The sequence below is a fragment of the Pseudochaenichthys georgianus genome, chromosome 14, assembly GCF_902827115.2.
Source record: "Pseudochaenichthys georgianus chromosome 14, fPseGeo1.2, whole genome shotgun sequence".
NCBI classification, from domain to species: Eukaryota; Metazoa; Chordata; class Actinopteri; order Perciformes; family Channichthyidae; genus Pseudochaenichthys; species Pseudochaenichthys georgianus.
Window position 1 is genome coordinate 16597349 of NC_047516.1, and position 60948 is coordinate 16658296.

Consider the following 60948-nt stretch of genomic DNA (forward strand, 5'->3'; position numbering starts at 1 on the left):
AAAGCTCACAAACCATTTAAGATAACTCGTTCATAATATTAACACACTTTAATTTATAATCCAAAACCAACAAGATCACATTTTCACATATCATGTCACATAAGAAAGCAATAACATTTTTCGTCAAAGACACAAGATACATGGCAATAGTGAAGTTAATAGTAAATCATACCATGTTTATATTGTTGAATTATTTGTGATTTTAACTTGACCACAACAGATAAAATGCATTGAAATTACTTGCATATAGATCATCAGGGATTTATCTTTCAGAAGAAAAAAAACCTGACTCATACGTAATGATAATAGATGTGAGGCACGAACAGGGGCTATCTTGAAACGTCCATCTTCTTCATATCTGAAGTCAGTGAGCTCTTGGTGGTTCAAATCAGGGAAACATGAATGTCCTTCAGTCAACGACCGAGAGGTCCTTTCTTATGCCTGTTTCCAAACCAGTAAGTCCATTCTATAACTGCAAGATGTTCTTTCAAAAGTTTCTCAGTTCGGTTTCCCCTAAGCTGCCAAATTATTGATAGTTAATCATGATTACAACACTTTGAATTCAACAGAATACATGCACTGCTGTGACCGACAGACCGGGTCACCACTTTATTTGAAGGGGCACAAACATGATGAAGTAATGACAAAATAATGCTTTGTTAATCATGATTACAACACTTGGAATTGCTGTGACTGGTCACTTTAACTGCAGATCTATATGAAGAAGACATGAACATCTAATAACTCAGAAGTCATGATGATTGAGATACCTTAGTTGATGCATTAATTAAGGTATTGTTCCTGCATTAAGTCATGCACGAGATACTATTAATCCTTGTACATTACTGATAGTTCATTAAGTACTACATGAATGAATTCATGCTTTTTCATGCATTAAGTCATGCATGAATTCATGATGATTCATGTACATGTACATGTACAACACACTCTCACTCCCTAAGCGTCCAAGAGCGACGTTTGGTCAGTGTCCGTCCGTGGTGTCCAGTTGTGACGCTCCTAGGCTGCTTCAGCGTCATAAAGGGATGCAAATAGCTTTCAACTGATTGCAATGTATTCCCATCTGCGGCGGGATTTGACGCTCATGGAAGCACGGCATTCTGTAATTCATCATTTGTAAAATATTATACTACATGGGCTGTATGATACAAATCTTGTACCGTAAATGTTGTATTAAATAAAGTTAATATTACCGACGTTAGATTAATGTCCCTGTAGCTTATTATTGCACTAAGAAGCTTATTGCACTGTGTGTGTATATATATATATACACGGTAGGGCTGTGCAATTAATCGTATTTTAATCGCGATTACGATTATGGCTTTCGACGATTATGAAAACAGCATAATTGACAAAATATGATTATTTTGCTGGGTGCGCTTTCGCCCCTCCCTAAAAGCCCACTCGGCCACGTGGGAGTGACATGTGTTGTGAGTGTTCAGCGCGAGCGAAGATGTCAGAACAAGAGCAGCAACTCGTTAAAAAGAAGGGTAAAACTATTTCCACTATTTGCAAGTACTTTGCCATTACATTTCACATCGCTAAAGATATGTGCCCAGTTAGCACTGTTAGCAACCAGGGCTTTAAGCAACGTGTCAACATGTTGGACAAGCGTTACGCGATGCCGTCTCGGTATTATTTCAGCAGGTCTGCGCTGCCTGCACTATATGATAAATGCCGTGGGGAAGTTGAGAGAGATGTGGCTTCAGCTGACTACTTTGCTACCACAACGGACCTATGGTCTAGCCCTGGGGTGCCCAACCAGTCGATCGCGAGATGTGTCTAAAAATAGAACAACAATATTCTGTTTTATCGTTAATGTCCTGTAACATAATCTTCCTGTGCCAGAATAATGCACTTGAACGCATCAAAGCTTTGTGATTGGCCGGCGTCACCCCATGTGTCGGGCGTGGCTGAGGGTCTTCAGTACAGGTGGCAATATTGTCTCCTGCCTGCGCTCATCTCTGAAACCAGACCATGTCAACAGGCTGGTGTTTCTTGCAAAAAATCTTTAAGAGATTACATGAGCAGCCCTACCAGCATTTGCCATGGTGGCCTAAACATTTTTATTTGGTCTTAAATTGTAGTTCAACATTTATTTCCAGTTACTTCTGGAGAATCTGGACCATGACGGTTGGCCAGCCTTCAACATTTAACTGAGTGGAATATGTTGAATATGTTTTACAAAAATGTTGGCTATATGTTAAGGAGTTTTCAGTAGGTTGTGACAGTGCACTGCATCATATTTGATTTAATTTATTTTGGTCTAATTTATTTTTATTTATCATATTAATAATATATGTTTAGTATAGTTTTGGAAGTGCGCTCCAACATATTTGTTGATCTTGTTTATTGGTAAAATATTATTTGTTTTAAAGTTCAATAAATGGTCAATGAATAATCGTCAAAATAATCGTGATATCAATTATTGACCCAAATAATCGTGATTATGATTTTTGCCATAATTGCACAGCCCTAATACACGGTGCAATAACTCTTTCATGCTAAATGAAGCTCTGTTGGATATCACTAGATCCTGTTACAGCGTAATATAAGTACATAACGATTGATGTGCACATTAGCATAATTACTAGCTAGCCGCTAGCTGCTAACTACCGCCTCATTAATATCAAATCCATCATAATAACAAGCCATTACCATGCTGTCATGAACGCATGATGTTGTTACGTGTACGCAAATTGACGTGCTTGATGTGAACGAGCATTTTGGTTAAAGTTGCGCATGCGCTATGAGCGCACATACTACTGTAAACCGTGATCGTTTTTCTCGCGTCCAGGAGAGAAGCTTAAAAAGGAGACTAAATGGAGTCTCTGAGAAGGTTCAAAATTGGTACTTTAATTAATAAAAACCGCGGTAATATTAAACAGGATATTGTTCAGTCAGCAGAGAAATGCTGCAGCTTCCTCTCCCAGCTGCTGGCCGTGCAGAAGAGAGCTTACAAGCATTCGTCCTTCCCGCTTGCTGGCTATTCGCTCCTCCTCTCTGGGAGCTGTAGTGACGTAGGGGACTTCCCCCCTCGTTCTTCTGTGTCCGATATCGCGTTAAACAGAGGATTTCGATATTTTACATTCATTGCTTACTTCCACATGCCTTTTCTCCTCCTTATCTCTTTCATAACTTTATATGTTAACGGCGTCAATATCCACTTTAATGATACTAATGGGCGGTAGTCCCGGATGTCGTCATGAAGGATTTTCAGAATAAAAGCTTGGTATTGAGAACTTCCGGTTTTTTCCAGAATAAAATAGCATTTAAACTGACGGTATGTTTAAGGTACATTATGCCATAAAACATTGATTTTAATTTCTAACAGTACTTCTGAGGCATGCCGGGTAATCTGTGAAGTTTCACTCTCTCAAAAGTTGGGCCATTTTATCATCATGCGCCAATGAGCAACTCTCATAGGAATGAATGAGGCCCCGCCTCCCACGCTGTATCCAGTTCTTATTATACGTCCATGATTTCATTGCTATAGAGAGGCGAAATCACGCCCATCTACTTCCGGCCCATGGGACCCCGGAAGCGAAAAATTTACATTGAATTCAATGGAGAGAGAAAACGTATCTTTTGATCCCGTTTGAATTGTGCCACGAACTACACATATGATGTTTGTCAATCTTAAACAATAAGTTCCATGTCAAAAAAGTCACATTTTGTCTTAAAACTGTTGAAATATAAGACTATGAAAAATACGCGACTACAAAGACTACAAATCCCAAATCCCATTCTGGGTCGCGTAAGTGATGTCACAGGCGATAATGCTCCAAGTGGTTGCGACTCGTAATTAAAGCGAAGAAGAAGAAGAAGATCTCATAACTGATTTATTCCCTCCAATAAATAAGAGATTGCTAAAAATAAATTCACTTTTACAAGATGCCTGTGTGCTTTGTACCAGGTTGTAATCACATAAGTGATCATACCACTTGCTCGTTCTATCGATTCCCGTCTGATGAAAGGACCAGGAGTCGCTGGATCAGACATATCAGGTAATATCATAGGTAATATACATGTTGTGCATGGAACATATATAGTCAAGTTAGCTACCTAGCTAGTAGCGACGAGTAGCGAGCACGTTAGTTAGCATTACATTACTTAGCCTTGTCACTTTTAGTAGCCTTACCATGAAGTCATTATTTTATTACATGAAGTAAACCAACATTTTAAACAGTAAGAGTAGTCATGATGGTAAGTATTTCGTGAAACATTTGAAGAGTAGCCTACTGGGCCCTCCACCGGGTGCTAAGGAAGCAGTCAGGGAGAGTCGAAGGCAGGCAGGGAGCTTTGCATGACAGATTCTTCTGGACGTGTTTCATTGTGATGACAGTAAGGGTGAGTCAATCTGTTTGTTGGAAAGACAGTAGTTGAGTGATTACTGAGAGAAAATTATTAGAAGAGATAATTATTCAAAGTGTTGTTACTTTAAAGTGTTGTTACTGACCTTTTTCTCTTTTATTTCCTTTCCCTCACCTGTAACTGCTGAGACCCTGAGGAACATGCACACTGACCTGCTCTGGTAACCTGATTTCCACTGTACGTAATAGTATTTGGTTATGGTATATTATTTATATATATCAAAGGCACAATGCACCCCCCAGAGACACACATGTATTGAGTGTGATATTTTGCATAGGTCATCTTTACACACTAGAAAACTGTAGGAGCGGCAACTTGTTTTGAAATTGAATTTTTAATATCCGATAATATAGTTGATCTGTTTTCTTTATTCTTCTCTCTTCCCAGCTCCATCCATCACCGTTCTCTGTTCCTGCAGGTCCTGCTTGCTAATCAATGCTTTATTTTTTTACACAATTAGAAATAAAGTCAATGTATTGTATGACATGAAGTTGTGCTTCATTCGGAGTCAATAATAAATTCATTCTGCCTTCAACTGCACAATGATTGTGGACTGCACCGACATCCATGTAGCTGCCCCCCAGTAAGATGAACCAAGCAAAGAGGGTCACCATCATGTCCAAGGACATCCAGCTGGCCCGCCGCATCCGCGGAGAGAGGGCTTAGACCAGGGGTCTCCAACACGTCGATCGCGAGCTACCGGTAGCTCGCGGGCAGCTTTTCAGTAGCTCGCCGCTCAATTATCGATTATAGCGTAGTAACGTTGCTTCTTGATTTTTCGGCCGCGGCCGGACAATAAAGTTTTTTTATTTTAGAATTGTTTCTGTCACACGAATATAAAATTGGTCGGTGACGCAGAGATCAAGGAACAGACGTGACAGCGGCACAGCGACACCACACACGGAGGAGTCTGCTTTCTCCAGCAGCACCAGTCAGAACCATATACAGTCTATGGTCAGAACCAACGGCAGAATGACCCGCTCTGAATCAGGCCGCGTCGCTGCGGCTCAGAGACACACAGGGAGGTATTTGTGTGGGATTTGTGTTTTTGAAAAACGTTATCGTAATGTCAGGTTTTTGGTGGATTTAATCAAGTCTTGGATTGCAGAGTATGAATGTCCTCTTGCTATTTTCAGTTGATAAATACGCGTGTAAAGTTTGTGAAGGCAGGAGGAAAGCTTCCGCGATCACCGTCTCCTCTCCGTTCCTCCAAGCCCCGCCCCCTCTTGAAAATAATGAGTGACAGGCTGACAGTGACCCGATAGAAACTTTATTATTCACTTAATCACTGAGATATAATAAAGCTAACTTAATCTCAAACATTCATGGGATTCATGTAACAGTAAGACAGAGAATGTAAGTGTGCACCCACATGCACTATTTTTGTTTTTATAATGCTGTTGTAAATACTCCTTGTCTGCTGTGTTCAGACTCAAGTCATGTGTGTGATGCCACATTCAAGACATTCAGTGTCCTTTTTTTAACAGAAGACCGTTGCTAGAAGCTGCAGCTAGACTGCAGCAGTATTAGTTTTTTGTTTTTGAGGATGGAAAAATGTCACACAGATATAGGGAGGCTAGACCTATACAATTGATTAATTATGGTTTATAATTTCATTTCAACACGAAGAAGAAGAAAAGATGGCTGCACTGTTCAGTGTCAATCCTGTGGAGATGGAGGTTATAAATCTCCAAAATCATGTTCAGCTTAAGTCTCAGCAAAACTCACAACATTTCTGGAGCCTTGTACGCCCAGAAAACTATAAGAACATTCACCAAGCAGCACTGACCATGTCTGCTTTATTTGGTATATACATCCCTTTGTGAAGCAGCTTTTTCTGGCATGAATGAAATCTAAATACAGAACAAGACCGACTGATGAACATGTAAATGACTCTATTAGTGAACCTAAGTGGGTCCAGCATACACCTGTATGGTAGACTCCATGCAGCGCCATTCATCTCACTAACTGTAAAAAAGAGTGAATGCACTTATTTTACACACTTGCCATAAGATGGTTGCAAGGTGGTGATTAAGGCGATGTATTTACTATGTGGGCCATACTAAGAAGTGAAAACATTGTAATTTGCTCTTGGACATGTATGTGAATCTTCAGTGAAGTACTGTTGTAAATTGTCGTTTTCTTGGACCTTGATGTGAAGTTAAGATTTTAGATAAGCTTTGGGTATTGCAATTTCACACAAAAGTAGCTTAATTCAACTGATGAGTGCTATGTGAATAAATGTAAGCGATGCGATGCAAGTAGCTCTTGGCCACTTTCATTTTTTCAAAGTAGCTCTCAGGTGGAGAAAGGTTGGAGACCCCTGGCTTAGACTGACCTGAGACCAGCACACCCAAACACAACGGCTCTTTTAAGAGCCACCTATAGTTTCAAAGAGTTGCAATCCTACGTTATTATAATGATTAAACTGGTTCATGTATCACTTGGTTTACTGAACCGTGATGAATGAAAGAAATGAGTGAGGTAGTGGTTTACTGAAGTTACAAAGACATTAATATATGAGTAACAGGTCAGTGTAAACACAAGCTTCTGTCAATTATGGATCATTCAAACTATATACAAATAATATGTAATAAAGTTCTAAAATAAGTATTCGGTTTTTTTAAGTTTACTAAAATCTATCGTTTCAACTGTTTCACTTTATAAAAAGGAACAGGTGAGTAGAGCATCATTGAGTTTCTTATTCTGTCAGTAAATTATCCAAATGAAATGTTTATCATTATTTTAGTCAACCCTAAACAAATTGATTGTACCTTTTTAATAATGACCTTACATGGTCGGCAAAGTTAAATTAACTTCAGAAAATCAAATCTGTTCTGAGAAAAAACTAATAAATGTTTAAAGATATGAACTTGCCATCCCACTGAAAAACAGTCCGTAGAGATTTAAAGGCGTAGTTGTAGTTCAGTCCAACGTTTCATTTGGATTCATTTCTCCAACAGTCAACTATTTTCATAAAGAATATATATTTTTCAAAGTCAAGTTTATTGTCAATCTTTCTCAGTTTGTGTTTATAGACAGAGAGATCAAAAAGACTTTTAAATCAAATAAAATTATACAATTTACAGATATGTATACAAATATATATATATATATATCCTATATACACCATCATGTATAATGATGGTGGACACTTCACCTCCAGCAGGGCAGATGGCTGCACAAGTCCATCGGGGGATGCTCCCAAAACACAGACTCACTCACAAAGAGACCAAACTCGAACACTGTCACCTGATAGGCCTGCACAAAAGCCTTCACCCCTTCGGCCTCATTTACAACCCCCCAGTTGACAGCCATGACTCCGTCCAAGTTGTACCCCCCGAGCACCCTCTTCATGAGGGACGCGCATGGAGTGGATGAAAGTCCCGACCGCAGCACAGCACCAAACTTGCTGGCTGTCAACCTGCCCCGCCTGTGTAACTGCCACTGAGGATTTGTCCACTGTCCTCCGGTGGCTGTCTGGATGGCAGCTTGCTGGTCTCTGCTCAGTCGCATTGAGGCAAGAATTGCCTCAAGCCCCCGACCCCCATGCCCCTTCACCAGCTCCGGCACGGTGACAATGGCCTGATGTTGAGGCCGCGGCTCTGGCTCAGGTGACAAAAGCCATGCCATGCCACACTGTGCGCCCCTCAGTGCAGACCTGAACCAGTCTACATCCTGAGTGGCGATGTCTCTGGCCAGTGGATTGTATGTCTCCTCTCACTGTTGGTAAAGTTGAGACAGCGGCTGGACTACTTTGGAAGTGCCAGGCTTCCTCCACTGGCACTCAACATCTGTGGAGCTGATCTGCCACATGGCACATATTGCCAATGCTGCAGCGTGGCTGCATTTGTACATCCCCCGTGCACAATCACAGACAGCGCTCTGCATCGCGCCATCGTCTCCCATGCAGATCTGTACAAATAAAGTAAGTACCATGTTTGTTAGCATGCTATAATAGATTGAATGAGCAATAATACAAGGATGGTCCGGATCTGGGGGTGGGAGGGGTTATTTTTCCATAGTTTTGTCCTCTGGTCTGATTGTTGTTATTGTTTATTTTTTCTGTATTTTTTGTAATGTGTGTTGTACTGGTTGTGATTGTACATTGTATTTTTCTAAATGTGTATGAATACATTTTTGAAAAACATTTGATCAACAATAAAAAAGGATTTGGTCAGGATCTAGACTCAGTGTGTAGTTTATTAATTAATCAATGCTCTCTACATTAGGAAAACACATACCAGTGTACCAGAGGGAGTCACACACAGCTGTGCCTAGATAACCAAACAAATTGACAAGATAACCAAAACCCTTGAATCTACACACAGCAAATAAACTCAAATGACACAACGAGATGTAAACGGAGATCACACATACAGTATAGTCGATATAAAACTGGCCGCTTCAATCTGAAGAGCAACTAAAACAAAACACGGGAGTTTACCTTGTTCTTGTGAACACTAATGTTATCCACAGCATACACAGAGACCACGAAGTTCTTAAGGAGAAAACTAGTTACTGAAACAAAACACGTTAGTGTACCTTGTTAGCTAATGTTAGCTAGCTGACATTAACGTTACACATTGCACTCATATTACTCACCAACATCTTGTAAAGCCGGTCCCGCTGCTCTTACAGAACCGACTAACTCCCCTTTCGTGTATGTACAGCTCTCAACGTGTCCAGACTTGTAGTGATGTTCACCTCGTTTTATACTTTTATTCTCATTCTGAAAGAAACAGGTGCAATTTGCTAACGTGACGGCCGTCTTTGTGATGGTGACGCGTATTGTGCGAGACCAGAGACCTGTAGTTCACTCAGCGGTTTCACACAAAAAAAAGTGTAACTTCACAGTTTTACGACACATTTTTTTTTTTTTGACTTGCAAAATATTCTTTTAAATTGACAAACATCATATGTGTAATTCGTGGCACAATTCAAACGGGATCGAAAGATAATCTTTCTCTCCGCATTGACTTCAATGCATACTTTTTCAGAAATAAGGTCCCATGGGGCGGAAGTAGATGGGCATGACTTCGCCACTCTATCGGGATGTTAAGAGCATTCCATGGAATATAACAAAAAGTGTATCTCGAGCCAGTTTCTCAAATTTACCTACCCACCTTTAAGATAATTGTTAATAATCTAAATTATTGTCATACATTGAGATTGGGTTCCAAATTGTATTGAAGTAGAAATATAAAGTAGCATAACAAAGAAAAACATTAGTAAAGTACAAGAACCCCAAAATTGTAGGCTACTTAGGTACAATAGATGAGTAGACCAGTAGAAGTACTTCAATACACAACTGAATTTCATGGCACTTACTGTAAATATTCCTATATTTCAATACTGTCTGGGAAAACACAACCTAGCCTATTTACAATATAAAAGCTTACTTTTTTGGAACAGTACTCTATGCTACACACATGTAGCCTTCCCATCTGGTGTTACCAGCGCCATATAGATAGAAGAGTTACGACGGAAGTCCAAAAACGGTTATCGTCACGTGGTTCATGTAGACGAGGATCGTTCCCCGGAGGTTCATGGCGGGCAATGTGAATGCATTGATAACAGGAGATAGAACTATGATTTTTGGTAATTATTAGTGAATAAAGGTTTTGATTTGCAATAATTATACAACAAATCGAAATGTGTATGTATTTACATCAATATGTTTTAAAAAATAAAATAGAATTTGCTAATATTAAGTGATAATATTAGGATTAGTGTGAACAACTAGTTTACATGTTAGGCTAACAGTGCCTTGGTTAAAGAGCCTGTTGCTGTTTATTTATAACTTTGAATTCTTTAAAACCAATATTATCTTCTTAAACTTGTATGGTAGTCAGGAGCATCACTTTCTAATGTGTATTGATATATTTAGAGGGAGGGTGTTACAAGCTGGCTCTGCTTGTAACATAAGGACAACAGTTCCACACCGGAGTTGCCCAAAACAATCATTTATTTTATGCAACACAGTGGTTACAAACAACAATAAAACAGAACAAAGGAGCGGTGTCCTGCTGCACCGAGCAGGGCAGCTGAGAGAGACCGAGAGCCTGTTCTGCAGCCCTCTTATATCCTGGAATCAGCGCCACAGGTAGGTCCCACCACTGCTGATTACAACAAACACACAGGTTACAGCAGCACCAACTGGTGGACAACCCCAGGGTTGTCACAACTAGTTTACATGTTAGGCTAACAGTGCCTTGGTTAAAGAGCCTGTTGCTGTTTATTTATAGCTTTGAATTCTTTAAAACCAATATTATCTTCTTAAACTTGTATGGTAGTCAGGAGCATCACTTTCTAATGTGTATTGATATATTTAGAGGGAGGGGATCTAAAGTAATGCTTTAAAATTCAGATTAGATTAATTTCTACCATTTTCTTAAATTCATGGTAGTTTCAGTAATCCCATGGTAATTGAGAACACAAATTATCTAAATGACTAATGTCATCGTTATGGCTTTCAGAAAGGACAGGAGACCGACAGGTGACTATCAAAGGACTAGCAGCAGCAGCAGCAGCAGCATGATGATGATATTAAATGTGTTGTTTTAGGAACATCCATTGCAAATACATGGAATTCAATAAACATTGAATAGCTTATCATGCAGTTTGTCTGTGCCTTTTCCTCCATGTTGTCCTGGTTTGCTGTGCTGCCTGGGGATGCTCAAATCGCTCCGAGAAAGGAGTACGAATGTACGGCTTCCCCACTGACACAGAGCGGAGGAAAAAGTGTGGCTGGCTCAAGTCAGCAGGAGCAATTTCACGACCAACAAAAAAAAAAGATGTGATGTAATTATATACAAACACTGCATTTGCACTTTTTCACAAAACGAAAACCACACCATTGGGAAAGCTTAATGTTTTGTTTAATACAAAAAAACAGGGAAAGGCTTGAAAAACACAGAGTTGAGACTCAGGGTGCAGGGTGAGGGTCTCAGTGCAGGTATTCAGGCTCCATTGAATCCCCCTCTGTTTCTTGTGCTGAAAGAGGGAGTAACAGACAGGAGAAAGGGTTAGACACACAAAGCACACCTATTGGATGGGAAATTGCCTTGGGTAGATAAGGTGTTTAATTATATAAAACAGTAGTATTAAACTTACCTTGTGTTTTCACTCTCACTTAAGTCCCTCTCCCTTTGCCATCAATCCCAAATCAGCTGAGCTGCAACATTATACAGACAGGTAATAATCAACATAATCACAAGGAAACAATATGGCTCTGCTAAAAACACTCACTCTTACACGCACCAAAGTTATATTTATCTAATATTTAACTCCCTCCACCCATGCAACTCTACAGCTCTGCTAGCCTTGGCGCTAACTTCCGGGGAACGATTGAGAGGCTCCACGATCCGCCATTGTTGTAAAAAAGTGGTCCTTTGGAGTGAACGGAGATGACGTAACTCTCAGTCTATATGGCGCTGCGTATTACGTATTGTAAGTAACCCAGTGGTTCTCAAACTTTTTTCAATAAGTACCCCCAGATCAGCGCAAAAACTATTTGTTAGGGACAACAAGCCTATATAAAGAGGTACAGTACAGCGCTGCACCATCAGTGTCTGATTCATTAAAACAACAACCTTGTAACTGAGAAACACTGAAATGCTATATTTCAAATGTTTACAATCCATCACTAAATTCATGGCAAACCAATTTTAACATCATGCAATAACACTAAGACAACATTAGTTGCATTGAACTGATCTTTTTAATAAGTTGTACTTACAATTTAGTGAGAAACATGGGCTTGTGCTTCACTGAGGATCTTTGTCATCCTGACAGGGAGGCAAACTGCAGTTATTACACTTCGAGTTTTGAAATATGTGTAACTCTGTTCATATAAAACCCACACTGCTCAAACTTCGTTACTTCTCCTAAAATGTGTATATTTATTTATTTTGGGGCGGGGAATGAAGAGAAAAATATATATTAGCATTTTATGAGCATGGGGTTTTGACTCCTCATAAAAACATTATGCATAATTTTTAACTTTGCGGCCACACGCCGTTGTCAAGCAACGCTTATTGTTTAGGTCCTTTGACACGCAGGCAGTCATATAATTAACTAGAACTATCTAGATCTGATGGATTTGGACATAGACGCGAGTGAAGTATAACCGGCAAGAGAGAGATCAGAGAGCAGATCAGCTGCTGCTGACGGAGAACACGCAGCTCTGCATGATTACAGCTCCCGCTGTAGCTAGTTATACATATATTTATTCTTTACTCTCGGGTCACTCATTACAGGTTCAGCGAGCTGCACAAGACTGATGGGCTGTCAGGAGAGGGAGAGGAAAAGAGAGCACTCCGTTTACTTTTCCCATTTTATTATCCAGAATTACTGTAAACTTTTGAATAAAGTAGTTAATCTACTTTTAGTAGTTTGTAAATGCATTAATTATGTTTTTTTTCATTAACATAAAATAAATCTCACGTACCCCCTGCAGTACTCCAACGTACCGCTAGGGGTCCGCGTACCCCCATTTGAGAACCACTGTTGTAACCCTAGTTATATAAGCACAGGTGGAGCCCTCTACTGGACTCTATGGGTACTCTCAACCATACTATGCGAGCATTCACCTAGATAAATGTAGCCGGCCCCTCAGGGTGGGCCTACCTGAATGCGCGCGCAAGCCCACCGTATGTAAGGCGGCCACGCCTCCTGACTGTCATCATCCTACACCCTCTTCAGCGAGCGGCATAGGACAGACAGGGCCCCAGGTAGAGGGCTCCGCCTGTGCTGATATACCTAGGGTTACAATACGTAACCCCCGTTATATCTTACACAGGCTCCGCCCTCTACTGGACTCTGATGGATAAACGCCCTGTCGTCCAACAACATCGACCCATCACACTGCCCCTGACCGGCTTTTGGTTAACAGCTACTGCACCGCAACTTCTTCTCCTCTGGTTGTGACCGTGGAGAAGTCGGGCCACAGCTACTTGGCTCGGTAGAACACACTCAGACACGCTTACCTCGTGAAGAGTGTGCATGGAAAATAGTGAGGAAGGCTCTCGACCACACGTGACGTGACGCCACTGTGGCCAGGGATATCACACGGCCAGCTGTGGCGGCTACACCATGGATCAGATTGCAATGCAGCGGTCCAAATAATCGCTCCCATCCTGAAGCGGGGGGGGGGGGGGCGTCCTGCTGAGAGGTGATCAACGAGACGCCCAACACACTGAGATTATTGGCCGCTGCCGCCATCTGCGTTCCGAGCCGGAATATTTTGTGCAAATATTCCAGTATTTCTCCGGGACGAGGCAACGGGGGTAGAGGCTTCTTCCCCTCCGCCCATCCAGCTGCCTGTGGAAGCAGATGGGCCGCCAGGCTCTCATCAAGGGGGGGCACGTCGGGGCGGCCCTGCACCCTAAGGATTCCCATCATACCTGCCACTGGAGCCTTCGTCTTCAGTGGCTGCCGCCACGTCGCCTCTACACACTGCCAGATATCTGGTAACAGGGGTGAGATAAAGGCCTGCTGTGCCGGACGAACCGGGCCGTAGAACCCCTGACGGAGGCGGTTCACCGGCTTCGGTGGCAGTGGTGGGGGGAGCGGTAGCCCTACACGCTCCGCCGCCATGGCCATCACTAAGGGGAAGTCCTTGGTGAAGTCCTGACGTGCATGGTGTGGCCGCCTTATATATGGTGGGCTTGTGCGCGCATTCAGGTAGGCCCGCCCCGAGGGGCCGGCTATGTTTATAGATATCTCAGTAGGTGAATGCTCGCATAGTATGGTTGAGAGGTAGAACCCATCGAGTCCAGTAGAGGGTGGAGCCTGTGTGAGATATAACGTGTGTTTTTGAGCTGCACCCAGTTTGTAAATCTTGTAGTTGTTTGTAACATTAGTTGGATTAATATGTTATTTTCTAGGCCTATCCAAATGTGGGCTATAGCAACATCTGCTCACCCTTCCCATTCTACTTTTAAAGGGGACCTATCATGCAAAATGCACTTTGTGATGTCTTTTATACATAAATATGTGTCCCCGGTGCGTCGGGGAACTCACGCAGCGTAAGAATATAAAACCCTCTCTCTTTTCCTCCGTACCCAAATCTTTTAAAAAGAACAGGATGGCGTTTTATCACAGCAGAATATAACTTTATCCCCGGTAGAATTCTGATCAGGCATTAGCTCCGCCTCCTCTTTTTTTTTTTCAAGCAAAGGACCCAAAATCCGCATTTCTCTAACAGGGCTGCAAAAGAGGGGTATGAGCAGTATGAGGCATGACTACAATGGGTGAACTGTTTGATATTTTAAGCAAAACACTTCACAGACATGTTTTGTATAGGTATGGCCCTACAATATATTTTTCCAATATAGCATAATAGGTCCACTTTAAATTAAAGCAATATTTCCTTCTAACGCAGCAGTAATGTTTTCCACTCTTTACTTTTGGCAGTGGCTAAGTAAAGTAATATTAAAGTAAGGCACATCCTGCATTATTATATAAACATATGTGTCTACCATATTATGATATAACTAATAATCATGATGGCCTACCATGGGGATTTAAATGACAACAGCACATTGTATTGATGTCATGTTTATTCAGAACAGGTGTGCAGAAATATCTAACTATAGGATAACATTGCAAGGGGTTTATGTTCACCTAAGCAGAAAGAAGAAAAAAACTTGGCCAGTATCATTCAAGCAATACATTTGTTAGCACTGGTGGTTAAAGTGATGCTATAGAGGTATTTGACCTGAAGATGGCGACATCCTCAAACCTTTAAGTGGCTTGTTATTGGTCACACACTGAGCAAAAATGTTTGTTGGACCATACCCCATAATAAATTTGTTGCCAATGTAATCCATTTAAACAAGATCATAAGTAAGTATTAATGCAAAGCTAAAATATATAATTTTACAATATTACATTTGTATCTGCCTAGACTAGAGACTAGAGCTGAAAAAACATTGATGTTATTTTCGGTACATTTAATAGCAATTTCTAAAATGTATCGACTCAAGTATTTATTTTTGTAGTTCTTGTCCTTCATAAGATGCATCAAATCATATACAGTTTACTACAGTTGTCTAGTTATAGGCCTATATTTAAATGCCAAATGTATTTAAATCATACCTTAAAATGTGTATTTATGCAGACTGACACAACTTTTCAAACAATAATGTGCCTGTTTAAAAAGACTAGTGTATTGTTCAGAGGCCAGGCAGCAGCGATACTGGGATTAATGTCAAGAAAACAGTGTGCCGTTCTGAATGTTACTACTGTAACTACAATCCTCTGTCTGCACCCAGACTCTCTAAACAGTGTGTGTGTGTGTGTGTGTGTGTGTGTGTGTGTGTGTGTGTGTGTGTGTGTGTGTGTGTGTGTGTGTGTGTGTGTGTGTGTGTGTGTGTGTGTGTGTGTGTGTGTGTGTGTGTGTGTGTGTGTGTGTGTGTGTGTGTGTGTGTGTGTGTGTGTGTGTGTGTGTGTGTCACCCAAAGAATAGTTGTATTCATGTCACTGTGTGGACACACAGCATGACTGCATGGAAGAGAGGAGGGAGGGATAAAAACAGGGAGGAGGAGAGGAAAAACTACACAAGATTTCGCTGAGGGCAACAGAAGTCCAGTCATCATCTTTTAATAACATTTATATCCTAATGTTTTTTTTGCAAATAACAACACATCTGATACCATGCTGCCATGTCACACACTTTCCCCATAGCAGAGTGCATGTAGAGCACCAAACAGCTCAGAAAGTGCTGTTGAGATGGCAGTCTGAACTGTACTCTGTGTTCCACTCTGTTCTTCCTGCTGCACTTTGGCCTACTGACTGTTGTGCAAAGTGGACACAACAGCATCACATTGTTGTCACAGTAAAACAAATATTCAGTGAAGTTTTTTTCTTTCTTGCATCAAGACTTTATCAGTCTATCATCTTTATTGAATGTTGAGCGAGCGGTTAGTTAGCAATCTTTCTCTCTTCAGACAATTTAAATCCCTGAGGGGTGCCACTGATTCATTTTTATGTAAATTGAGCAAGGCTTAACTGAGGAGTAATAATTATCCACACACATACACGTTTATTCAAGTTGTACTAGGTACAGTTTGTGGTACTTTACTTGAGTGTTTATTTCTACATTTACCCAGACACTCTCAGGTTCCCTGTTCTTACGAAACTAGAATAAAATTATTATCTTACATTCTGTGGTATAGCTAACCAAAGCTTAGTGAAAATAAAATGCCACTTCAACCAGATACATTGAAATGCTGCTTACATTTCAGGTTGAATAACCCTACTGTACTGTTACTTGAGGATTTGTAATATGCGGTACTACTTTAAGTTGAGAAAGTCCTTGAAGGCATCACTGGTCAATAAAATAAGTTAGGTGGTTTGCATTCATTTAAAGTTCATTAATACTAACTTTAAACAGCTTATTATCTTAACTTGTGTGCTGACCGTTTCAAAGCCTTTTTCGCAGTAATACTTTACCAGCCACTTCCAAGTAGTCGTCGGATAGTTGAACATTTGTTAAGTCATGCCTCCCTGATTCAGCTGTGTGTTAAAACAGTTGTTGACACTCACGTGATTTTCAACAGAAGGATGTCAAAATCAGGTGACACTTGAGAGTTTTACAACTTTAAGGCAAGACAAAAGGCAGTGCACTTCAATAACCTTTATTTTGTTTACAGATGTATTCCATTTTGAAGTTTGAATGGGGGAGAAGGAGCATTAGTGCTATTTACAATTGGTTTGAAAACTTTTATCTCTGTACAGATTTGAACCCTGATCAATATAAACAATATATATTTTTTAAGACCTAGTGCTGTTACAAAGCGATTCTTTAAAGCAAAAAAAGGATTACATTAAATTATAAACAAATGAAAAAATAATAAAAGAGAAAATAAAAATACAGTCCGTCGATGATTAGGGAGGTGTTGCTGCTGTTAAGCACAAGACATTGTCAGCGAGTGACAGTGAACTGGCTAGAAGCTAACCGTATACACAATCATGGACTAAACACCAATATACTGTATATCAACAAGATCTAAAGTCATCATGTTCTATATAAGATTCATATTAAATATAATCTACACGTTACCTTAGTTTGGAACATTACTTCCATTGGAAAAATATAAAATAAAACAATACAACTTTGTATACATTTTAATTAATCTGATGAAGGAGCACATGCTTCCGTTGTGCAAAATGGACTTACTGTATTAATGCAGAGAGAGAGAATAAAGGAAAGAGTAAGAAGCGAATTAAGACGAATAAGGAACAATTTCATTCCGAGCTAATTTCCCTGCTCAAGAGCAATTTGTCATAGAGATCCTTCACAACACTGTTAGAAAAGAAGCACAATGAGCCTTTCCTCACAGAGAGGGGATGGTGCATCAGGGAGGGAAGGTAACTGACATGACGTTTCATTTTTTTACAACACTGGGCAGTCAGTAATATGCATGGACTGTCAAAACACAGTCACAAATGTCATGGACAAACAAATAACCAAAACAACACCACCAACACTGGTTGTTTGTCTATTTGTCTGTTTGTTAGGCTTTGTTTGGCTAAGAATATGACGAGTGAAAGAGTAGGATGCATCGGTCTCTACAGCGCCCTGCAGACAAAAAGGAATAACTTCTCTCTTGTGACCTTTAAGGGCAGATGAGGGCAGTAAAAAGGACACCGGTGTGTCTATATATGTGTGTTTGTGTGTCCTGGTTTGTGTTTTCTGATCAGGCACGTCCTAAGTCTGCTGCACCGAGGGAGATCACACAAGCACATATGGTAGGATGTGTATACAGGATGTCATAGTGTGTGTATGTGTGTGTGTGTGTGTGTGTGTGTGTGTGTGTGTGTGTGTGTGTGTGTGTGTGTGTGTGTGTGTGTGTGTGTGTGTGTGTGTGTGTGTGTGTGTGTGTGTGTGTGTGTGTGTGTGTGTGTGTGTGTGTGTGTGTGTGTGTGTGTGTGTGTGTGAGTGAGTTGCTAGTGGTTAAAATTGTCAGCGGTCTGTATGAGAAAACAAGGCAACACACAAAATTGGGCACTGCATTACTATGACAACCAGCTGGAATGAGGAGCCAGTTAGTAAAGGTCTTTTGACACACTGGCCAAGGGGGGCTAGACAAAGTGTGTGTGTCTATTGCTTGTATGCGTGTGTACAAGTATGTTGCAGAAGGCTTAAAAAGGTGTGCATTAAGAAAAAAAAGGGAAAAAACACATGCAAATCCAGTTTCTTCCACACATTTTCAGTTATGACAACAAATCAAGTACAACAAAGGAATCAACTCTATTGTTAATCAATTTCCTGCTCTCAACTCTGTGTCCTGAATCAGCCAGAGCCTGCTGTCTTTGTGTGTGTGTGTGTGTGTGTGTGTGTGTGTGTGTGTGTGTGTGTGTGTGTGTGTGTGTGTGTGTGTGTGTGTGTGTGTGTGTGTGTGTGTGTGTGTGTGTGTGTGTGTGTGTGTGTGTGTGTGTGTGTGTGTGTGTGTGTGTGTGTGTGTGTGTGTGTGTGTGTGTGTGTGTGTGTGTGTGTGTGTGTGTGTGTGTGTGTGTGTGTGTGTGTGTGTGTGTGTGTGTGTGTGTGTGTGTGTGTGTGTGTGTGCGTGTGTGAGAAGGGGGTAAAAAGAAATAGAGAAGGGTGTGCACGTGTTTGTCTGTATGCATATGACAGGCTCCAGGACAGGGGACAGACTCATTAGGTCCAGGATGTTGAGGGAGAGATCGGATGAGAAGGATGGAGGGCTGGCGGCGGTGGTGTGTATTTACAGAATGACACAGCAGTTACTCTCCCCGGTCTTCTCTCTATTCCTCTGACCTGAAAACACACACACACACACACATCATCATCATCATCATCATCATGAAAAACCCTGGCATACAAGGTCACCATCAAACAATATGCTATGGCCAATCAAATGCATGCAACCATGGACATCTCTGCAGCATGACAACATTTAATTAAAAAACTTATTTGAACCAACATTTCTCTTACCAAACATTATGCCTACTGCGAATTGATAGTTGCATTAGACCATGTTCAACAAAACATTGATTAATTGTACACCCCTTCCTTGCAAACTGACTAAAAAGGGGAAAACATGGCTCTATTTGTAGTGTGCTACATGTTGTGGAGCGAGTAACCACAGTAACCATTTGTGCTGCTATTTATTTAAATAACTTACCATTGCCCTTTAATATTTCTTCCACAGAGGACATGTTTTCTTCTGGGGTTAACATGGGGTAATTATTTATTTGACCTTACCTTGAGTTTATCTTACCCAGAATGCATAGCAAACTGTGGATAGTCAATAAATGTAGCGTGACCATAAATGTCCCTCTGATCTCTGCCTATTGTTAGGTTGAATCAGTGCCTGTTCTAAACACACAATCAGCTTCTACTACACAAAAAAGGAGACCAGTCAACTAATATGATTTATATCAGCTGTGCATTGTACACAATGTGCTGTATCTTGGAGATACCCTTAATGGAGCCAATTATTTGCACTGGTGACTGTTCCTTAAACAGAAGCCATGTGTAGAGATAAATAATGTCTGGGAGCGGAACGATTAAAGTGGCTCAGCGTGTGAAAAGGCCTACTGAAAGGAAAGGAGGGCTTGTTACCTTGGGAATTTGGCTCAGGCAAAGTCTCTCTGGCAACTAAATGCATCACTGTGGTCTTCCCCAAGGGCAGTTTGAGAGCTACAGGGGAGAAATACACAGAGAGAGAGAGAGAGAGAGAGAGAGAGAGAGAGAGAGAGAGAGAGAGAGAGAGAGAGAGAGAGAGAGAGAGGTTATTCAGTGAGCTACAGCATGTCTGTCTTTGTTGCAGAATAATAATCTCTTGCAGGTAGCGAAGCAATTCAATTATCCCCTCCCCCCCATCCCCTGAGTAACTAAATTCACTGTTGAAATAACTCAGCATGCAGCAAGCAAAGACAGTTTTAAATTATTTCACTTCCAATCAATAAAGATGATATAAAACACTATGTTTTGTTTGGTTACATATTGTGATGATCTGATCATATGTTACTCATGTAACACATTTTAAAATCAGCTATTCACAGTTTTATTTATATATACATCAACTCTTGAAGTATAGGAACAGAGCGATTTCTTTTAACATCACTGCTTCTATATGTATTTATGGCCTTGTGTTAAACAGTCATTTAACCACAGCCCAATGTCCTATTTTGAACTTTATGAAAACCCAAAAATAATGTATTTTGATTACTTGTAAATCCCAAAACCTGCTTATTTATACCATGAAATCTGCCTTCACACACGTGGTTCTGTCTATGTTTATATTTCAAAATATAAACATCTACTCGTTCTTTTGGCTCGACTTTAAGAGGATTCTGTGTGGACGTGCAAACGCGTTGAGCCAACGACAAGGGAATTATCAGATAAATGCAGTAATGGGATGAGTGTAAAAGGGTCAGGGACGGCCATAACCCCATTAACAACACAGAACACCAGTCAAACCAAAATTGGGTTAAGTAGACTAAAACGCCTGAAAGCCAGGGAGAAGTGAAGTGGGCTGCACTCCTCTTTTTCTCTTCACTTTTCATTTTGATGCCCCCCTCCCTTCCTGTCTCTTTGTTGTGCTGTTTGAGGTCTACTCTAACGCCAGTCTTGCCCCCTTCCTGACCACTCTCTTTCCCCTCTTTTTCTCTATTTCCTCTCTCCTCCCACTCTCCGTCAAAGCAGGCTTGTCCGGAGCACTGAGGTACCTCTGTTCTGCGGCTCAGGAAAAAAGATGAGAACAGCAAAGAACTTTCCAGCAACACACTGCTGTGATTTTGTGTCCATGTCTATGAGCACTTTTTATTTTGGGAGGTGTACTTTCTGTGTTTTCTCACCTCCTAGTGTTACGTTGCCGTGCAGAAAGCGGCCCTGGTAGATCAGCCTCAGGATGATAGGACTGCTGACCTGCTCTTCCTCCCAGTCTGAAAGAAAAAAGGGGCAAAGAGAGAGTTAAAGAGAGAAATCAACAAAGAGAAAAACAGGAAACACGCTTCATATATTTTCTTCACTCTGCTTATATCTTCTAAGTTTTCTTCCTGATTGCCATTGCAAGTTTGTTTGTCTTGATTGCCATTTATTTAATCTATTTCCCATAAATCATCCTTATGTAATCTATCATCTCTAAACTGAGAACATGCAGGTTCAATAAAGACATTTCACAACCTTTTTTATTGCTACCTGTAAAAACCACAAAATAAGTTTCTTATTAAACATTGCTAAAATGTTGCCAATCTCTAGTTTAACAAAAGGACACGAGGGGTTATGAGCTGTTATAGCTGAGTTAATTCAGTGGATATGCATCAACAGTGCAATGAAAAGGAATAATTGCATGGAGAGAGAAAAAAGACCACCAACAACCGCAGTGAAGTTATTTTTAAATCACTTTAAAGCCTTTATTTGAAATCATTACATGCAGAATGTATAATGTGTGGGCTTTGTGGGATGCATAACCGAATGTGAGAAAGAAGGAAAGCAACAGAGGAACAAGGGGTGTGGCCTGGGAAGAGCTACAGACAAAAGTGAAGAAATAAACCCGAGAGCAAACAGTGGGGGGAGTTGCACAGCAGCAGCGTCTGGCCACCAGATGTTGGTCTCCATCTAAACGGAGGGTGTTGGTGCTTACAGTCTCACAGGGTTCAGATCTGTTGACTGGCAGGAACACTGTGTGATCGGACAGGACTGGAAGGGAAACTGCTCTTGTCAAGGAGGATATGAATCCACCAGTAAAGTTTATAGTGTTTGAATACTTCTCTAAAACTAGACTACATTCACAGCAATAGGTGTTCAGGTGTGAAGGAGTGAGATCGGTTGTATCAAATTATTTGTAATACTGTTGCAATTAGGGAGTTACTGCAAATCGACATTCCTGTATGCAATGATAAGCGTGCGGAAAGGAGGAGCACACAAATGACTCTTAACCAAAGAGTCATTCCCACACTGCTCTATAGAACTGCATGTAAGTAATAAAAAGTGGGTTTGAATGTGATCTCAGCTCTCTGGATAAGCGAACCAGCTGCTTGTATCTTTGTCATAGAAAACACAGCCAGGATGAGTCAGATCACCTGGTTTCCAAGAGCATTAGCAGCTAATTAGTTAGCAATTACACTTTAAGCAAACACACTGGAACTATGCTTCTGCAATAACGTGATTTATTACAAAATAACACCAATATAGGACAAAGTGCACATAGTGTTTTCTTACTGGAAAGCTCATGCATTTGATGGGTTGAAGAGACAAGGCGAGTTTAAATATTCTATCACTGAAAGCCTGGTGTCAAAACAGACGCCCTTGATTATTGTTTTACAACCTCTACACCGGCCCAACCCTATGGAGGAGGCTTTGGGGAAAATAAAGAAATAATAGTGATGAGAATCACAAATAAATCATTGTCTGATCAAAGAGGAAGAAATATGTGGATCACCTAAGGAGGGTTTTATTGCCTTCACCTTGGGACCACACATGTTGATGTAACTGCTGCTACATCTTCATCAACTGCCATTGCCAGTAGCAAAGACAGGATATTTAGATGGAGCTGCTACTCACCCATCGGCCAGTTGTCATACACATGTTTGGCAATGTCCGCTGCTGAGTCGTTGGGAGAGAAGAGGAACTCTTTCGTCTTCCCGCTGACTAAAATGAGCCGCAGGTTTATCTGGAAAAAACAAAATATGCAGGTTGGACTCAGTCATGTCAGGAAGCATACAGGTTCAAGAGAGGTAATTTAATAGGACACGGAGGAAGGATATAAGGACCCTGAGGAGTGTCCCTCTGCTGGATTACCTCCCTTCTGTCTCACAAACTTCCTCCTACATTTTTTCTCATGCCTCCAACACTCTGTTTCTTTGTCTTTAGTTCACAATTCGGTTACTTTGACAATTCCCAAGGCAGATGTTTTGCTTTGAAATGTTCCTTTGTCTGAGGTTGAAACTTGATGTATACTTTATTCACCCGTGTACAAAACAAAAAGCATTGTTCACTATAGTCACCCAGGTTTAAATAGCATCTGATTTTAGAGGGTACATTCTCCAATTAAATAATCTTTTTTTTTCTGTATCACATTTTCAAGGTTGTTGTACTGGGTAAGAAGTACCCATTAAAAGCTTCGGGCATGCAGGCATACAGTATAAACTAAGATTCTGATCATTTATGAATGAGACTGTGGGTTATATTTGTAATTTCGACAAAACCAAACTTGGCTCTCACTGCGTGTAAAAAGCCCACAAAACACAAACAATTAGCTGAAATACTACAGGCTGTTAAAATGTGTAACCTGCCACAAATAGCTTATCTCAATAGTCAGTGGTGACAGCCAAGTGGAATAATAAATCACAAATAGTGTGAGACTAATGCTCACAGTGTCCAAGTCCTCTTTCAGCTACTGAACAGCACCCCAAGAGCAGGTTGTCATTATAGGGTCTACTGCATTACTTATGTGGTGGGGGCATACTTTAAGATTACTGAAACAAACAACTTTGTACAAAACAGCACAGTATAAGCTGGCTGTATTTTATCAAAAATCATTTTAAATAAAGAGAATAGGGAATCAAACAGAATCTATTTAAAGGAGATAAGAGGATTTTGAGAGATGAGGAGGGCAACAAGGACTTCAAACTGTTCAGTGAGAGCTGGAGGTGAGTGAACTTTAGCTAAACGTCACATCTCTGTGTGCACCTCTCACCTTAAATCACTTATTTTTTTCATCTGATGATTCAATACTAGGTTAACAGTTTGGTTAATAAATTCCCTTAAAATCCAAGATAATGTTGTTTGTTTTGTCAGTCTATAAGCCTAATATAATCTGTTTTATATAATATTTAACAGAAAAAAGCTGATATTTTTAATATTGGAGGCTAAATAAACGTTTTTTTGCTTTAAAAAAATATTATAAAGGTTGATTGTTTATCAAAATAATTCGTTTTACTGTCAAAGACTAATTAAGCTCCTAATCATAGTAAAGGTTAAGATGAATACATTTCATGAATTAGCTTTTTGCATTTAAAACCATTAAATGCATCAATGGTCAGAGTTTATCTCTCGACTGGCTCGATGTGTTTAGCACATGTACAGTTTTCCTTTAAGAGCCACAGCAAAGCTCTGTGTGTTTGATTTAGCTTTATATATGTGTCTAGCCTGCAGTGCATGGCATAAGCACGTGTGTGTCATTGTTTCTAGTGTGTGTCCATGTGCAGCGCGTCTGTTGCCCAGTCTGCTGAGCGACACACACACACACACACACACACACACACACACGTAGACACAAACACTCGCACACAAAGTGATGTAACAGAGCAAACACCGACAGATTGAAACTGACATCTCTGTAAGCACGTTATCAAATCAGATTATAGGTTTAAGACTTAGATGAGAGATGAGACTTTTTGAGCTTCTATTTTAGTTTTTATTTATATGCATCATAATATTGAGGATCAACCTGATATAGAGCTGCAGTATTTCGTGGACTTATCGATTAGTTGATCCACAAAACTACTCCGGTAATCAATAAATTGTTCAAGTAACTTTTCATGAGTTTTGGAAATGCAAGTCACTTTACCTGTAGTAAATACAACCGCCTTTAATACAAGCAAAACCTGAGAAACACTGGATGAGATGAAGACGTAAAATAATGAGGAAACACGCAGAGGTAGCAGAAGGTCTTCCTTCACCCCGTCTCCACACCTGGTCGTTACCATGGTGTTACTATGACGACAGCCAGTGGTGGGTGGCTTAACCTGATAACACCTACCAGATAGCTCCACCCCTCCTCCCTTCTGCCTCCTTACCGTTTCCTACAGTGTCACATCACATTGTCTTCCTCGCCTTGCAGCAATCTCCGCATCCCCTCCCTCCCCCACTCTGTCTCTCTCTCCCCCACTCTGTCAATCTCTCGCTCTGCACAGCGTTCAGTGGAGGGTTTGTACAAGGCCTGAATAACAAAGAAGACTGAACTACAGTAGCTTCAATTAAACAACATAAACTCAGCATTCCTCTCCCCATCATTAACCCTGCACAATCTCTTTATTTGCTTCTCGCCCCTTCTCCATCTTTCTTTGCTTCCTCTACTCTTTCAGGTGATAGGTCATTTACTTCCTAAAAACAGGTGACATATATAACCCTTAATGGAAAGACACATAAATACAGATGCTTTCAGACAAGGTGCAAAGATCGAGAATGATGTCATTTGTATTAAATGGTGAACTACGGCCTTCATAGTCACCAGCTTTAATACAGGGGGTACTAGTCACCAGCACCGTTAAAACTCAAATAGATAAGAAACATTCAGGATCATTGCCAGGAAACACTGAAGCTGTTCTATTGGTTAACGGCAGGCCAACACAAGGACACTTTGTTCATATTTGTGTCTTGTAATCTGTGTCTGGACAGGTGAGCTTTTAACATCCATTTTCCGTCTCTTTCGTCCCTTCAGCATGTGATTGTGATTTTAACTGAATCAAGGCATTGGATATCTCCTGCTCTTCTCCCTCTCCCTCCCCCTTCTCCCTGGTGGTCCATGTGCCTTCTTTCTCCCTTGACTCTCTTCCGCACCGGGGCTGATAATGAGGTTTCACTGTCAGCTCAGGGATGTATATTCAATTGCTGTTTATATTCTGTAGAACACACACAACAGCTCCAGGTATTGGGGGGGAGCATTGTTTCAAGCATTCATGCATAACCATAACTATACAGAACATACACATATCCGCAGGCAAACCGCCAGTTACTCGCGCTTCACAAATAGCACGTACTAGCTAACAACCAGTCTCTCATGATGCCAGACAAGCTGAAGGTTTCACCAGTTTGCAGAGCTTGGAGAACTGCAAGATGTCAGATTGTTTGTAAAAGGAAACATCATGGTGCCCCAGCTTCTATTCATGTCCACTTCTGAAAAGAAATGGAATAAATGAAACTACTTGTGTATGAAAGTGGTGACACAGCTTCCTGTCTCCACTGCAGACATTCAAAAACATGCCTACAATAATGTGGCCCTGCTGCCAAGTCGTGCCATAGTATAAACATGTGAAGTAAGCAAACCCTCTCGGCTAAACACTGTTTGCACACGGTGGAGAGCAGGAAATTCAATGCCATCTATAATTATTCCTCCTTGAGTACCACTCTCAAATCTTTCTCAAGGCAAGTGTGTGTGTATGTGTATGTGTATGTGTATGTGTATGTGTGTGTGTGTGTGTGTGTGTGTGTGTGTGTGTGTGTGTGTGTGTGTGTGTGTGTGTGTGTGTGTGTGTGTGTGTGTGTGTGTGTGTGTGTGTGTGTGTGTGTGTGTGTGTGTGTGTGTGTGTGTGTGTGTGTGTGTGTGTGTGTGTGTGTGTGTGTGTGTGTGTGTGTGTGTGTGTGTGTGTGTGTGTGTGTGTGTGTGTGTGTGTTTATATGTGCTTGTGTTTATAAGTACATTAAAGAGTATTGCTGCTCTTTAGACCCTCTGCAGCAGTCAACAAATTATAGAGTGGGAAGCCTTCCTGTGGGAATATATTAGAGCAGCTTTATACGTCGTCTGCACAGTAAGGTTATCCGCTGCTGTCAGTGCAGATCCCTGACTGTATGAATGAGTTTAAGAGAGGAGGTTGGTGATTATCCTGACTGGAGTCTGTTTAAAACAAGCAGCCCGGATCCAGCAGCCAGCCTGCTTTAACTTGCTGATTAAATCTGGAGAAAATTCGACTATAAACTCAAGAATGTAGCTATAAGCCGCAATTTAAGAAAACAAGTCCCACATGCATTATCAGTCGCCTATTTTATAGATAATTACTTATTTTCTTTCTAGCAAGGCTGCACATTTGAATGAATATTAAAATGTGTAAAATAGAAAACATAATAGGCTTGTTGGACAAACTGTAAACAAAGCCAACGAAAAAGAAGAAAAACAGCAGCCTGAAAGACACATCCCATTTGTTTAATTAGCCAAAACTGTGTCAATAAAACAGCTTTGCAAGCTTTTAGTGATTTTGAAAACACAAAAAGAGCAAGTGCAATGATTAGCCCCTATTAGCACACTCATTCTGTCATGGGGCCATTGTTTCCTTTAATTAAAAACACACTGAGAAGCGTGTTTTTTCAATGTGTGCTGTAGTCTGAGCTACATTATCTCACATTTTACAATAACCAGCAAGTTGACCATATGTACTACTTATGGCGCATTTTCAAGTGCGGAGCGCGGTTTCCGTTTTGGTTGCGTTTCCACTAGGCGTAGTTCCGGCCAGAGCCATATAATAACAAGAGTTACGACATCTCCGTTCACTCCAATGGACCAGTTTTTTACAGCAATGGCGGATCATGGATCTGCGGCTAGCAGTCTATGGTTGCAGCATAATAATAATAATAATAATAATAATAATAATAATGGGTTCCATTTATAAAGCACTTCATATTTGATTTCAAATCCCGAAGCGCTACATGTAGTGAGCATGAACAGACCGTTCGTGGTGGACTTTTGAAGGTAAGAAGACGTTTAAAGATTTATATTGCGGATATTATCAGAACATATGAATCAAATTAACTATACATGTGTATTAAAGGATGTTAGTGGATTATCCCTTCAATCAGTATATTTAACGTTTACAGATAACAGATTAGGCTAGGATACCGGATAAAGTTAGCAACACACGTTAACCACGAACAGCCTATTAATCCGTTCTCCTAATGTTATTTCCTCCAACGTTGTGGAATTAGAGAAAAGGGGCTTCTTAACGTGCTTTTATCCGGGTGGAGGGAGTTACATATGTGTTAAATATAACATTGGGGCGTGTGATTGTAGTGGGTGGAGGTGGTGAAATGAGCAGTGATGTGCGGTGAGGTTCATGGCTGGTGAGGCACTGACTCTTTTAGAGTCCGATTTACAAAAATTATATTTTGACCTTAATCGAAATATTCGGTTATTTTCAAAAGCTTTTTTAGTCTGATGCTTCGATTCATTTTAAACAGACCGTTCAACAAAAGGATACCCAAAATCTAAATATTGGATTGTTCTTTCTTAGTAAGATCCCATTTTCATTACAATTGGGGTCTTACCTTGACTTGAAGATGAAGTCCATGCTATCCTTCTGGACAACAATCTCTATTACTTTTTTGTAAAAGTCCTCCTTATCTTCCTCTAGTTTCAAAAGTCTAGTTTGTTGTTCGCGTCTACCGTCTCTGCATAGAATAACAGTAGCAACAAGAACCTGTGGGCGCACTTGCGCCCCCTTCAGTGCGGCAGAGGATATGGCTGCCTCCCCTGGTGCTTTTTTCATTGCCGTTGTATGATGAGACCAGCGAGCCTAAATATCATACGTGAAATAAGTTATAGTTAGAGACTATGGATGGCGAGGATAAATGTAATAAAGGGATCTACAAACATTACATTGGTGACATACAGTGAGATGGTGCATGCATGCGCTTAGGGCCCGCGCTCCAGCCAGTTTCTGTGGGGTGACGCATTCTGAGGTGAGGCAGATCTCATCTGTGCCTCACCTTACCCCACAGTAACTGGCTTGAGCGCGCTCACAAAATAATTGCCCGCGTTAAATTAGTGCCCGCGCTCCAGCCAGTTACTGTGGGCTTACGAGAGGCAGAGCTCATCCCTGCCTCTCTTCTCATCGCGCCCCGTAGTTGTAGCGGAGCTCGGCAAATTTGCTGATTTTGACTATAAAAAGCGATTGGAATCATACATAAATCACATTTACAACACAGATCAGTGGAGACATTTTATTATTATTACTATTTAGTTTTTCTTTAGTTGTTTTTCCGTTACATTGGAGTATGACAGGTGAGGCTCTGATTGGAGCATCCCCAGGCAGCACAGCAAACCATGGGGGAGACTATGCCAGGACAACACGGAGGAAAAGGCACAGACAAACCGCATGATATGCTATTCAATGTTTATTGAATTCCATTTATTTACTGTCAGTTAACAATCATTGATAGGCACCTGTCGGTCTCCTGTCCTTTCTGAAAGTCATAAAGATGACATTACTCATTTAGATTACTTATGTCCTCAATTACCAGGGGATTACTGAAACCACCATGAATTAAAGAAATGGTAGAAATCTAATCTGAATTTTGAAGCCTTCCTTCCCTCCCTCTAAATATATCAAACATTAGGAAGTGATGCTCCTGACTACCATTCAAGTTTAAGAAGATAATATTTGTTTTAAACAATTCAAAGCAATAAACAACAGCAACAGGCTCTTTAACCAAGGCAACGTTAGCCTAACATGTATATGTTAACAGGTAAGATAGCTGTTCACACTATGTATATTTTCTGCCATTTTATTTCTATTTGAGATGTTTACATTTTCGATTGTTTAATTCTAGTCTTTTAACTGTCTTATGTACAATGCCTTGTCTTTTGCTGCTGCAAAGCAAACATTTTCCAAATTGGTATCAATAAAGTACTTCTTATTTTATCTTAATCCTCAAATATTAGCAAATTTTACTTTTTCAAATATTGATGTAACTACATACACATCGATATGTTGTATAAATATTGTAAATCAAAACCTTTATTCGCTACTTATTACCAAAAATCGTAGTTCTATCTCCGGTAATCATGCATTCAAATGTCCCACCACGAACTTCCAGGGAACTATTGAGTCTCCCTGAACCACTTGACGATCAAGCATTTTGGACTTCTGTTGTCGTAACTCTTCTCATTATATGGCGCTGGTTCCGGCTAGCGGGTACTTTTTCACAGTTTTCTGGCTCTCCAAAATTGAGGTTCTTTCCGGGCCAACAACCGGGCTGAGTATGTTAAACTAGTGAGAGAATCTACAACAAAATGAACATATTTTACCGTGATTTAATTGTAATACACGTTTCAAAATGATGCCGAAGTAACAAAATACAGATACCGGTTAGTAAAAACCATGAATTAATGCTTTGACAAGTCTGCAGACAAGACGGCAGGGGAAAAACCTTTTAAAATGCGTGTTGTCTAAATGGAGATCGGCTAAGCTAACGTTGTATATGCTCTGACCGTCCACACTCACAATAACGGCCTATACAGACATAAATAAACCAGCGACTGTATTCTCCATGACACAGACAGTCTGTGGTTTGTACTTCTTTAAATTGTGTCTAGTTTCTGAACAGATATGAGGAGCTGTGAGCTCTGAGTGCTAACAGCTAACGGCTGATGTTGTTTTTGTGTTTCGCATTGAAGATGACGTCACGGCTCCGCCTACACTGCGTTACTATAGTTACTACTAGTGATGGCGAGATGAAGCCTTATGAAGCTTTGAAGCTTTCCAGCCAATTGGTTCGCAAAAGGGTTCATCTCATGAGGCTTCATTTGAACCATTTGAACACAAACCCCCTGTTGGTCAAAGTGTGTAAAACAGGCAGATTGGACATCTCAGATTGGACAGTGTGCTCTATCTCATACCGAGTTCCCAATGAGTAAAGCCTTAGAATAACTCTAAACAACGAACATTAAATCATATTTTCATATCAACAATATTGTATTTATTCCAGTTGAATGATTGTGATTGAAAAGCCTAAAGAGGCTGGTAAACATTGCAAAGAGGGATTTGTATTCCTTAATAATATTCGTAAACTTAACCATGTTGTAGCCTGAGAAAGGCTAAACCACTATATTATCTCATTTAGCTGTAGCTTTTATAAACAACAAAAAATAAGTATTGTTCAGTCGTTGAACCAGGGACCCTGCGGTTGTGAGTCAACTGCTTTCCAGCTGAGCCACAGCACACTCACTGATTCCGACTAAAAACACTGCATGATATTTATTCCTGTATTTATTCATGTTTTTGTTCCTACTTTTATTTATGCTTTTATTCATTTATACTTATGACATGTTCCGACCTCTATATAAGTGAGGGTCTGAGCTCTCTTAATTCCATCGTGTCACCGGGCCCGGGTAGGAGGGGTAATATGGTTCTTAATTATTATACATCCATGGGTAATATGAGCGTTGTGGTTCAACCAGGGTTCAACCGATCCGAATCGCTTCGTGAAGCAGTCACGTGGTATCGACAGGCAGCAAGGCTTCGTTTGTCATCGGTGACGTCACTGGCCCAAAACTATACAAGCCTCGATACATGCTTCACAAAAAGCTTCGGGGATTACTCGACACACGCTCCGAAGCCTCGGCGCAATACGTAACATCACTAGTTACTACCCCAGTTGCTAAACTGTAATGGAAATGCAGCATAAAGTGAGCCTGGCCTACCAAGGCCTAACTATACCGTACTAAGCCGTGCGAGGCCCTGCAGTGGAAATGCCACATTAGTGTACTTCACTCAGGGTTCTTACACCTTTTCCAAAGTCAAATTCAAGCACTTTTCAAGCATTTTCAAGGTGCATTATCCAGCTTTTCAAGCATCTTACAGCTGTTGTAAAATACATATTTATATACACATACTCAAATGATTATTTCCCTACCTCACATTAAATCAGATGTTCTTTATGCTATAAACAACAAAATGTGTGTTTCGTGATAGCCTTCTACACGAGGATGAAAAATTAAAGAAAAGAAAACTAAGTTTAATATTTCAAAATTAGTGATCTGTACGTAGACTGGGCCTCCCATATAACCTGGCTGAGCCGATATACAACAATCAGCCAAATAACTTTTCAATACATTATTGATTAATTGTTGAGGTACTTTTAGGTTGGTAGTGAACGCAAGTCAGAGCTACATGGTGTACTTCTACTCCACTGCAGTTCAGAGGTACATGGTGTACTTCTACTCCACTACAGTTCAGAGGTACATGGTGTACTTCTACTTCTCTACAGTTCAGAGGTACATGGTGTACTTCTACTCCTCTACAGTTCAGAGGTACATGGTGTACTTCTACTGCACAACAGTTCAGAGGTACATGGTGTACTTCTACTCCACTACAGTTCAGAGGTACATGGTGTACTTCTACTGCACTACATGTATTTAACACCTTTAGTTACTTCACAGATGTGGATGAATGATGTGAAATATAATCAAGTGTTAAATCAGACTTGAGTTCCACCTGGAGTAAATCCACAAGCTCCCCTGCAGTCTACAAAGTCATTCAGACTAGCTGCACCTTCACCAGCTCTGAGAACACTTTCATGATCAATCATTATAAAACATATCATATATATTATTCTGAAATGGACCAATCTGCACAATCACTACTTTTACTGTCGCTACTTTCACTATATTTTGATGAGAATACTTTTCTATTTTCACTTGAGGAACATTTTGAATGCAGGACTTTTACTGTAACAGAGTATTCCTACACTCTGGTACTTCTACTTTTACTAAGTACAAGATCTGAGTACTTCTACTTTTACTCAAGTACAAGATCTGAGTACTTCTACTTTTACTAAGTACAAGATCTGAGTACTTCTACTTTTACTCAAGTACAAGATCTGAGTACTTCTACTTTTACTCAAGTACAAGATCTGAGTACTTCTACTTTTACTCAAGTACAAGATCTGAGTACTTCTACTTTTACTCAAGAACAAGATCTGAGTACTTATACTTTTACACAAGTACAAGACCTGAGTACTTCTACTTTTACTCAAGTACACGATCTGAGTACTTCTACTTTTACTAAGTAGAAGATCTGAGTACTTATAATTTCACTACAAGATCTGAGTACTTCTACTTTTACTCAAGTACAAGATATGAGTACTTCTACTTTTACTCAAACAATATCTGAGTACTTGTACTTTTACTCAAGTACAACATCTGAGTACTTATTCCACCTCTGGTAGCGTATTAGCCTGAATTGTAGCCACAAAATCACGCAGAGCTGCATAAAAATAGACTCACAATGGTAACAAGTGGAAAATAATATTTACAAATGTGTACAATGATTTGTAGGTAATGTTGACTACTCAAGACACCTGACTTATACATCTTCAAAGGAAGACTGTGTTCATTCTACAATTACATGGGATTAAAACAAAATGTAGTTTTACTTGTATAATACTTCAATTTTATATAAAAGACAGTTTATTTTCATCTGTTTTCAAATAAACAAAGTATTGGCTTTCAAAATATTAAACTTGTTTCGGCAAATTCAGATGATAAATACAACTTTGAAGCTTCGGCATAATTACAAGCGGAGAACGGACTAATTTAACGTCACAGCAAGCATAACAACAGCCGGTGTTTCTTGTGAGTGTTTCCCCGGTACACAAATGCAAAAATACACAAACACACTCGCGAGCTTCCCCAGACCAGTAATACAAACGAAAATGTGTCTTCGGGTCAATGTGACTGATTTCGATAGAGCAAGTCACATTTGGTTTAGGCACGAAACATACTACCAGTAGAAATACATTGCTTTCAAAATCGCTCTGTGTCGAATCAATAGATTATATTTCATGACTATAACACGAAATGCCGTGAGTGCTTCATCCTCTGAACACCACACGATGGCGACTGTAACGCACATACCATAGGTACGCTCCTCTGAAATGATTGTCCCCTGCAATTATTATTATCCCTCAATCGAGTTCGCTATTCAGCTAGCTAACGTTAGCTTAAATAAATGTAACATGCAACGTTAGCCTAATCTAAAATGCTCTTCTACGGCGTACCTTTCATGTTGCTCGTCAGCGCAGACTCTCGCATCGTTATTTGTTGCAAACTTTGCAGGAGGCTACTCGTGGGCTTGACCCTACTCTTAGCCATGGCTTGTATTGGTCTTCTGCTAGCCAACGCTCGTTGAAACGGCAACCTCCTGGCACACAGTCATCTATCACTCATCAGAATGCCCAGGTCACTTGCAGGTCGCGCGCATAGCGCGGGAAGGCCGCAGCGGAGCTGTTTTATGTAGAAGCGAAGCAATTCTTTTCTTTTAATCTAAAAAGCGAACTATTCAGTCAGACAGCAATTTATTGTTAAAGTAAAGTATTTACATTTTCAAGCACTTTATCTCAATTTCAAGCACCATTCCCAAAATTCAAGCACTTTCCCAACCTTGAAAACAACACGTCAAATTACAAGCATTTTCAAGGATTTCAAGCACCCGTACGAACCCTGTTCACTGCAGACAGCTTAGGGATGCCACAGAAATGTTCACTGCAGTTCAGATCTCCAAATAAACAGTAGGACCTTGACCCGGCTGAAGTTTGTTTATTATTAACTTTATAGGGCACTTATCTATAAGGTCTAGTGCAGTGGTTCTCAACTGATGGGTCGCGGACCCGTTTCGAGTGAGTCGCGGATGTGTGAGTGAAAAAAAAAAGTACCGGAGGCGGAGACCATAAACGGTTTGGAAAACTTCTGTCACGTAGTGCTCATCTTCTCAATAAAACATCTTTGCTGATGTTTTTTCGAGTCTTCTGGCCAATCAGAATCAAGATTGTTGCCGGAAGTCCCCACGGAGAATAACTTTGCGGTAGAACTCTTCTTTATACATCCATGGGTACAACTTCAGATAAAAATGAACACATAATGAAATATGACCCCCGGTTTGATGATTGACAGGTCACAGAACAATGGGAGCTATCTACCCTTACCCACAATTTAAAGTAAGTCACACAGACTATCTCCTCTTTACTCTTCTCGCGGAGAATCCCCCCAGACCCCCCTGCTGGGGTTGGGTTTTCAGCATGTGTGCCTTTTTATATAGTTCAGCTTTGATTCCATCATCTCATTAAACCTTTTCTAAAAGCATACTTTAGTTCTGTGAAGGGATATAAGGGATATGCACTGTACTTCACTTGTATTAATATTGTATGCTGAAAAGCATATACATTACAGCACGTTTTTTTGTTGAATAGATTTGATTGCTTCAAAATGTTGGGTCGCGATGTATTGACCAAGTGAAAAGTGGGTCCCGAGGCCTGACCAGTTGAGAACCACTGGTCTAGTGTGTCATGGTCTGTTTTGGCCTACTTAACCAACACCTTGTATTACATAACACGCACCATATGCAAAACATTAGGTATCTGCTGTTTCCATGATGGACAAAGGTTGGAGTGTGAGTCAACAAGTGAGGTGTTACTACTGCAACGTACAAGGAACTGACCGAAAGCTGCAGAGTGAAAACAATTACCAACAAAAAGCTGCTGTTCTTAAGACAAAAATAAATATACAATCCGACTGGTCAAGTTTATTCCAACACTGCCGACTATACCAATGGTCATGCTCTGATGGTTGTCATGCCAACACGTTTGGAAACCAGGGAGCTAGTTATTCATTGGTGGCGTTTACTCATGCATGTTCCGATATCATATCAAGTAATCAAAATAAGGCACCATGATATTATAACAATTCAAGCTGGTCTTGATGACAGGTACTTTGTTACCTATGGTAAGGTAGGATAAGATAAGATATGATAAGATGAATACATATAAATGTATTTGTGCAGTGGTCAACAATCTGTTAGAGTAGCGTTAAGTTATCGGTATATTATGTACCTGTTCTGTGTGTATTTAATGTCATATATACATTTGTGGTGGCATTTTTTTTTGGCTATGCCTCAGTGTCGTTAATATGAAACATTTATTTTTCTAGATTTAATAGATCATTGTTCTTTTTATTGCACACAATGACCAGTGTTTGCTTAAAGGCAAAAGGGCTCAGACTACAGTTAATGGCTCAGCAAAGCATTAATAGACTTTCTTGCAACATACATGACCACTCGGCAGGAACATGATGTCTGAGTTGCATTAATATTTCAACTTGGAATTTAAACATTATCTTAGATAATTAATACATTTCAGGTTTTTGATAAGTTTTTATGTTAAAGAGATTCAAATGTTCCGTTTCTAAACTAAATATACATCATTAAATACTCCACTTTAAAATGTTGAAGCTTTGAGGTTCGCTGTTAAGAAGTGGCAAAATGAGACTAAATAAATACACCTAAATATCCACACTAGTCAACCTTTAGTTTAGTGTTGGTAAAGTGACTGATGCGACGGTGCAGTTTGTTTCTATTATGAATTTGAAAATCCTAAAAATATTTTTTCATTTGTGAAGATTATCTTGCAGAACAAAACATTTAAGCATTATACACTTTTTCTTGCGGAGCTCATCGTCAGATATAATCTGAACTTCAAAGAAAACTCTTATTGGCTTTTTGTTGAGGGACCCAGTGCGATGCTAATTTTGTGGGTCGGCCTTTCAAAAACACGTCATCTCTACAGCACTCTAATAAGGCCATTAAATATTAAAGAGAGGATCTCCTGTAAGAGGGATTGTAAAGGCCACCACCACAGACCTTTATAGTTGCACTTCTGAAGTATTATGCTAACGTCCTGTGGCAGCGGCGGCTAATGGCTACATTACGGTCCTGATAGTGTTGTTAAATTAAGGTTTCTTTCCTTCATTAAAGCATTACACATCCTGTGGCGGTTATATTACACAAAGAAGCCATTATTTACAACTCCTCTGCAAGGATTAAAAACACAACTATTTAAATGTTCCTTACAATTTTACATCATTGATTTGTGTATGATGTTGTAATGTAACGCTATGAACATCATTATGCCACTGCTGCAGGTATAACTTTGATCCAGGAGAAAATGAGCGACAAAACTCCCTTCATCCTTTAGTTGCTCTCACTATCATTCATACGTCTCATTACTCAGTTACCCATCATACCTCATATCGCTCTCCAAGCCCTCGTCTTTTTGTACTGTCATTCAAACAGACCTTTCCCTTGATAAGCTGACGTCCTCATCCAAACCATGAAACCCCTCTGCTCCTCTCATCCCTCCCTCTCCTCCCCGTCACCTGCATGATAGGCAGTTTCCTGCGCTGCAGTCGGCACTGTACCTGACAGCTCTTCGCTCTCTGTCCTCTCTCTTCATCATTCTCCCTTCTGCCCGTTTACTAACAGATAACCCTTTAATCCATCAGCTGCTTCCCCTCTCTCCAGAAACAGGTAGAGCTGCTCTCATGCTGTCATCTCCCCTCCTGGTGTCTTCTATGAAAACTCACCTCGCTTAACTGGCACACACACCCAGAGCTGCATTCCTCTCTCCTGACAGATGGCAGCCTTTGATCACCCCTTCCTCATATCGCTTCTTCTCTGTGATCAGTGCCGTCACAAAGAGGTTGACACATTTACTCCGCTTTGCTGCCTCTCCCAAAACTCTACGTCTTGCTGCTTCACGTTTCAAAATAGCTGTTCAACACCCTAGGGCCATGTTAATTAACATGCCAACACTGTGATGGACTGGACCACATGCCTGGAGATGAGTTGTTGAGTTTTGAGTCTGGCTAAATATTGACATTAAAAAAGCATTTCCTCTTTTGTAGGCATTTTCGGGAACACCTGCCATGACAAGAGTGGAGAGGTTCCTGCTCAAACCACATAACCGGATCGTTTCACAATATTCTTCTTACTAACTTTTGTGAATGAGGAAGTTCGTCTGTCAGATGCCTTAGAGCAGGGGTGTCAAACTCAAATACACAGTGGGCCAAAATAAAAAAATGGGTACTAGTCGAGGGCCGGACTGGGGCAATGTTTATTGCCAAACTTATTGAAATGAACTTATTGCGCATATTAAACCCGGAACTAACAAAGCTTAAATTATTGCCTATAAAACATTAAACATTAAATAATCAGTTGCATTCATTTCTTATGGCTCTATCTGCAGCTTTTCCGGAGTCATTTCTTTTGATTACATTTTTTCACAGGCCAACAACAGCTTCGAAAAAACAATTTCCCTCAAAGAAAAAACCAAACATGCCCTGTTGTCACAAGAAAAAAAGTGCAAGAGGAAACATCCATTTAAACTCAGTGTGCTGCTCTGTGATGCTAGTTCAAGCCAGATACTTGGCATCTCATCTTCGGTGCAAGTTCATCAATGTTTGGGCTCAGCCTCTGAGCGGAGGAGATCCTCAGGATTGAGTGAAGGCGTGCGTGCCAGATCCAATAGCAATTAAAAATTATCCTGCGGGCCGAAATTAAATCCACCAAGGGCCTGATTTTGACACATGTGCCTTAGAGTTACATAAGTAGATTCCACTCTCGTATACAGTATGTTAGCCTATAAATATGAGCTATAACATGATCCTTAGTGAACTTACCGTATTGGTAAATGTATTTTTTACTTTGGAAAGAGCCAAGAGTCTTCATGTTAAGCAAAGGTAACTGGCAATTCACTTCAATATTTTCACTGATAGCGCCAACTAGGGGAGGCTCAACAGTCCCCATTTCATTAGAGAGGAAAAAACGTCCACACTAAAACACAAAAGAAAAGTGACGAACAGATAGAGAGATTAAAAAGTTGGAGGAGAGAATGAAGGCCATAAAGTCATAGAGTCATGATCACACATCACCACCAAAGTGCTGATGCTGTAGAGACAGCATGATAATGATGACCAGGTCTGATACTGACAGAGGAAACGCTGACGCTTTTGAAGGAGAGAAAGGAAATGACAGAGGGTAAGAAGGAATTCAAAGAGGATTCAAGGAAGAAACGAGGAAGGTCAGAGAGAAGCGGAAAAGAGGAAGCATGAATGTGAAATCCACTTAGTTCCTTTGGTCATCCACTAACTATTTGATATTTTACATTACACACACTTGCTCGAGTACACACAAACATGTTGTGTGCTTGCTCCAAAGGCCCGCTGGCGGAGCTGCTGGGGCTCTGCTTTTGAAGCTGTGGGCCGAGACGTGAAATTGCTCTTGCATGCTTCAATCGATTCTCCTCTCAACCCTCTGTCAGCGTCTAGACTGTCTGTCCCCCCTCTCGCAACACAAGGCAAGAGATGAGATAGGGAATGTGAAACAGGCGACATTAAGATCAGACAGAAAGAGGAATTATGTTTTCTAATAATCCCAAAGAAAATAAGCAAGAAAAGATGAAGAAATGCAGCAAGGCTGATGTTTAGCATGCTCTGTTTAGAGCAGCAAATAGCATCCCACTAGTTTGCCAGATTCAAACTGGGTGAATACAAAGGAAACGGCTATTTTTTAAACTCTTTAGGGGTCCGTTCTGTGTCTTCAAAAGGGCTCAATGGATGGCAGTTCACTTTATCCGCCTTCAGAATTATTGTAATGCTTGGACAAAGACACCCTGACATTTACACCGACCTGTGGAGGTGAGAAAGTGAGATGAGTTTGAACTTCCCTGTGAACCGAGACGGACCTTTATTGATCCCAGTAGGGAAATGTAGGTGTTTATAGCAGCAGCAGAATAAGAGGGAAGTACAGATAGAGCACATAGGATAATAAGAATACAAATATCCAATAATCCAATCAAATAAAACATGTAGTTATAGTGGTAGAAATGATTAAACTGAACAAGTGACTGTACTTAAATGTGCAGAATCAGCGTCTGTCAGCAGAGACCCTAACATGCTGCTGAGGGGCCCCCTGATGATGATGAGATGAAAGCAGCTCCGGTCCCTGACCTCCTCCATCCTACCATTAGCTCTGCAGCAGTCTTGTCTGTTTCCTCCTCCCCCCGTCACTCTCCCTCACCCCCATCCCAGGGTGTCTCACAAATGTGACTTCCGTCCCTGTGTTTGGCTAACTCCCCGCTGTGAAAGCCCTGGAGTCATGTAAAACATCCCCACGCAGTTCTCCCCCTCCCCAGAGAACTACATACTCTGTGGTGACCTCTGCCTTACCCTGCCCCCCCCCCCCCCCCTCCCTCCTGCTGTGTGTACACCCCCCCTTCTTGTTTCCTAGGTGGTCCCCAGTGATGTGCAGCGGATGCCCTGCAGTCAGGATTAACTTGATTTGGAACCTTCAAGTCGGTTTTTTAAAGCCTTTTCCTGTTTTTTTTAATCATGTCTGTATCTAAATTAAGATTTAGGATATTGAAAGAATATTTGTACACATAAATAAACTTCCCGCAATTTTTGTGCACATCTGGCAACTACGAAATGAAATAAGTCTTAAAAAATGCTGTTATGCTGAAAGTCAATTGAACAAAATGTGAGTTAAAGAATAAATGGTTAAGCCATTTACTATGCAAACATCCCACACTGGTTTCATACATAAAAGGAGCAATGTTGGTACTTTTCATTGATTTCTGATATTTTCGGAAATACAACATTTAAATTTTAATAAAAATGAACTACACAAAAAAAAAAAGTTCTTGAATAAACTTGCATTTCCTCTCTTTTTCTTTGTCTCCTGGTCAGGGTTTTAATGTGACAAATACATATAAATCAGTTCAGTTCAGTTACAAATGTATTATCATCTATCATTGTGTTGTTCCTGTTTATAATCCAGCTTGTTACTGAATTGTGAAATGGTCAGTGATTTGAGAAAAACCTTGAAAATCTAATTCCATTATAACAGAGTGAATGGTTTGCAGTCCAGCTCTGTATCTAAAGTCCAGATTATTTTTTGTTGTTGTAGATGGTTTTCACCCAATATACGAAGCAAAGCACATTGCTACACACAGGTCCCAAAATGAATTTCCTTTCTATAATAATCTTCCTTCAGATACTATATAGGCTCAGCAGACCTTTAGTGGAGAAACTGATGTAATATGTGAGAGATATAACAGACAATGAGTAGAGAGGAAAACGGCATTTTATTTTTCTCCTCCAGAAAATATTACTGCCCTGCATTCACAACTCACATGATGTGTATGTAGCAGAGGAAATGTGTGTCTACATGTGAGTGTCTGTGTGTGAGAGAGAGAGAGAGAGAGAGAGAGAGAGAGAGAGAGAGAGAGAGAGAGAGAGAGAGAGAGAGAGGCACACAGATAGAGACGGCTGGCAAGCTAGAATGCCCTCTGTGCTGGAATTCACCAGATGGCATTGGACAGAAACAACCAGGGGTAATACTAACACACACACACATATATATATATATATATATATACACACAGACACACACACATACACATACACACACGCATATTTTCTAGGGCTATTCAGGAATGAAGGAACCACGCAGTGACAGGAATAGAGGCAGGTTAACATGCAATGAAACTTGAAAGCCATTTATAACATTTCAAAGTGAAAATGTGTGATGGTAATAAATAACTTATTAGAAGTATTCAAGAGATATAAAATAATAATAATAATAATAATAATAATAATAATAATAATAATAATAATAATGATAATAATAATATTCCTAATAATAATAGTAATAATAAGTGAATGAATATAACAAACAAGGAAATTCCAATTATTATTATAATTTCTATGATTATTATTATCAATCAGCACATTATGTTGATTTAATGCTACAGCCCCAAAATAAATGATATCTTTGTGGAGCCTGCAATAGTACATTTTTGTTAAGACTTTAGCTGGGTGTGTATTAAATACCAAACTTGTGGGTATAACCATTTTATCTAGATTTACAAAATATAATGTGTCGATTGCAACACAAACTATGGGCTGAATAATTAGCAGAGTTAATTCAACAGAGAATCCATGGTTAAGACACAGGATGCCACGGTTCTACATCCACATCCAATTACAAATTAATTGAATAAATGATCACAACAGACACAAAGTTAGTGTCTGAGTTTGTCATACATGCACCTGTAGGGCTTTCCTTTGCCATTGTTGTCTGGTTAGACATCAGAGCCACTGGTTATGTTTGTGTTGTGTCGACAGGAAGGAGGCCGCCTCAGTGGGGAGACTGTGGAGGCAATAGCTCACACAAGAAACAACAGGAAGGACCGGGGCAGGAGGAGGAGGAGGGGGGTGGGGGCAGTGGAGAGGGGTGAGGGTGGCTGGGGACCCAATCAAGATCTTTGACAAACATTGTTCCACCCCAAGGCAGGAAACAAGATGAATACACACGACACAATCAGCCAAACGGTGCTCTTTAGGGGATGTTGTTCTGCCTGTTGCGTGATGTCAGCATATTAAGATATTTAAAGCAGTGCTGGATCATAAAATAAGGAATCTGTTACTCATATAACCGCCTGAGGACACAACCACGTTCATGCATGTAGCTCAAAGGTTACTTTGAGACTGATGTTCACCACGCAGATATAACCCTGTTTATTCTCCACTGTGACGTTTACATTAAACATGACAACAAGATAACCATACCGGCAAGATCATAATGGTTCCTTTTATCAACAATGAACCATTAACTGTTACTGCTAAGCTATACTTTGCCGAGCTAAACGTAGCTAATATGTAGCAGCCTTACTTGCCAAAAAACCTGAATCAAAAGGTGGTTTATTTTCAGGTACTATAGGAATTTGCTTTGGAATATCGTGCAGAACATAAACATAAGAGAAAATGGTGAAAGTATAAGCAAGTATACAATCAAGAAATATAAAAAAAGAACAGAAATAAACTACAAAAGGAAATATGAAAAGAATAATGAGAGAGCTGTGCAGTCTTTAGAAATGGTATGTGCAGCAATGTTCACAATTATCTAAGAAAAATAGAACGTCTACAAGCCTCAGATACTTATTTAAGGGTCAGTGAACATCTCTGTTTCTCTGGTAACTGTATGTTAAGCCAAATGATCTCAGGCTCAGCGCAGGAACTTCATGAAAATGTGCAATTAAACTAAACAATAGGTCGATATCTGATGTGCTCTGTGTGAGTCGAAGTTCTGCTGCTTCCCTCAAGAAAAAAAAAAGGAGAAAAAAGTAAATGAAAAGCCCTCAATCATTGTAGTGCAAGGTCCAATGCCTCATTACTGCTCGCACATTCAGATAACACACACACACACACACAAAATACACACACACAAACCCTGCTGGGATCATTAGAGATATTCATAGTCAGAGTTCTCTATACTGTAGCATTCAACATGCAATGACACATTTGTGCAAGACAGCATGAAGGCCAAATATACCCTCTCTCCATGCTCGCTCTTTCTCTCTATCATTCACACTCTCACACACACACACATACAGACACACACACACACACACACACACACTCTTTCCTGTCTGTGGCTGTCTCCTCTATCTGTAACCCTTGTATGACTGCTGCACACTTTTACCCAGCGTTTCCTCTGACTGCACAGAAATGTGTATTAAAAGTCAGCAACTACAAACAATTGTCTTTTACTCTTGCCATTACAGTTCACAAAATGTGCACAATCAATGCACTGTAACGGCCCGTCTACACTACAGCGTCGACAGCGTCGAAAGCTCCAATCTGCCCATTCACTTTCAATGGGGTGACGTCACGTAGCCGCGCTTTTCGCCGAACTGAATTGTGGGTAGCAGAGCGGTCCGTCTCAGGCGTCTCCGGCGACAGAAGTTGAACAATGTTACATTTCTGACGCCGGAGACGCCGGAGTAGCCAGCGCCAGCCAATCAAATCCCGTTTCCCAAAATCTGACAGCTGAAGCCGTAGCCAATCAAACCGCGTCTAAGAGATATCCCGCCGTTCATTTCTATATTTCAAAAAAAGTCGGAGGAGAAACTAACTATCGCCGTAGCAAATCACCCGGTTTTGTATGACCAGACCCTCTTCACCTACCGGGATACAAACCGGAGGAACCAGGCATGGAGGGAGGTGGCAGAGACAGAGGGGGAAACTGGTAGGGTTTCGCCTGTTTGGGGAGTTTATATATATATTGCTCCCATACAATCCCCGGGGTTTTTTGCTTTGTATGTCGGGGGCGGGAGATTCATGTGATTGGTTGTTGGCCGTGTTGCTTGAATAAAATCCCCAAGCTTCCGACACGCTCAGCTCCAAGCTATTTTTGAAGCTGGAGTGTGGACGCTCCGTAACATCCTGTCCAATGTAAAAGTTGGAAATCTTTTAGCATTAAGATCAGAATCACTATCAAGTGTGCAAAACATACACAGGAGTTTAGTTTTGTAAGTTTAGTGCAAGGACACCACATGTAATGTATTTGCAATGAAGTTATAGAAAAGTGGTGGATACAAGAAATAAATAATTATTTTTAAAATGAGCAGGATTTCTAATGTCTATACAGACTGTTCATATGAAAAGGCATCAATACTAAAGCTAGCTCACATTATCAGCGAAGGATAAAGGCTCTGGTTTAGTCCGTGCTGTGTGACACACAAGCTCCTGGAGGATGAACTCTAGAGATGGTTACCTAGCAACAAATAGTCATTTAAAGGGTAGGGTATGAGGACTCGCTGGGACTGGCATGGCCCTGAATACTACAATACCCATGTTTGTTGATAATTGATTAGTCATTTGAGGCACATATCAAGCAAAAAGGACAAAAATGTCCTAGCTCCCCTCTTGAAATGGTCATTATTAGGGCTTTAATAGTTTGTTATTATTACTTAACCATGTCGGTACGAGGGCCACAGTCCGGCAGCCTGTTTAAACATCAGCTGTACATAGAAGATGTTTGTATTGTGAAACCAATATTTACAAGAAAGAGCTCCACCCAAGCTCCTGTTGGGTATTTAACAGCTCCAACAGAAACTGATAAAGAAGTGTCTCAACTATTGTTAGGGGTGTGTCGGTAAAACAGCAGTATCATCCAGATGTTCCAAGTGATCAGATTGGAACGATACATCTTTGAGTGCTTTGAAGGATCAAATATAAGGTAGAACAAATTGAAAAAGTATTTCTTCTTTAATGTTCAACACATTTTGGTATTATCATAGCATAAGAGATGCTTTTCAATTTTGAAAATCTTTGTTTTTTAGGACTGTTGGTCTGACAAATTAGACAATCTTAGGACATTGACCTGTGATCTGGAAATTATGTTATTATTGTCCGCACTGCCCCTCTAATTCCCCCAGAACATACTGTCCGTCTGACTGCACTGGCACAGGACGTTCGGATATTGAGACAGATTTAAACACTTGGCAGCTTTAAATGTATCAGAAAGAGGGACAGTTGATTCTTGCTAGTTGCTGTGACGAATAGGCACAGTCTGTGCTGGCAGGGAAGAAGCTTTAATATAAAGGTCCCCTCAGCTGGAAATTGTTTCCAGTGCAGCTAAAAGGATCCTTTTATTGAGCTAGTCAAACATCAACTCTCACACACACACACACACACACACTTTCTACTCAACATTTAAACTTACCAGGGAAATACACTGTTCTTCCCTAGAGCTTTTGTTTTACATTTATTTAAATTCAAGGTGGGGTAGGTAATTCACTTCAGAAACACTTTTTTTATAACTTTGTTATATTTGCTCTTAACATCCCGATAGCAATGAATATCTTAAATGCTTTGACAATAAATACATTAAAAAAATTAATCTGTGGAAGCCGTAGCGCTGTAAAAAGTACGACCAATCATTTTAGCCGGCCCGGCTAAAATAACTGGATGGCCTACCTGCCTGTCAGCCTTCCATCTGTGCACAAATGTATCTCGTGCCATCATTGGTTATGTGCGCGTTCGTGTGTGTTGGAGGAGGGGCTCTGTAAAGGCCCTGACACACCTACCCGATTGTGGGAGTCAGAGGCCGTCAGAGGCAGTCGGGCATTCGCGGCGCCCTACTCAGTTTGTTGTGTCCCGCACCCTCGTTGCTTTACGGAACGTTTTCACACCTCCCGCGGCCGATTCAACATGTTGAATCAGCCAAAGAAAGTCGGCCAAAGAAATCACTCTACTCTGGCTGTTGCCTCTTTTGAATGACGAATACACACTACCGCTGCCTGCTGGTAAGGAGAGTTACGGCCCCTACACACGGCGGCGTGCGTTGACTCTTCAACGCTTCTGTCCATTCACTTTGAATGGGGTGACGTCACATTTTGCCGAACTGCATTGTGGGAGCAAAGCGTAGCTTCTCTCGCGGTGCTTGCTGAAAAAGTAGAGCAATGTTCTACTTTTGACGCTTCGACGGAGGCGTCAGGCAATCAAATCCCGCTTATGCAAATCTGCCAGTACAAGCGCTAGCCAATCAAATCGCGTGTATGCTGGGAGAGCCAGACCGCAGTTCATTTCCTCATATTCCAAACAATTGAGGAGAAAATAATAGTAGCGGTAGGGAATCACCTGGTGCTTTATAATCAGTCGCCGTGTGTAGGGGCCTTTATTGCCACTCGTCGACTGAAGTCTTTGCGGTGTGTTCGTAGGCGGGCGGCGCGGGCGACGGTACGCGTTCTTTGGTCTCAGGTTGGTGTGTAGCGGCCTTTAGGAAGTCTGAAGGATGAGGCAGATTTCTTCCGGTTGTGTACTTGTGTAACATGACTTGAACGAAAGTAAAAACAAAAGACTAGAATAATAATATTGAGTTTTTCAAAGCAATTATTGTAATGGTTTGAATCTGAATTCATTACATTACATGGGCGAAGAACATTGATGGAGCACACTATTTGTACAGACCTTCCATTAGGGACTTGTTATCTAAAATGAACACAGAAACTCCAGTCTCCATTAATGAGTCACATTAGTTCACATTACTGATTGGCAAAAAATGTCTGTGAGTAGAATATTTAATGAGGCTTACACACAATAGTTTATTCATTCTGTTCCTTCAGAGAAATAAAATGTTCATATATTAAAGTCCATTCAAATAAGCTTTCGTTTGTCTGTTTCCTCTGCATGTCACTCGGTTCCACTCAAGTTTCTCTTCCCCTTTTAATTTTTCTATTCCGGCCAACAGTTTCATAGACAATTTGTTTCTTTAAAGAGAGTTATGTCTCTGCTATGGTTTATATGTATATTATAAACCAATTATATTTGGATTTTGTATTTGTCCACTAGAATAATATCCTTGCCAATGTGAAAAAGCTTTCAACAATATCATCTGGAGAGAACTGAATATTTCCCTGACTGTCAGACTTCCTAAGAAATATAAAGGTACCTAATGGCACCTTGCCACACAACATCATTACATGCAAACAATGGCCTTTAGATGAGTCTAAAGGCAAAATTGAACTGTAGTGGGTGTCACCCCATTGGCAAAGCCATTAGCAAACATGGCACACTTAAAGAGCCTGTGACACGGTTTTCCCCCATCATCCAAACCCATCAATTTGAGTACATATTGTCCCCTTGAAAACCGTTACTGAACTGATTTTGGATATTTGTACTTTGATAACCATTAATCTGCCTTCAATGTTGACAATTTTCTGGATCTTCTCGCGGATTCTTCAAGTCCCGCCAAATTATGGGTGACGTCATTGCGGGCACAGCGCTCCAGCTGCACCGTCCAGGATCCCAGCATCTGCATGAAAACCTTTATATATATATACAGTCAGATGTAAATGCACGATGGCGCACACAGCAGCAAGCTCAGACAGCGATGACAGGTTAATGTTGAACGTGTCTGAGAGCTCATATGAGGCTGAAGGATCGGTTTATGTTGTATCTTCTAAGTTTAGGAATGAGGTGCGTCAATATGGGCGATCATATGGTCATGTAGCCAGTGGTGGACTGGGACTAAAAATCATCCCGGGACTCTCGACCGGCCCACTTCGGTACCGCTAGTAAGCTGTCAACGGGGGGAGTGGGGGATGTAAAATACAAATATAATGTATAATGTCTGTGTCTTTGACATTAGCGCTGCTAGCCACCTGTGCCCTGTACCTACTACGAAGCCAGTTCAACAGACCCTGGATATGTTTGAGTAACAAACAAACTAACAACAACAAACTAACAAACGAGATCTCGCTAAGCGGTCCTACGACGCTGGTTATCAACTCGGTAAATCAAGCCAGGGTTTCTCTCTCCAGCTGAGAGCGCGTTCACTAAGACACGAGTGGATCTGACTTTAATTACATTTGACTCGAGTGTTTCGTCAACATAATGTGTTAAATAATACTTCTGCATCCAGTCTGTGACACTGTGAGTGTTGCACGGCCAGATGAGGCTGGAGAAGCTGACTCAGATAAGGAAATATATGATATATTATGATATTATATGATCGATGATCTGATTGATGATGTAATATGAATGATAAGTGCGACACGTCGGCGTCTTCTCTGCATACGGCAGTTTAAACTGTATTTCCTTTATCCTGTAATATGACTTGAGAGATTTAAACTCCGCACACTGAGTGGATCTCTTTTCTATAGACGCCGGAGGCGGGCAGCGTCAGGTAAAAGAAGTCATTTAGCCTTCTCAAACCTGAGCCTCACGCGCCGCCTATGGGGGATGTGCTAGTTACTTATCCGACCGGCCCACTTCGGTACCGGCCCATCGGGATTCGTCCCGATGGCCAGTCCGCCACTGCACCCACAGTCCGCCACTGCACCCAGCCCACGTAAACTGTCAACGGGGGGAGCCTCGCTGCGGGGAAACGGTGGACCTAGTGTCCCGATCGGAGTGGGAATAATAATAATAATCCGTGCATTTTATCCATTAATTTCCCCAACATTGTGGTAAAAAACCACACGTTTAATCCACGTTGTTGGTGTACTACAACTACAAAAAGCATCGGTTTGTTTTCTCATCAGTAAATGCAGACCGGCTCAAACAAACGATTTGTAATCATCATCCTCACTCATCATTTAATGTATCATATGTTCGCCGAATTGACATGAAAGCACTAATAAATGTAGTTTCATCCACTTGAGTTTATAACCACAAAAATAATCGATTTGTTTTTATATCACATCCGATGGGAGGAAATTCAGCAGCTCTCACTCCCGATTTGTAATCCTAATGTAATCATCATCTTCACCACGATCATTTATGTTTATGTCGCCGAATTGACATGAAAGCACTGACACATATGAATATACTGTAGTCAACTTCATTAAAACGTTATTAACGTACCTAAACTCAGTAATTCACCATTTCTACGCATGACACAACACACTTTGTCCGTGTTTGACTCTCGAAGCGTTCCCGCATTGACGTCACTTCCGGCTTCCCCCAAAACTTCAAAATGAGTGAAGGAATTTCCCCGCGATGTTCGAAATTATTGATATTTAACGAAACGGTATCGCTTTTTCTTTTTTAAACTGACGGTTCGAGATTACTAGTAGCCCAATATTTCATTGCACAACAGTTGTTGGGATTAACAGGGAGAGCAGGTTCTGCTTCAGCTGATTTCTCCAAGCAAATGTGCACACGCATAAACAAAGGTGGCTGCCGGCATACAGAGTCTGGACTCTGTTGTGTTGGAGTCATCGAAGTTCTCACAATCATACCCATTTATGTCATGCCCTGACTCTGTAATACTTAGCATAAAAGCTGAAGAGTATCCTCAGTTCACTTCTGTCCTGAGTGTCCAGCATGTCCTGTACAGAGCATTATACTCAGCAATTGTAATAATTAGCACAGGGAACTGGAATACATTACGTCAATATCTCTGCTCCTTCTTTATTAATATTCAAGGGCATGATGACATGTAGCATACAAGTGCCAATTCACTGACAAGAGCGATCAGGACCAGAATCAAAAGTATACACCAGAAGTTTCCTCTTGAACCGGAACCCCAGGAGCCCCAAAAGCAGTGAAGTGGTTCAACACATTCCTCAGCCGGAGCAAAGCCATACCTGCCAACGCTGACTGCTGAAAAGAGGGAAATTTTCCAGCAGAATAAGCTCTTATCCTCCACACACTGACTTCATTTTCTTAGAAACCCCCGGGGTGACTGACAGAACTATTCAGCTTCCTGGCTGGGCTGATCAGAAATACACTTTTAGTCAGACTTTTGTTTTGTGAAATGTGTGTCTAGCCAAAATTATCATCAGCACTACAGTCATGAATAATCTATTAAATGAATTAACCTTTGCAAACATTTATAAATAAGCTACAAGTTTAATTGAGACATGTACACGTATCCAATAACCCGAGTTCAATTAGTTGTTTGATGGTGGAGTTTTAAAGAAAGTAGCAAACGAGAAGTTTTCTGAGCCAATATTAAAGTGGACCTATTATGCTATATTTGAAACATATATTGTAGGGCCATGCCTATACAAAACATGTCTGTGAAGTTTTTTTGCTTAAAATACCAAACAGATCACCCATTGAAGCCATGCCTCATACTGCTCATACCCCTCTTTTGCCGCCCGTCAGAGAAACGCGGATTTTGGAGATAAAGTTCAATTCTTCTGTGATAAAACGCCATCCTGTTCTAAACCACATCAAGGATTATTTCTGAAACAGTATGAAGCTCAAATGCTTTTTCTCTTGCTGGTTTATCACAAGGTGAGTTCCTTTTTTTATTTCCTGCTTTTTAAACACATGTGCTCTACAGTACAGGTTAGCGAGGCTTACTAATGTAAACAAAGACGAGATTACTTCCAAAACACGTCAGGCATTGTTTCTGATAGCAACTTTCTGTGGGTCCGCCGCCGATTTGACTCCCATGGACAGAGATCAGGTGATATCGAGAATATGATGAATAACTGATCAACAGATAGAGGAAAGACGGAAAAAGGGAAGCAGGAGTGTTGACAGATAGTGTGTACAGTAGGATTCATTATTCATGGAGGACATCAAATAGGATGCACATGTACAGCCACACTGAATACAAAGACATCCACAAGCAAAAAAAACGTTACATAAGGGATCAATGGACGAGAGGTTCTCGATAGGGCTTCATGTTGTTTTAGCAGACATGCATCAATACAATTGAATTAATTATACACAATCACCAAGGGCTGCCGGGCATACGCTTTGACAAAACGCTTGCTGATACCAGCAAATTACAAAGTTCAACATGTTTTACAATCATTCTTACAGAGGCGAAGCCTGATATCATAGCCAATCAAAATATGACATTAAACAACCATTTAGCTCCCCATTATCATTATTAGTTTTGTATTAGATGTCTGTCGTAACAAGAAGATCCAGATCATTAGGCTGCTGCATTCCACAATCTGTCAGGTTTTCGACACTGAGTCATGACTTTAAGAAATGCTTTAAATTAACTTCAAAGAAACAAACACACCTTCACCACAGCTATCAGAAGTTTCCGTGGCTCGGCAAGGTCTACATGTGACAATGTCAGAGTCGATAAATCAACTCCTGCACCCCGGCGGGATGATGCAATCCTGATCTGTGACTCAGACCCACAACACATGGCATCAGCAAGCGCACACGCATTCACTGACATGCTTCATCCAACTGTCAGGATCAATAGTGCTCTTTCTCCCTCTGAAGGTGGCAATCAAAGCCCGGTCAGCAGCTCGTGCCCAAGGCTGAGGACGGTCTGTGGACGTCTCTCCGTCTCTAGCTGCTCGCTGTCATAAGTGCTGAGCTAAGCTGGAGTGGGCAGAGGGACCCCTGTTTTCAGCAGCAAGGATTCCCCCCCTCCATTGTTTCTTTCACACGCGACCTACTCTTCTCTGACCTCCGACCCAACCTTTGACTCGTGTGTGTGTGTGTGTGTGTGTGTGTGTGTGTGTGTGTGTGTGTGTGTGTGTGTGTGTGTGTGTGTGTGTGTGTGTGTGTGTGTGTGTGTGTGTGTGTGTGTGTGTGTGTGTGTGTGTGTGTGTGTGTGTGTGTGTGTGTGTGTGTGTGTGTGTGTGTGTGTGTGTGTGTGTGTGTGTGTGTGTGTGTGTGTGTGTGTGTGTGTGTGTGTGTGTCCAAAGGACTCTTTAACAATGTGGGAATTAACTATAAACTGCTTTAAAAACACCAAAATGATAATTATCCACACAGAGTAGCAGAGGTAGCTTTTAGACACAAACTGACGGCTGGTTATAGCAGCTCAAATATGAAGCAATGCTGCCGTGTCTTTAAAGATTGTTGAACTGAATATTTAGTATTTAGTAATACTTTGGGCTTGAGTAATACTTTTTTTCCAACATTTGATAGACTCAATTATTATTGTGAAAATTATCAGATGATAAACTAATATTATTTATTTGGAAATATTCTGAATAATTTTGGCAATGATAGTACAATTTATTTGTATTTTGACACACCTTATGCCTTTCTGAAAGAGGTCCCTCCTGGTTGAGAACCACTGTTCCATCGTGCCTCCTGGTCTGGGCGAGTGTGTGAGCTGCGATGCCAGCTCCAAGAGGATCCAACACATACCATCGCAGTAATGACAGGGTGTTGAACACTACCCACTGAGTGAGGTGAGAGTGTTGTTTAACCCTCCATATCTTATCAGCATCATGTGTGCCTGTAAGCCTTTAGTATGGTCGTCCAACCAGAAAGAGAAGATACAGTTATGTTTTATTAAAGGTGAAGTAATGATTAACTAATGATGTATGCATCCATTTTATAAAACAAACAGTGTGCCCTTGACATGTTCTTAGTTTTGGAGATTGAAACAAGAAATACATAAAGAAAATTGCTTGGTCTTTTTGAGCATAAAAATGTATGTTGTGAAATATTAAGTCAAATGGATGTCAGATTGCATTTTAACTTTGAAACACAGTTTCAGCGTATTCCCAAGCAAGAGAAACAGCTGTCAATGAGATCAGTAAGAAACTATTCTAAATTCATGAGACCAACCCAAAAGCTCTTATTTTTAAGCCCTTAAGCATTATACATTATTTATTAACATTAATAAAACCATTTGGTACAACTGGAAAACCTGAATGATGAAGTGGAGCCGCCATGTTCTTCCCGCTCTCTGTCTGTCTGTCTGTCTGTCTGTCTGTCTGTCTGTCTGTCTGTCTGTGTGTGTGTGTGTGTGTGTACACACCTTGATCTCCCTGTGTTGTCTGCTGTGCTGGGACATATCGAAATCGTTGATGTTTGAAATTCACTCTCCGCTCCATGGGGCTTTCAGTCTTTTTCTGGAGTGTATATATTCAGCGGCTCTTATCTGAACTGGGGTGCTTTATTCTTCTCCTGCTTCTGTACTCTCTCTTTCTCTCATGCTTATTGTTACAAACACACACACACACACACACACACACACACACACACACACACACACACACACACACACACACACACACACACACACACACACACACACACACACACACACACACACACACACACACACACACACACACACACACACACACACACACACACACCTACCTGCAGTGCACTCCTGGCCCCTCCACATACTCAAACATCCAAGCATCTCACTGTTGCCATGGGGACCATTTCAGCCCTGTCAGCACTTTTGAGTTTGCCTGGAGCAAGGCAATTTGCCCATCCTCCATTCTCAGGAGGCACGACTATTCCTTCTCTCAGATTCATTCACCGACAATCTCCTCTCCTCCCACTCCATGCAGCATTTATTAGTGTGCGTGTGCGTGTGTGTGTGTGTGTGTGTGTGTGTGTGTGTGTGTGTGTGTGTGTGTGTGTGTGTGTGTGTGTACACTTGCTCTTTCCCTGGACCGAGAGAGTTGTGGGGGAGACGTACGGTGCTTCTGCTGCTAATTTCAACCACACAGGATGAGTTAATTGCAGAGAGCTGATATTTCCCCACTTTTCCATGGGGAACACAAGAAGCTAGTTTGATGTATAGACTGAGGGTGTTTCTCAATTTCGAGTAAAGCTGCTCCAGAGCCACTATTTCAAGCATACTACGTCATCGAGTGCCGCCGAAGTACTGTTCCAATGTCCAGCATACTTGGAATTCTACCGAGCCCGCCGTACTTCGTTTGGAGAAATTTCGAGGCTGCACATGTGTAGACTCTGCGGTCTTAAAATCCCCACAATGCCTTGCGCGCGGACCAATTTCCCCAAATCTGTGGCGGAAAATGTAAGGCGGGGCCTCTCATATGATGCACACCTGCACGCTTGCTCGCCTGTTCCACTCTTCGTTTTCCGAATGCCAGGAAGTATTCTTGCCTCGCTACTGAAGCAAGTGACTCGGAAGACATGTGCTACCAAGCAAGCGTACTCGACATTGAGAAACACCCTTAGCCTAGCCACAAAAGGAAGCTATTTCTCTGAAGGGCTTTACTAGCAGGAACACTGAAATGTCTTACTCATGAGCAGAGTTTGACCTTTATGTTCCTGCAGCAGGCATGTTAATAACATGAGCCTGAGGATGGCAGCTCTGGCAACAATACAACCCATTGAAACTACGCTTGAGAGTTTGGAAAAGTATTATTACTTTACTGTTGAACTTTATTCCCGACACTGGCGATAAATGATGCGATAATAATGTGATACTTCCCCCCTAAAGGGAAATTCTTACAGCACAAATCAGGCTATAAAGCAGCTGGCAGGGATTCAGTGTGTTGCCTAAAGACACTTCCGAAGGCCGGCTGGAGGCTTAAACCAAAGCTCCTACGGCTGAATAATAATATTATAATACACAAGAAAAACACAATTAGGACTGTAAACTGAGCCATAAAACTGCGACCAAAGTTCATACAAAGCCTCAAATATCCACACAGATGTTGACATAACACAAGACCTTCTATGAACAGTATAAAGATTTAGTTATCCGTCACAAAAGGGTAAAAAGTGAACGATTAGACTCATGATTATGTCTATAATCCATGGAAATTCCTTGAAATGTGCTATACTTAGATGCTTTAGCTTTGACCCGACATATCAATAGAGGCCGACTCACCTCTAGAGTATAATCCCAACAACATAATGGACCTGCTGTTCAAGGGATCAGCAAACTTGGACACAGGAGTAGAGGCATAGCTGGGTTAGCTGATGTCAGCGCGGAGGGGCACATTACGTGGTTTATCCTTTCTATACATAGACCTGGAATTATTCTTAGAGACACTATGCAGTAGCAGCAACGATGATAGACATAAACATGTCAGACAGAGAGGAGATATATTGTGAGACTGGCTGAACACAACAAAACGCATTTTATACGCCTTTTAATTAGTGGAATAGCTCACCCACGAGATGTAGACATAAATCTTTATGATGAGAGCTCATAAGACACACCACAGTCAGTAAGCTGGTGCAATAGAATTCATAAGAGGATAGTGTCTTCAGAGGGTGAGGTTAAGCTGAAAGTCACCCGATGATGACCGCAGAATTAAAGGTTATAGTTGAGCCTCCTTTGAAAGCACCACTACATCAGCAGGTGTGACATAATGGGGTTGTTGCAGCAATGCAATTACCGGTCACCATGCACTCCAGACCAGCAGCAGAGCTCCTAACCTTCTCCTCAACTCATTTCCTGACCAGCTATATGTGATGCTTGAGGTTCACAAAATGTCAAACATAAAATACAGAGAAGTAGACATCAGGGAAAGGAGTAGAGCCTTAATTTGATGAGAGCTTGGTGGATTTTCTGAGAGGAATTTGGTGCCAGTGTGTCCAAACAGGGATTTGTAGCATAATAACAAAACAAAGAAATCTAACTAAAATTAAAATAATATGTAGCTATTCCTGTTGGTCTTGTTGCTTGACGGACAATATTTGTAATCAGAATAACACCAAATTATACTGCAAGCCACTTTGGTTGGTTTTAGAAATGTGGATTTGGTTTACTTTCTTTGTCTTCCATTCGTTTCTAAGCAATATGAAAACCAGTTTGAGCGATATATTATTTTGCAGTTTGATCTATAATGAACATCAAGTGTGCATTCATGTTTTTCATACTTCCTTTATCATCCTGAGGCAATTTAGTAAAAACGTTTACATCTATCAGACAACAACCAAACAGACAATTATACTAACGTATCGTTCACAGAAATAGAATAGAGAACATGAAGAAGAGTTGGGAGTGTGCTTGCAGTGTTTTGTAGTACGGATAATTTAATGGGAGTCTATGGCTGACTGGAACTGAATCTAAAATTATGCATGCATTTTAAAAAGGACACAAAATAAATAAAGGTAAAGTGAATATAGTTAAGCATTTACATCTTGCAATTGCTGATAAGAACAGTTAAACTGCCACAGTTTTCTTTCCAATTTGCACTGGAGATACACAAACCCAACTTTTATAACCAATAGGATACATATTCCAAATGCCATTATGGGCCTTTACAAATAAATTGTGAAGGCAAATTAATGGAACCAGAGGTAGCAGCATTGAAAACTGCCACAATCTCAACATTTTGTGTCATAACCCTCAGGAAAGTAAATGGATGTAAATGGTAAAGTGTGAAAGTAAATTCTCTCACCATGTCCGCTGGGGTGCTGCTCGTCATCGTGAAGGTTTTCCCGGTCCTTGGAGGGCTTCACACACTCACAACACAATATCCCCTATCTTTTTTCTCTCCCTTGTTAGAGCTCAAAGAAACGCTTGTTGTTTGGGTTTCGACCAGGAAACAAAAACACAATTTATTCCGGTGACTTGACAGTGTCAGTGACAACACTGTGGCTAGACGTGTTACGACGCTTCTTCCTCTTATTGCACAATCATCTCGTTGATCATTTCCTCACAAATTGGTTATTTCAGGGGTGTACTTAATGTTAAAAGCGGGATAAACTCTCGACCCGAGGGCCTCCTGCGACCCTCCAAACATGAAGAATATCCTGCGAAAAACCCAATACTGCTGGCACATCCGGACACGGATCTTTCTCTCTCTTCCTGAAAAAGAACTTCAAATATCCGCAAGGTTAACAATTAACGTCCTCCGGTACACTCAAACAGTTCCGCCGGAGGTATAAAAACGTGTCACACTGTGAAATGTGTCTGTCCTCTCTGTTAAACTCGAGTTTGTGATGATTGTTGTTAATGGTAGAGACTGCGTTGCTCTACCTTTACGACCCGTTCAGCTGTCATCCTGAACACTAACGGCAAGCTAGTGACCGAAGCCAAAATTGGACTTCCGGTTATGCATTTCAGAATAAAACCACCTTTCTTGCACGCAGTATGCGCATACGTTTAGGTGTGTGGCATTATCAGTGGGGGAGGACATAGGCTACTCATATATTGTACCCAGAGTGTATGAATACCCTGAAATCAAAATGTAAATCAAGAAAAAGCACAAAAGTAACTTACGGTATTAAATACATGTAGTTGAATAGAAGTATATTGACGGCAATGACGGGGTAAAGTAGCCTACTAAGGAGATACTCACGTAAAGTACAAGTACCTCAAAATTGTACTAGAGTACAGTAAATGTACTTCGTTACTTTACATCACTGGGCACAATAGAAGACAGTATGTATAATATTATATTTGAAGAAGTGCTGAAAGTAGTAAAGTGCAGAGTTTTTGTAAATTAAATATAATTAAGCATAAATAATACTTAATTGGATAATTGTTTTCTTATTGAATTAGTGAATGATTTCCTACCTATGATAACTGTATTGTGTTTTGCTGTCTGCATACACTGTTAACCATTCATCAGCACGCTCAGGCATATGCACAAGCACACCCACACAAACAAACACATATAAATATATAGGATACAATTTATATAAATCAATGTTTATGTTAATATTCATATTCCTCTTATTGTGTATCATTTATATCAATTATATCAAATATTCTGCTGACATTGGTTAATGATGAAATATTAAGACCGTCGATTTCTGTGTCCTTGATGGTCTTACACCAAAGCTATGTAACAAAAAAGGGAGGACAAAAATCTAACTTAAACTTCTTTATATAAGAACGACTTAACATTATGTGTGCATAGGCCTACTGCTGAGGGGTAAAGCCAAGTGGGATTGTAATCATTTAACTTAACATCAATGAAGTAAAATAAGCTATTATTGAGACATTCAGCTTTTCTTGTAATCGATCATTATCATTAATGAATTAACATGTAAACCGTACTTTAAACTTGTAGTATGTCATGTTGGACCTACTTTTAACTGTATCAAGTAATGTGTGTTTGTTTTTTCGTTAAATTAATAGCATTGATAAAACAGAAGTTGAAAAATCATACATTTTGTAAAATTTCTAAAATTATAAATTAAAAACAACACAACAATGTAGAATTTGAGAACCTTTATTTTGAAGTAAACGGTAATTGTAGTTGGACAATTTTGATGTTTTGGGGAAAAAATAAAATGTATTGTTAGTATTATATAATATCATTTAGGTACTGTCAAAAAAACAAGTAGTTAGGTTCATTTTGAGTATGTGTTTTATTTTGAAGTCAGAATCACTGTATATCCGGGGATTATGTTTCTCAACGTGCTGCTTGATGCAGCCTCTTTAGGAACATACATGGCGACAGTCCACAGATTGGAGGGTCGAACAATAACTATGGGTTGCACAGGGAAGAGAGTGCTGTGAGAAGTGGGAGCTTGAGTGGGAGAGAGCACAGCCTAGGTGGAAGAAGGATTACACACACCTCCTGAGTTTTGTTCTTCTAATAGACAAGCAGAGACAAAATGGGCTGTGGATAATCAATGAGATCTTTCTGAGAATATAAGAAATTCATGACATTTCTGCTGTTAATGTTTAAAAGCTACACCTGATCCGAACACAATAATCAATGTATGAGTGTTACCGTGTTAAGAAAGTCTACCACAAGAACACAAATGATTGACTGTCAAAGGAAACACCCTTTTGCCTGACATGTATAAGGTCAAAGGTCAGGATCAGCTGTAGAATGGCAGCATAGAGCTGAATTCAAAGTTTGATCTCTGGTTCACGGAAGTGCTTCAAACGCAACTATTTGCATTTATATTTCTGTCTTACATGGTGACACTAGGTCTATTCAAAGTGATCAGTGACTTAGAGGATAAGACAAAGGCACTAGCTGTTCATCCCTCAGACTCCTTCAGTAAGGACTTAATCAATACATTAGCTAATCAGTATCCACGAGTGCATGTGCTGTCATGGAGAATGAAGAGTGTCACATATAGCTTAACAGTAGGCTATATTAATGGACTTTTTTAAACAGCCTGTGTGACTTGGGTGTGTGTAACACTTGCTTAACTATATGTTGTAAGTTTAACATACAGTATAAAGTCAGCATTATCATAGGGAGTTTGTGAATGACGTGACAGTTTAATAATATTAGTTCACTGTGGTTGTGGAGTTATTAATAGCATGCACCTAATGCATATGTAATATAATATCCTGTCCTTGGTAAAGTGTGTGTGTGTGTGTGCGTGCGTGCGCGCGCGTGCGTGCGTGTGTGTGTGTGTGTGTGTGTGTGTGTGTGTGTGTGTGTGTGTGTGTGTGTGTGTGTGTGTGTGTGTGTGTGTGTGTGTGTGTGTGTGTGTGTGTGTGTGTGTGTGTGTGTGTGTGTGTGTGTGTGTGTGTGTGTGTGTGTCCTGTTAACGTCAAAGGTCGCGATGCATATCGGCAGCAAGTCTGCCGTCTCTCTGGCGGACTGAGTGAAATCCATTGTGGCATCAGGAGTGGCTTTTTCTCTGAGATCTACTGGATTAACTACCTAATCTCCTCACCATAAAGGGAGAGTGGAGAGGGGGCTCACACACACATACATACACACACACACACACACACACACACAGAGGCAAAAACAAATCATGCCTGCACAAACACAAGGGAGGTGTGAATGTGTTTTTGTGACACTAGGTCTATTCAAAGTGATCAGTGACTTAGAGGATAAGACAAAGGCACTAGCTGTTCATCCCTCAGACTCCTTCAGTAAGGACTTAATCAATACATTAGCTAATCAGTATCCACGAGTGCATGTGCTGTCATGGAGAATGAAGAGTGTCACATATAGCTTAACAGTAGGCTATATTAATGGACTTTTTTAAACAGCCTGTGTGACTTGGGTGTGTGTAACACTTGCTTAACTATATGTTGTAAGTTTAACATACAGTATAAAGTCAGCATTATCATAGGGAGTTTGTGAATGACGTGACAGTTTAATAATATTAGTTCACTGTGGTTGTGGAGTTATTAATAGCATGCACCTAATGCATATGTAATATAATATCCTGTCCTTGGTAAAGTGTGTGTGTGTGTGTGTGCGTGCGTGCGCGCGCGTGCGTGTGTGTGTGTGTGTGTGTGTGTGTGTGTGTGTGTGTGTGTGTGTGTGTGTGTCCTGTTAACGTCAAAGGTCGCGATGCATATCGGCAGCAAGTCTGCCGTCTCTCTGGCGGACTGAGTGAAATCCATTGTGGCATCAGGAGTGGCTTTTTCTCTGAGATCTACTGGATTAACTACCTAATCTCCTCACCATAAAGGGAGAGTGGAGAGGGGGCTCACACACACATACACACACACACACACACACACACACACACACACACACACACACACACACACACAGAGGCAAAAACAAATCATGCCTGCACAAACACAAGGGAGGTGTGAATGTGTTTTTGTTGGCTGTGTTTTCAAAATGTAGGTCAGTGTGTGATTTTTAAGCTATTGAGCCAAATAGGGCAACGACTAATGACCATTTCATCAGTCAATCCTCTCGTGATTCTTTTTTTAATTAATAGTTCGATGTATAAAATGTTAAAAGGACAGATCATCTTAAAAAAAGGTAGACAATATGATATAAATAAGAAATTAAGAGCAAATTGTCACGCTGCCATGCTTAATTAATGATTTTGAACATGAATCGTTCATTTCTGTTACCGATGATTTATTTTACACCATTGAATTATCAGTTTAATGATTACAACTTTAAGTGATACATAAATAACAGGTGGAAACATACAGTATTATTCTATCATGCACTATTGTAACTCTCTAAACATAGTCATGTTTCACCACTTTTAGACAGTGCTTACCTTTCTCTTCTTACTAAAAGTGAATTAATCTTCTACCACACACTGTTCCAACCGCCTGCGCTGTGTTTAACTTGCACTGACCGCTAACACCACAATAGGTTACATGACTATGAAACATAATTATTTATGTGTTAGAGTCTCATCCTTTCAGTCACTTTGTTTTTTTGTGTTTTTTTTTATAAAGAATGGCCTATGTCTAAAAATAATTGAGCTACAATGTTCAGCAAGGTATACAACTTAATTCTTTATAAATATCTTGTCTGCTTCATGCTTTCAAGGCTCTAACAGTAAAACAATTTATCCTTTAAAACCTGTGATGTGCTTTTGTCTAATGCTA

General features: G+C 40.6%; 1 protein-coding gene across 1 annotated transcript; it reads right to left on the bottom strand.

The window, feature by feature from the left end:
• Nucleotides 1–18888: 18888 nt before the first annotated feature.
• Nucleotides 18889–56730, bottom strand: ubl3a (ubiquitin-like 3a). Its single transcript, XM_034099511.2, has 5 exons — nt 56108–56730; nt 22934–23042; nt 21226–21312; nt 19988–20065; nt 18889–19180 (listed from the first exon to the last, which is right to left on the bottom strand). Exons 1-5 carry the CDS (start codon nt 56132–56134, stop codon nt 19128–19130), a joined length of 354 nt encoding a protein of 117 aa, XP_033955402.1. The 5' UTR covers nt 56135–56730; the 3' UTR covers nt 18889–19127.
• Between the last annotated feature and the right edge of the window lie 4218 nt (nt 56731–60948).

Coding starts and splice junctions, on each gene's coding strand:
- ubl3a (XM_034099511.2), bottom strand. CDS start 56,134: ATGACGAGCAGCACCCCAGCGGACATG. Junction 21,313..22,933: donor GTATGACAACTGGCCGATGG/GTGAGTAGCAGC, acceptor TTTTTCTTTCAG/ACTGGGAGGAAGAGCAGGTC. Junction 20,066..21,225: donor CGGCAACGTAACACTAGGAG/GTGAGAAAACAC, acceptor TCTCCCCTGTAG/CTCTCAAACTGCCCTTGGGG.